This window comes from Rhipicephalus microplus, chromosome 4 (genome assembly GCF_043290135.1).
Source record: "Rhipicephalus microplus isolate Deutch F79 chromosome 4, USDA_Rmic, whole genome shotgun sequence".
In the NCBI taxonomy this organism is placed as follows: Eukaryota; Metazoa; Arthropoda; class Arachnida; order Ixodida; family Ixodidae; genus Rhipicephalus; species Rhipicephalus microplus.
The window spans coordinates 77,578,977-77,651,065 of record NC_134703.1 but is presented as its reverse complement, the minus strand read 5'-3'; the positions used below and the strand labels follow the sequence as shown (position 1 = coordinate 77,651,065).

Here is a 72,089-nt window from a genome sequence, read left to right as displayed (position 1 = left end):
CAAATGATCTCGAATCTGTCTGCGGAATTGAAGAGCGGGCTTCTGATGCATTTCAACTATATTTGGGAGTCGGAAAACATTCCTCAAGCCTGGAAAGTGGCATGGGTCGTGCCAGTGCTGAAGCCAGGTAAAGACAGAACAGAACTGGCATCATACAGACAGTATCACTAACTTCGTGAGTAGCGAAGCTGATGAAGAAGCTAGCTTGTGTTCGGCTGAAATGGTGGATAAAGGATCACACGGCCCTTTCAGCGTGTATGATTGGGTTTCGGCAACGGTTGAGGGCACAGGACGACATCTTGGACTTCGTTTGTCACATAGAACACCAACGAGCATACGGCATTTCTACTCTGGCAATATTCCTGGACGTTTAAAAGCACACGACTACGTGTTCCAAGGTGCGATAATTTGTGGTCTTGCATCTATGAAATAACGGGGAATTTACGCTTTCTTCAGGCGTTTATTAGTGATCGCTCGATGCAGGTGAAGTTAGCGACAGTGCTCAGTATCTCAAGGAATATCACCAGAGGAGTGCCACAGGGCAGTGTCCTGTCTCCAATGTTGTTCAATGTGGCCATGGCTGGTTTACCTAATGCTCTCAAGACTGTGAGCAAGGCCGTACAAATATCAATTTATGCCGACGACATATGCATCTGGCTGTCTGGATATCAGCATAAGCGATTGGAAATGATTGGCCAAAGAGTTCTACTCTCCGCACAAGCCTATCTTGAATCTATTGAACTAACAATATCAGCTGAAAAGTCTCAATTCATACTATTTCCAGGTATGCGAAGACGAGAGACAAGGATGAAAATATTGCTTCCTGATGCATCAATTAAACAAGTTAAGTACATGAGATTCCTTGTAGTCATACAAGGCACCAGGATGAATTGGCGACGGGCAATAGACAAGACAATGTTAGCGCTGTCACTTCATGTAAACATTCTTCGAAGGATGGCAGGAACAAGCTGGGGGAGCCACCCAACATTAATGATAAAATTACACGAGGCAGTAAGTGTCCATTATGTGCTTTTCCCATTGCCTCTAATCTTTCCGAGTGAGTCACAGTATACGAACGGCTGGAAAAAATTCATCGTAAAGGCCTCAGAGTTGCTTCGGGAGTGCCAAAGTTTGCAGCGATCATAAAGGTGCTTCATGAAGCTCGTCTTCCGCCGTTACGTCTTCTCGCCTCTCAACGACTGTTGACATGGCTTTGCCGACTTCGCGAATCGAGCCCAGGACAAGCACTACTCAGTCGCCTTCGGCGACGCACGGAATCGCGAGTTTTCGTGGCCCTCAACACCCTTCGCCATCTTATCATCAATTTCCGTAAACAAAGACAGCTTCGACAAGACCCCCCTTGGTCACATGAGGATGTCGACTGTCAGGTGACGATTCCGCGGATGCACAGCAAGCGTTCCACACTCACAGCAGAAGTACGTTCTTTGGTACTTGAATATATTGAAGAAAAGTACGCCGATCATTTGAAAGTTTTCACCGATGGATCAGTCGAAATAGTGCGCGGAGCAAGCGCTGCAGCGTTTGTGATCCCATCTCTAAAGGCGTCCTGGGCAGCGCGACTAGAGCGCGTTGTTTCATCGACAGGGTGTGAAAGCGTGGCAATTCAGGCCGCCCTGAAGAAACTGAAGTTTTGTAGGGAGCAACAAGTCGTGCTGTTTTCGGACAGCAAGCCCGCTTTGCAGTGGCTAAAACATGGCTTGCTTTTGGATCGATACACCCAAAGATCACTCATTAAAGACCTGCATGGCATGGGTATAAACATTATGTTTCAATAGATTCCATCACATGTGGGTATAGCGGGTAATGAGGCCGCTGACAGACTTTCCCGGAGTGCTCTGGAGCTTACACCAACGAAGAAGGCTCCCAAAGACAATCAGCGTATCTTACGAGAAGCTGTCAATAAGCATTTTCCCTCGTTATGGCTGACGCCGCACCAGCCTTGTGTGACACAAGGGCTATCAAGGGAAGAGGTCTGCTTGCTTCGTCACATCCGAATGGGATCAGCGCGTACACTAGCATGGCTCCACAAGATCAGGCTCTCCGCGACGCCCTTATGCCCAAAGTGCAAGGAAAAGGGTGATATAGAACACTATTTGCTTAAGTGTCGTGAGCTTAAGAAGGAACGGCAAGGTTCATTTGAGGAACTGCAACAGTTAGGCTCGCCATGGGACAGCGTAACTGATGTTGTGTTTCCGCGTGGTTCCTCGATCTTCAGGAAACAGGTGTCGCGACTTTTCTTGAAATTTTTGATTGCTACAGACCTCGCATGGGACTGGTGATAAGTGACAATTATGTTTGGGGTATAGAGCAGCGAGATAGAGTACCGGCACAATGCTGCACGTGGAATAGCACAAAGGCCGCCGTCTTATGCAGGCTTACGTCGCGCTATGCACGATTTTTATTTTAAAAGTCTGCTCGTGCTTATTTAAAGAAAAACAAAGGACATTAGCTACAATTATCAAGAGGAAACCGGGCGGGGCAATTGCCTGCAAATTATGCAAGGCTAGATCCGCCGGCTACCTATACTTAACCTTAACCTTCTATATGTACCACAATAAAATGAGGTCGAGCACTTGGCGAGGTTGATGTGTATTGTCGTCGCAGTCTCTCTTCGACAGGATCATGTCGGTGTAGGTGTCGCTTTTTAGCAGAAGTCCATCGTAAAGTGCACTTGGCGTCAACCCAAACATGAGGAATAATTAATATTGTGTGAATGCAGCGTTTTAGTGACTCAGGGGTAAACTAAAGTTTTGCAATGTTGTTGGGTGTCTACTTTAAAAAATTGGGGCGTTCTTGCTGATTGGTTATGCGACGAGCCTTAATTGTGCGTAAGATAACCTTGTATTGTACCGTTCTAGTCCCATGACACTGCTGTATAGTAAATTCTGACACTTCGGTATTTCAATTAAATGACACGGAGCTGATTGAACTTGAACTGCCTATATGATTAAACTATATCGCGCAATTTAGCATTGGGCGATATATTTATACAGACAGACCCGTGTTCTTATTATAGGTGAACCTTCGGCAGAAGTCTGCCTGGTTGGAATAGGAATGATGCAATTAGAAAACTCCAATCAAAAAGGGTATTCAAAAAACCAACGTATCGAAGCCAGACCAAGCGCTAACTCAAGCGCTGTGATGCAATTTTTGGTTGGAGTTTCCTTATTACCTCACCCTTGTTCTTAGATTTGGGTTCGCCTAAATGATGCCAGATTATAAAAATTAATCCAGACGGCGTGGATCACATATGCCGTATAATTTAAAGGAGAACGTAATTTTTTTACAAATTATCTTGAGTGCTTTTGTGGCGTTGTGCTAGGCAGACGGAAAAAGCGGACCCCCATTCGCTTGAAAAAAAAAAAAACTTCGTTCCATCAATTATTCGAACCTTTCCATCACTTTTATGCAGATAATCAATATAAGAAAGCTGCGGGCTGTACTATTACTTTTTTATACTGTTATAGGAGTAAGAACAAGCACGCTTAAGCGCTTTAAGTCACGTAGCTTTCCTGAATAATCTTATCAACTGTCCTACGTTTATTCCATAAAGAAACAATTGAGACGAAAAGGCGGAATGAGTAATCGCTGTATTTTTAGGTTCATTGCCCCAAAGTATCGAATTTCTCCCTTTTTTTTTTTGGAGGGGAAGGGTGAGGGGGTAGGTAATCATGACCAGCGTGCAAGAAAAAATGAATTCAGTCATGCTCAGCAGTACACAGTAGACGGGACACAAGCTCAACAGCTAAAATAAAAATACAAGAAATGTGACACACTGCAGTGCGAAAGTGCAGACAGTCGCCAAGCGCGAACATCCCATTTAATGGCAGACTGCGTTTCTGTCACGCGTAAAAGTAACGTTCAGTGGGCTTCGTGCATCCGTTAAGCAATGAATGACATATTTATTACGACTGGGCAGCAGTCAACGCATTTTATTCGCCGACAATCAGCTCACAGCGCTCAGAAAACGTGCCGTTGCGTGCATTGGCATGCGCGCCGCCAGCGGCCTATTCACACTAGCACGGTGACGGTGCTGCCCCCTATAGCCCGATCTCTGGCAGTCGTCTATGCAGCCTATTGTGGAGCAATAGGCCGTCCTGTCGACAGCCCATTGCTTCACCGTAAAGTGCAGCTCCTACCGCGCTATTACAGAAAAGCCTTATTGTATTTGTCACAAAATGGAAACCAACCGCCGCTTCTGAGAAACGTCAATTGAAGCACCCGCGGCGAAATGACAGAAAAAAAGGAAACTTGGGCAGGACGCGCAACAGTGGTTCTTTTCAAAGAATACAACGAGTAGTTCGGGAAGAAAGGAGAGCGTCCTTGACGTCGGCGCGCCTCTACGACCTACTCGACCACCCGTTGGAAAAAAAAAGAAAAAAAGCTGAAAGCCGCAGGGACCGATAGTGTTATCTACCTGAGTTACTGGAAAACGTTGCTCCTGCGGGGTACGGATGATACTCTTTTGACTATATCTATACTTGTGTTTGTCTGCATGATTTTTAACTTTCCTTTTCACTCTCGACGAGAGTGGTGTACATACTGTAGAATAGAGAAGTTGTCGTGATGCTCTCGTACTGAAAAGACGTCTTGACTTCTCTGCCGTCCTCCTTTAAAAGAAAGCTTCTGTCTCCCTTTCTCCCTTTTGTTGTAGTGCTATTCCACTACAACCGGCCTCCTCAGCCCCGCGCTCCTTTTATCAGTAAAAAAAAAAGGAAGCCGTAGCAAGATAGCCCATCGGGCTAATTGGAATACACCAACCACGGTCAGCACAAACAGCACAAGAGACGCAAATAAGTAGAAGACATAGACGCTGTCCAGCAACTGAAAGTTTAATGCAACGCGTGAAATGTTCTTGAAATATCCCTTGCTTTCTATGAAACTTTCAGTTGATAGACAGCGCCTGTGCCGTGCCCCTTCTTCAGTCTCTTGCTCTGTTTGTGCTGGCCGTCATGGGGAAATGAGGAACCAACACCAGTACCTACACTGACGTTTCCCATTCTGCTCGAACTTGGGTTGTGCTGCCGCGTACTGTACATTTCCCTCTGTTTCTTGTCGGCAATATTCTTGTAATCGGAGCATATTTATTTCCGAAAGTTCTGGCTTCGACAACAAGAACAATGAAATCGCCTTAGTTCTGCGACACTTGCCAGGTATCGCTCCCACGAAAGAAACATGATCAGCGGCCAAGCATTCATTTGTGCGGATCAAGTTCTCCGGCAGCGCAGGCATGGCTTTCGTGCAGTGGTCCTGATTTTTCTTGTTATTGTTATTCTCCCCTTCTGTCCTTGTTGTTTACGCGTGCACTCATTCCCTTTCCATTCTAATTTCGGCAAGTTAGTTTGCAATCGCAAGCAACGTTTAGAGATAGTTACAGCGACCACAGCATTGATCTGGAGTAGTTTTTATATTATGAAGGCTCTCTAGAGCGATCCAGAATTATCACTAAATTCTATAAAATAGCATCAATTATTACTTTGAAGCTATTCATAGTGTAAGGACACTATCGGTTGCACTACTTTCGATAAACAAGGGATAGTATGGCCGATAGCGGAATCGATACCATCGATAGCTAGCATTACTGTTTATTACTGTTAGCCCTAGAAGGGTCATTACAAGCATGAATAAATATTAAAATACATTTCAGTAAGAAACACACATGTAATATAAACGAGAACATGATGTGAAAGTTTCTGCTTGCTTCGTACGTATGTAAAGAAAAGTAAAGGGATTAAAAAACAAAAACAAAAAAATTTACAGCATATCCCCGGAGGGATTGATGATGAGTGAGGCAAAGCGTCCATGCGTACATCCGTCCGTTTGTGTGTCTGTCTGTCCGTCCGTGCGTCCATCTGTCTGTCTGTCTGTCTGTCTGTCTGTCTGTCTGTCTGTCTGTCGGTCTGTCTGTCTGTCTGTCTGTCTGTCTGTCCATGCGTCCGTCCGTCCATCTGTCTATCCGTCCATCTAGTGAACACAAATACCGCCATCTCACATCTTTTTATCATATGTTCATCATATACAAGTACTGCCATCCAGCGGGCCTTCTAGGACTAAACGAGAGGTGGCTACTACTACAAACACGGGACGTACGACTCACGGCGTAAGGAGCTTCGCCCCTAGAAAAGCAAAAATGCACTCGTCGCTAACACCACATGGTGGTAATGACTATTGGGGTTGCTAATGCCGAATGACCCGAATAAGTAGGAGCACGGAGGTCGTTTAAGAATGCAGACTATGCAGTAATTGAATGAAAAGAAACCAGTCAATTGGGCAGCGTGTTTCATTAATTAATTATTCGAGGAAAATAGCCATACTTAAAAAAAGTCATTTTACATACGCGGAGGTTTAAAGTATACTTTTGGTGATATATAACTTGTAACAGGTATACTATATATATTACATGTATTATTATTAGTTGTAATAGGTATACTATTAACCGTAATAATGTTACCTGTATGAAAAGAGTGAGAAAGAATATAAAAAACGTAGGGAGATTAAGTAGACTAAGTCCAGTTTGCTACCCTACACTGGGGAGAGGGGAATGAGGGAGAAAAAGAGAGAGATAGGAGGAGAAGATACACATTGTACATAAAACACACACCGCACACACAGTGCAGGGTTTGACAGGCGGTCGCTCCGCGGTGTTGCCCTCAAGAATTGTAAAAGGGCTCGCGCGGCTCTTTGGGCTGATATACTCGAACAACACGCACCGAAGTTCTTCTAAAGGGACGATAATACTATTGAAAGTGCTGTAAATAATAATTATGCCGTTGTTGACCGATGATATTGCCAAAACATGCACGATAACCTAATGTCAGCAACACTCGGTCCGTTTATGAGGAACATTTTTGGTGAAAGAAATAAACTATTTCCGCAGTGAGAAGGCCCGGTCAGATCATCTGAAAATCTAATATTCAAAAGCAGTGAGTTACATCTGATAAACAAAAAAACTTGCTTCTTGATATATTCCATGTTCATTTGTAAAGTGCCAACAATTAAAAGTATATATTTTTTACTTTCGAATCATGAAATTCAATACAAATTTCAATCCGCGCTGTTCCTACATATGTATAGCAGCTTTCGTTTTGCCACAGATCATCAGTTCAGCCTCATTGTCATATGTCGGTGAAGTATTCTGGTGAAATAAGACGAGCATGTCATTTCTAAAAACCTATTTGTGTACGTATTATTATAGTACTATTGAACAAATGCAAAACGTAAATTTTGAACGTGTTGGATAATAATGTAGTTTATATTCAAGATATACAGCCTAAACTATCTGGTCTGAAAGGCAGCAAGCAACTACTGCGCTTTTTCTGTTTCCAAATACGTTTTCCCCTATTTTTATTGCGATTATTTATTACTTGAAAGGGCCAAAAATTCATATAATTGATTCTTGGCTTGGCCAATCCTTCTGAGTGGGTATGAGCCATAGTTGAGGCATCATCATCATCACCACCACCACCACCTACCTTGGGAAACACCAGATGTGACATCACAAATGTTACATGAAGTGCCGTTAACCACTCTAAATTGCTGACGGGATGACAAGAAGTTGCGTATCCAGGAGTGTGTTAATGAATCAACGCAGAGAGAAGACAATTTAGAGATTAAACGACAATGAGAGACAGTATCAAAAGCTTTGGCGAAATCGAGAAAGAGGCTATCCGTCTGATAATTGCTGTTCATATTAAAGTGACGGTGAGTGGTAAATTCGAACAACTGAGTGTCGCATGAGTAGCCTTTCCTGAAACCATGTTGATTAGAGAAAAAGAAGTTATTCGATTCAAGGTGATCATAGATATGAGAAGCTATATTATGTTCAAGTAGTTAGCAAGATATGCATGTTAGTGAAATGGGTCGACAGTTACGGGGCGAGTGCCTGTCACCGGACTTTATAACGGGGACTACCTTGCCAATCTTCCAGTCCTTAGGCAGTTCACCAGATGACAAAAACTGGTTAAAGATAAGACTCGGAAAGCTACTGGAAATATCAGTGGTGTTCTTTAGTCTTTCAGAGTTGATGTTATTAATGCCTGATGAAGTAGAGACTTTAAGCATCGTGCTGAGGTTCGCGATACCTTCTGCAGTGATATTGATGGGAGTCATGAAAGGGAAGGGCTGATCAGGGACAAATGACACACTGGAATAATCCTCTTTTGTAAAAACTGTGGCGAAATATGCATTGAAGGCGATCGCGGAAGCTTCATCAGAAAGCGGGGTTTGTTTAGCATAATGTAAAGTAGCATCATGTAAAGTAGTTTGTTTAGCATCATGCCAGAAAATTTTTGGATTATATTTGATAAGCGAGGGCAAGTCCTGCGAATAATATTTCTTCTTTGCTGCGCCTAGAGCTATACAGTATTCTTGCAAGCAAGCCCTGTATTTTTCCCAGTAGAAAGCAGAAACATGGAGTTTTGCGGTAGTATATACGAACGTTTCTTTTTATTTCTTCATGTTTGAAGCTGCTTTGTAAACCAAGGGTTAGTCTTGTTGTTGGATATAAAAATTAGATTAATGTACTGGTCAACTAGCTCTAATATTTTTTCTTGAAAAAAAATCCAGAAGGTGTTTACGGTCCGTGAGGCAAATGACGGCAGAAAATACTCGTGATAAAATATTTCCAAGTTGGTGTCAAATTTGTCATAGTCATCACGGTTATAATGGCGCATAGTTTTAGTCACTGCGCCTGTAAACATTACAGGTAGGTTCATCTGGGAATGAAAGAGCTTGTGGTCACTAAATCCTTCTATGCATGAAATCGCTCCGGTAGTTTCAGGTGCATTAGTGAAAACGAGGTCGAGTATTTCGGTACCGCGGGTGAATTCTTGAACGACTTCTGAAAAGTTGTAGTTGAGAGTTACTTCTAAAAAAATTGATGAGATGCGACATGTGGCAGACATAGTAGACCAACCAATGAGCGGGTAATCGAAATCACCAAAAATGTATATTATATCAGCTGAACACAGTTGTGTAGCTCGCTCTATGTTATCACGAAGAACCTCGGTGAAAGGTGGAATGCGCATCCGGTGGGCGATAACATGATCCTATAAGTATTTTGGCATGATATGCAATGCATACAGCCCAAGTTATCTCTATGGAAGGGTTTGTATCAAGGTGAAATGATGAGACTATTTTTACCACTATTAATACGCCACCTCCTCTTCTATCGACACGGTCACATCGATATATCTTATAGTTGTCATTATATATATATATATATATATATATATATATATATATATATATATATATATATATATATATATATATATATATATATATATATTCCAGAGGCAATGCAAAACCACATTACTTGAAGAAAGCTTTCGGAGAGTAGCAGTGCATGAACAATCAATCAAATAAGTAGAAAATGAAGATGGCTTTCACGTTCCAGTCGCCTTAGGTGTGTGCATAAGGAAACCTGTGAGTTTCTTGCTGCTACAAATTGTTTTCGACAGTTTGTCCAACTTTATTTTAGTCACAACAAAAACAAATAATAAATCTAGTCACGAAGCAGTCACTAAAAAGTACACTTTGTATTCCCGCGAATACGTAACCTGTATGTGAGGGCGTTTTCGCATTCTTACTACAGTGCCTTAATTTAGGAAAACCATCTGGTGTAATAAAACTGAGCCTATATAACAGGTCCCTGATTAAGGAGGTGTTGGCTCACGTTACGAGGGAGCATTACGCAAAGCGAGATAAAGAAATAAGGAACGAAAGAAGAGCAGAAGGTGAGGCATGCCCTCACCCTCCCGCCTTTTCATGCTTGATTTTTTTCCCCCGATATGGATGTTATGATTCTTAGGAAGCCTACATTTCCGTGTCTTCATAGATAAATAAAAAATATAGTAACTTTAGAATTAGCTTGAAGTTTCCCAGTATGGTGTACCTCGATTATCATCATATTGTGATTTGAAACGTATGGTCCTCTAATCATGTTTAACCACGACTATTGGAACAGGCATGCTCCGGAGCATTTTCGACAACATTGAGATAATGCCTTCCAGTAACGGTGAGGGTGGTTTATTTTGCCGAGGCACTCGTCAGCAATCGTAAATAAGCAATAAACAACCAGCCAAATTCAAAACCGAACCAAGGAACTGCTCCGTGCTGGGTATGCGATGACGTCACAAAATATGCCGCACGCCGACACGGCTAGCCAGAGGCAGGTTGTAAACATAGCTCACGTTCATATTTTGTCCCTCGAACATCCAGTAGGCGATGTCATCCGACAAGAAAGCTGTGCTAGCCCATCTGTAGTTACCACCAGTATTCAATGCCAAGTTGAGCAATGATTTAGAAAATCGATGCCGGGTATGTCAGTTACTTCACGTTCCAGTGGGTCAAATCAAAAGGCGATGCTTCAGCGCTTTCATAGTAGTCAAAATCTGTTTTAGCAAAACAGTTAAAACAGATTTTGACTACTATGTAAGCGCTGAAGCATCGTCTTTCGATTTGACCCACTGGAACGTGAAGTAACTGACATACCCTGCATCGACTTTTCAATAACTCAATATTGTGAATATCGAAAAAATCATCAGCTGTTTGAAGTTAGCCAGCGGATTGCGTGTATGCTTCATCCACGAGATATCCTGGATGAGCACGTGCGAATTACGAAGTCTCGTGGGTGAATGTGTTTGAATGAGACAACAAAAACGCGCTAAATAGTGTATGTAGCCCAGTTAGAATAAATGTAATAGAAGAACTAAATAAAAACAGAGAATTTTATTAAAAACCGCAGGGACCGAAACCGAAACTGCGGTATTGCAGCCTTGGCAGCGTTTTATACAACTGGTGTTAGAAATCCAAACTACAAGTGGGCGTTTCTCAGTAACAAAGCCAGGGGGCGCGACCACTTCAACTACGCGAATTTATGTGATAAGCACAAACTGAGGTGTCATACATTTTACTGCATAGGCGACATGTTTTGTATGGTTGCGATGTTACCGTGGAACAAGTCAAATTGTTAGAAATGCCAATATTCGTATGAAGATCTGGGCGTGTCGTCGAACCGCTTAACAGAAACATGGCTCTCTCATAACGCAGCTGACGGTGTTGACATGTTGCCTTTATAACGATGGTTGTGTGGCGTTACGATATTTGTGGCTTGCTTTGCGTGTGTTCCACTTATGGATCGATTATTTATGCCGATTATGCCATCGTCGAGTGGATGGTCATCCCGACGATGTACTCAAGGTGCGTATATGCAAGCGTCGTTCTCGCGCTATCTTGTTCCTACCGACGTTCGCCGTGAATAAAGCACCCACAACGCATACACATGAAACTAATGTACCGATAGAAATTAAACTTCTAAAGTGAACTTAGTTTGTGGCAGCTGATCTAAAGATCTCGGAAACATGCGCACAGGTTGATCGATGAGTGACAGTGTCCACTCTGATAGATGTTGCATCGGTAAAATCGGTACATATGTCACTTGACAATGCACGAAGTGATGGACACTTCTGATCGCATGCTCTCATCCTGCATCTCTGTGAGAGTTGTATGAACTCGAACTCGAAGTTTACTATCAGCACAGGTGTGGCGTTAACAGAACATCGCGCTTCTATGGCACTAACTTCAGCTGCTCCAAAACGTCAGTAAACATTCGTGCATTCTGCCCATAGGTTCCTTCGCACAGTGCTAAAGACGTATTGAACATGTGCTAGAATATTGTGTAGTATAACTTATCCTGTACGTAAAATTTTCATTCAGTCTCTGGGGAGCATTCAATGTGGTCTGCTTCAACATCATCGTGTTCTTGACACTGATGGCACATACCAGAGCGGTGTTCTCGGACCCCGGAACTGTCCCTCTACCTCAGACGAACTTAGATTTTTCGGATGCGTTGAGGGCTAACAAGCCTATGGATGACAAGGTGAGGATTAAAGCAGAACGATTACATTTCTCTTTTGCCTTATCAAGAACCATGGATGTACTACACTTCATCGCGAATTAGCTAAGGCTTTTACAGGTGATTCCAGCGAGTAGCATTACCTAAAATTCAACATGAGTATACCCGCATTACTGGAATATTTTAGATGTAGCTGCATTTACCAAAAATAATGGGTTACACTACCATGTCTTCCTGTTATTTGCCACAGATAACTCGATACTTCTTAATCAACTTAATTTACTTACACTAACATAACAAGTGACTATAGTTGTTGATTCAGCAACAGTAAAATTGCATAAAGCTGTCATGTCTCTTTATGCACAAGACATGAAGCATATGAGGTCGCTCAGAATTAACTATAAAGAAAACCGATATATTTCAAATATTCGTTGCATGTCCATGAATTTAGTGCTGGTTTTTGTGTTCATTCAGTGCACTCACTTTCATTCTTTCTCACTAAATAGGGTGACTGGACGATATGCTCTCGCTGTGAAACATACCGGCCGCCACGTGCGCATCACTGCAGAATATGTCAGCGATGCATCCGCAGGATGGACCACCATTGTCCCTGGTGTGTTAAGAGTTGTAGTCATTACTTGCCTCTTACTGCAGGAATTTACTCAATGCTTCTAAAGTATTTGCCATCCCACAGCCACTAAAAATGGGGCGATCGTAAACAAATTCAGCATAAATGGGCACCCTTCTTACTTGGCTTGTTTGAACGCCTTGACAACATTTCATAAAAGGGACCTGTATGCCAGGCAATTCATTATGTTCAGGCTGAATCGCCATCTTTTAGAGGCCTTGATGATGCCTCTAAACCAGTAGATTGTCACATGTATGACAGTTACAATTGTGTTTCACGGCACGTATTATCACTTGAAAAAAATTTAGGCATACTCAACAGCTCATTTGTTGATTTGCAACCACTGTACAAAATGGCATTGCCTGCACCTTTCAGCACTGTCACTGGGCTGCATTGTTCAGTAGAATAAATATATTGACACTGAAGGAAGCAATACATGCGAGGGTTTGGATACCACAGTTGCTAAAGCAGTGTTGTCCCCATGCTTGGTTGAAAACAAGAACTGTGGTGTCTAAATAACCAGAGGCGCTGGCGATTTATGCGACTACGACCTGCTGATAATTAGAGTTAATCTAGGTACACATGTGTTTGCATTCCCACCTCACTTCAGAGCTAAGCACGTGAGCTTAAGCATTAGAAGCAACACCAATGTACTCTGTGTACTTAAAGGATCCTCCACGAGGTTTAGGCATCGCAGAAGAAAAGCATTGTGCTCAGATCGCTCAGTGAGAGTTGTATCTGCAAAGTATGATACCGTTGTGTGGCTTAAAAATGTTTGAAATAAACTTCAGTTGGGAGACTTGAAGTGCTCTCACTTTCAACGCAGCTGTGCTTCCAGAGAAGTGAAATTAATGCGCATGCATGCTCTGTGCTACAGGCATGGCTTGCAATGTTACTTGCCATAGCTCATGTGAAGCACGCCATGCTGCCACAGTCGGAGATGCGCTACGCATCAAGACAGAAAGAAGAGAAGAAACAGGGCTTGCACGAAATGGGGTGTGCTCTCCTGACATGAGCAGGTGGAAGAATGCAGGCAATGCTTGCCACTTGTGAATGCTATTCGAGCCAAAGGGAAGGTGCCTTATGACAGCGGCTGTCCCTTGCTGTTACACCTTAACAGGACTCTTCAGTTTCTTCGTATTTTATCAATAATAATTTGAGTTGGAGAGTTCTTTCAGAAAAATGCACCCCAATTAATGCTTTACAAATACAGCCTGTAAACACAAATTGTGATGGTGCCTTGTGTGGGACCTTTTAAAGGCAATCACGTCATTTATTCAGGAGTGGGCCGTTTTTTCACCGACTAATTTGGGAGCTGATGTAATGTCACAACATTCTCTCCGCAGTGAGAAAGCTAGTGGGTTATTCACTTATGCCAACCATGTGTATCTTAATAAGTAGAGCTTTGGCAAAGATTTTCTTTGGCTGAATATAGTTAGCGTTCTCTAAAACACATGATATGGTGCTTGAGCTTTATAACAGAGCAACATCTGCAATGAAGAGTTCTTTGTGCTCAAAATGCTTGTGTGTTGTTATACCTGTGTGACATTCCGTGCTTTTGTGTTCACAGGATCAACAACTGTGTTGGAGAACAGAACCAGAAGTATTTTATTCAATTTCTCCTCTATGTTGGTAAGCATCTATTCATATACTATGTCTGTTCTTGACTTTTCCTTCACTGAAAGTACCTGTACTTATGTAACATGTACCATGCCTTATCCTTACGCCTTACAGGTTTGGGGTGCCTGTATATAATTGTGTTGGTGGCTGTGTCATGGAACCTGGAATGTGCAAACTGTGTTCATAGCCCGGCTTACAAGCAAAACCGAGTGTAAGTATCGTATTTGCCTTTTGCAGTAAAGCGATGCTATGCAATCACTTTTCCTTGAAGTTGATTCTATGTTGTCAATGCTGGCTGTTGCCTTGAAGGACTCCCTATACCAAGATCGAAAACTCCAGATGTTAGTGTTGTAAGTTGTCCCACATACATGCGCACTTCCGACCGATATAATGCTGAATGTTAATTTTAAGATATTTTACTTTGGTTTTAAAACAACTGTGTGTTTTTATCTGAATTGGGAACACCTTATGAAATCGCCTTTAATATGACGAAGATGAAGGCACCGAGTGACCTTCTACAAGAAAAGCGTGTATTGATGTCACAGAAGATCTGCAGGGCGCACAGGATACCACGACTGGCACCTGACAAGAGCTATTGTTCATCACCCCTCTCGCTCTGTTGTCGTGCTTTTCTCAAGGCAGTCTCAGCTGCTTATTGCAGGAGTGAAGTAAGCAGCCGTTTTTTGAGGGGAAGCACATTTAATAGGCCTAACTCATGTTGAAGCCTCCACATCGATTCATTCATTATCGCATGCAGGGCCCAGATTTGATAACTGCACTGTCAATGCCATCGGCCATACCATGCTGAATGCGCCGGTTCTCGTCCGATTACCGAAGCTAAGCAGCATTGGGCTCGGTCAGTACTTGGGTGGGAGACCACCTGGGAATACCGAGTGCTGATGGCGCCTTCTTTTTCCGTCGCCGCTGTAATCTAGTGGCTAAGGTACTCGACTGCTGACCCGCGGGTCGCGGGATCGAATCCCGGCTGCGGGGGCTGCAATTCCAATGGAGGCGGAAATGTTGTAGGCTCGGGTGCTCAGATTTGGGTGCGTGTTAAAGAACCCCAGGAAGTCGAAATTTCCGGAGCCCTCCACTACGGCGTCCCTCATAATCATATGGTGGTTTTGGGACGTTAAACCCAACATATCAATCAATCACTGTCAATGTCACCAAAGCTTGTGCACATGCGGTCTAGGTGCTCTTCTGCCATGGGACGCTAGATTCTAACAATTTAGGTGAGCTTTTCTAAGTGATGCTCAAATAATTCAGGATTAGTGATGAAATCACTGATTATATGACATGTCGGCTTACTTGTTATTAAATTTTAGCATTACCAATTTTAGCATACACAAGGCTACCAAATTAGTAAAAAAGTCGCGTAGATAAATTTTGGCTGTCATAGGTCTTTTAAAGTTAGATATTTTTTTTTGTAACAGTTGCAACAGCTGATAGTCTCATTTAAGAGCTATGATGTGGGAAGCAGCAAACATGAAAAAGTGGCCTATTTGCGTGCACAGAAAAGGACGTATATGGCCACGGAACTGTAACTAATATTTTAATGTGCGAAGAGCCGCTACTCGTGGAAATTGCCCGAGATGTATTTATGATTTCCTGTTGCACTGTGAATGATGAGACAAGGACGAGAAAGGGATTACAGAACAAGTGGTGCAGAAACTCATGACTGGTTCTGGTGATGCACAGACTCGCAGCTGGAAAACCAGTTGCGAGTTTTCACACGACATGTCCTGTAGTGCCTGTTTGGTTCCCATCTCATCATTCACAGCGCAACAAAAAACCATGAACTAACTAGCCCAATTCATCCCTCTGCTAAACTGAGAAGTGGACATGCTTCATCAGCCAGTGAGGCATCGAGCAATCACCCCACTAGCAAAAAAGGAATATCAACTCTGAAAATGAAGTTCAATATAGGGGGATGCTTTATAGATAAAAATAACATAGGCAAGCTGATATGCATTGTCAATTTCAACAAGGAAAGATTGTATCTGTATCTGCAGTTTGAAATTATTACGTTCAATGTGCTTTGTTGCATCTCCTTTTCTTGACAGAATCCATTCCGTCTGCCTCCTGGTGGAAAGCATTCTTTTTGGAATATTTGTCATTGCAATCATGTGTGATCAGGTAAGAAGCAACTTTGAGCTTCATAGTATTGTGAACCACGGGGAATGTTTTTCTTGAAGTAGTTGAAGAACACGCCATACACACCGATTTGTCTGTAGATGAAAGTGCATATTTTGCATGTTTTTCACTCCCTTGTCAGAGGTGTGTGTGCTTGTTAAACTTGCAAAAAATTTTTATTCTCACTGATCTGAATGTTCAGGCCAGTATAATTATCCTTGTATCTTGCTACAGCCTTGTGTGAGAGAGAAGTTTATCGATAAACATGGGAAGGTGGTGAAAAGAGTGCATATTTTTGCTAGCTCGCTTCAGGGGAAGGCACATTTTTGCGATGTCACTTAAACCATGAGCTGTTCTCGCAGCTCGGATCAGCGAGCGGTGAGAACTGTTCATAGTAGCGCATCAGGGCTCTGCTGAAGGAGCCGAAGATGAAGTAGGTTTCCTCGCCCACTTTTTCGGCTTGCTCGCATAGGCAGAGCAAGATGAGATTTTTTTTGCGTGTACTAAAGCTCCTGCTGTAACAACTGTGAAAAAAATTGTGACATTGTCGGCAATAATGACAGTCCTTGCTAACCATGAAGTTCTACTGACTTCTAAAACCTCTCAAGGTTTCTTTTAAATAGGTTGTCATATGGAAGGCAAATAAAATCTATTCAGGTTGAACAACTCGTTTTTCAGGTGTGCACATTACTCATTTCTCTTCATTGGTTTGGTTTGTCCTATGGGTTGAACTCCACCTTGACAGCATCTACTTGAATAGGGATGTCACACTTGAAAAATGACTGCCAATGGCTCGAAAACTGACTTAGCTTCAGTTTCAGAAGAAGCATACATGTAGGGGCACAGCGCAAAACAGCTGTCAATGTATTGCATATAAAAGTTTGTGGGGCTTTGATAAACAGGGTGCTGTCCCCCTGCTCTGTCCCCCTGCTCTCATGCTGTCCTCCTGCTCTAGTGCTGTCCCCCTGCTCTAATGCAGCATTGACAAAGATTCACCCAATCACTGAAGGCACCTTGGAAGCCGTCGATGAGAACCTCTTTTAGTGAGGTTGTTTGCCATCTCCAGCGTGCCATGCCAAATTCTCTTCAGGGTTCTTTTGATCATTGGACTAAAAGAAACAAGCAAGAACGGGGGCGAGGGGGGGGGGGACTGGTAGGGATAGATTGAGGCCGTACAGTGGCTGGAGCATTGACATCAATATTAGCTTTCAACTTGGAGACAATCAGTGTGGTGCGACTCCTCCATTGTCTCATTCGTTGGCACCATTTTTTAGAGACTTTCTTTATTGAAAAATTTTTGGTCAAAACATCAAGGACGATTGTTTTCGATATTCTCACTCCTCTGCGATCATCTGAACAGTTAATCGTCAATCTTTTTGCAATGATGCACTTCCAGCACCGTGTCATTCATTTTTTATTTTGACGCACCTCCAGAGTTGTTGTCGTAGTTGACAGACCTGCGACTTTTCCGGAACCTTCTGTGCCATATCAAAGTACGAATTTGTTTCATGGCGTTATCACCATAGGTTTGCTGATGTGTTTTGAGCTTCTCTGCACTATTTTAGTCCAGTTTCAGGCAATATTTAATTGCATGACACTGCTTAAAATCCTCGTCTATTTTTTTCTTGATGAGGGTGCGGTGGACTCCTCTTCACAATGGCGTAACCCACATCAACAACTACTTGCAGGCAAGCGAAACTTGACTCATCTTGAAGCTTGTCTCCCCCACTAACTTCTGCTGCGGAAGCGTCGCCATGCCAGGTGGCGCTGTAAACTGCAAAAAAACTTTCCGGAAACTTTTGGGACAGACTTGTACATGCACAGTGCTGATATTCTGGAGGCAGTTGGAACTGTTCGCTATAGTTAATAACTTGATGCATGTGGGTATGACATATGCAGTGCTGACTGTGCATGCAATTATCGTAATCACTCGAATCTAATGCGCACCTTTTTTCCGGTCAAGGGAGTTCATAAATCGCATGTGCGTTAGAATTGAGTACGAAAAAAAAAAATGAATACGGTCCTTCTATCGCCATCGGTATTTCCAAGATGGCCGCCCCTTACGTGCGTAGGCATGGCGCGCCGGCCATTTCTGCCTATGTGTTTCCCATGTGCGGCACATTGTACGTGTGCTGAGAAGTTCGTCATCTTGTAGTGCATTAGCATCGACGGCATGGAAGGGCCGACTCCAAAAACTCGAGTGCACCACGATGCCGCTTTTAAAAGAAAAGTCCTCGCGCGTGCAGCAACAGACGGAAATCGGGCTGCATCGCGGTCGTTCGGAGTTCCCGAAACGTGCGTGCGGGACTAGCGGAAACGAAAGCAGAAGATTGTCGACAGCAAAGCTTCACGCAAAGGCTTCAGTGGACTACAGCAGGGTCGGTTTCCGCAAAATGAAGAGCTGCTCGGCGAGTATGTGCTTGAGCAGCCAGCGGCACAGCGGCCCGTGACGACAGAACTGCTCCAAGTGTGGGCTATGCGATTAGCCTTAGAAAAAGGTCTAATGCAGAGCCAGTTTAAAGCGAGCAGGTGCTGGCTAACTAACTTTATGAAGAGGAAAGGCTTTTCCCTCTGAAGGCAAACGGGCATATGCGAAACGTTTTGCGGAGGAGTATGATGAAAAGCTTCACAGTTTTCAGAGGTTCGTCCTAAACTTGCGGCACAACAACAGCTACCTGCTTGGACAAATCGGGAATGCCGACCAGACGCCTCTTTACTTCGACATGCCTGGCACCACAACCATCGAGAAGAAGGGAGCGAAGCAAGGTCGCGTGCTGACATCGCTCCACGGTAAAACTACAGTGACGGCAATGCTCTTTTACACGTCAGATGGGCACAAGCTTCCCCCGTACCTCATATTTAAATGGAAGACGCTCCCGAAAGGAGTCGTTTTTTTTTCGAGTGTTGTGATCATGCGGGCCATCGAGAAAAATGGGTGCACGTTGCATCGATGTCTTACTTTTTTTTTTCCGTTGTGGAAATTGGGTGCGCGTTACAATCGAGGGCGCGGTAGAATCGAGTAAATACGGTATTACTTTGGTTAAAGAAAGATTTACTGTGCCTAAATATTAGCAAGAAAGTTTTGCTACTTGTAGCTGTTTGACTTTATACCACTGTGACACCTTCTACCGATTGAAGCAAACTAGGAAGCTGTTACCAGGGGAAGACAAACACTTGTGGCAATAGTTCTGTAGCGTACCCAACCTTCATGTTGAGATTGTGAACTAGTGAAGTGATGTGCAGTACCCTGATGTTGCGAATGTGAAATACTAGGGCAGTAACATCTTAAGTCAACAGAGCAGAGTTGAAAAGGACTTGTTTTGCACAATATTAATGCGTCTTGAACAAGGCAGAATTGGCCCCCGGATAAGGTATTGGTAACCTTTCTTTAGCGATGTTGCTTGATATGGAGCATGAGTAGCTCCTTTGGGACCGTACAAACGACTGATATGTTTTTAACGAATTTTCACAATGTTCGAAATTAAAATATTGTTTAAAATTCACGTCTTTTCCAGTTCCAGGCAATTCTGTCTGATGAAACGGCTGTTGAGCAAATACAGAAGAAAGGACCCTTCCGTGCGAGGAAGCCAAAAATGGCACTCTTGAGTGAAGTTTGTGGCCGTGGTAAGTGCAATAAATGTTCTTTCGTTCTGTTACCTTCCTACACTGTATTCTTCAGAGGTAAAGGCCTTGTAAGGCATCATACTGTGCTCTTAGTCACTGCTGGGGGAGAGGTGATGTTCACTGTGCAGACCAGATGCAATGCTCCATTCATTTGTCCATGATAATGCAGGTGCTTCTGACGCACCAGTGTCAACCAGCTTTTGATATCAATAGTGGGTACACCACGTTGCATAGCACTAGTAAAATGTACATACTCACGTCTACTTTCAGTTTTTCATTCAACCATAAACTTGACACCACCATTTCTTTGTGTCCTAATTGGTTTCATGCTAGGTTCCCCCGTTCTTGGTTCGTTGATGCTTGTATTTCAAACCACTGCATTCGACTGCATCATGTGAGGGATCATCCCACATTTCCCAGGGTAGTAGATAATGCTAAAGTTGTGCTGCAGACCATTTTACTCGTAGATCATAGCTTAACGGGATATATTGTTTGTGAATGTGGAAACATGACAGTCATCATGTTGTCATTGCGGTGCTATTCTAATTGTTGACATATTATTCTTGTGCTTGCGTTGTTACAAGCACATGAACGCTTCGTGCAAATACGTTGGTAACACTCTGGAAAATCAAAAACAATGCTTGGAAACGAGCTGCCTGGAGTATGCTTGACATATATATTTACATAGCACATGGGATTTACATGGTAGATTTGTTAGGCTCGAAACAACTGCTCACATGTGCACAAAAATCAACTGTGGCGCCTTCGCCTCTTTTCTAACTTTATTATATCAACGCCACGTTTTCGTTCACTGTCTAAATGTGTAGTTCTCAGTTTTTTTTTGTGCTTATAAGTTTGCGACTTTGCTTGTGGGAAGATACTTAGTCGATCAACTTCATAAATGCAGGTGTTTGAACATGTGTGTTCGTCTATAAGAACCTCCTGGCCATGATTGAGAGTTTCGTCAGGCAGCCAAACACAACTCCAATAAATTACATGCTTGGCCTCATTGGAACATCCTGTCGGTATTAGTTTGTTTAGATTTTCAAGAGAAACTGTGTTGTCAGTGTGAAGGAGGTTCAGTTGATTATACTGCTTTTACACCTTCTATTAAAAGGATACGTGAATGTTTACTTGTTGCTACATTTCTCATTTACAATACAGTAGAACCCCGCTACAACAAAACTGACGGGGTGCGGAAAAAATTTTGTTAAAGTGAAAATTTCGTTGTAGTGAAATCTAAAAATATAGCTGATCTGAGCTAGCAAAACAAAGGAACGTTTATTCTCAAAATTCAAAAAATGTTCGCTGCTTCCTAGTCTTTCCCAGCAGTGTCGTGGCGTGATTCTCACCCATGCATAGCGAGGCCATGGGGGAAAGCACACTGAAATAACACCTAAAACCGCCTTCGTGAATGAATGAGACAGTTTCATTAACACGTCAACAGTAGCAGCTGTCCGCCGTCAAAAGTATTTGACAACGCCAAAATGGAGACAGGGTATCGTGGAGCGGCGACTTTTGCATTATTTGATGCCATTCTTATCATCCATCACTCGCGGCTAGCCGATTCTGTTGATAATGCGTACGAACAGCTGTTCTGATTAGTTACCACGCTGGCCAAGCACGAACATAATAATAAGCATCGGAATCGAAAAAGGCATCGTTCCACGGTTGCACCTAATAGCTGCGTGAAGAAAACCATGAAATCAGCGACTCAGCTTCAGCTTCGTATCATGTGCGGCTCAAAACAAGCCAGTGGCAAAAGCAGGGCAGTCTCATTGCCATCGCCATCGAGCAATGGTCCATGCTTGCTGGCGCCCATGCTTGCTGAACAGCGGCGCTTTCTGGTGGTACCAGCGCGTTTATAGACTTCGTTGACGCATTTTTCAGACTCTGAAAATGCATCAAAATCTTAAGGATTAGGTTTACTGCATAGGAATAAGTATCTGAACCTGGAATTGCATCGTAAAATTTCGTTGAAGCGAGACGATCGAAGAAAAAGTGTTCGTTGTGGCAACTATATTTATGCACTGACTCCTATGGACTGCTGACGAGGAATAATGAATTTTCCATTGAAGCGGCGTTCACTGTAGCGGAATGCGACTGTACTGCATGAATACAAGACAGGCACAGATGTCTGCATCTGGGCAACTGGATTTGAAGGCCAATATTAAAAGGTTGATAAAACTGGCAATTAACTTTATTGTATGGAAAATTTGTTTCTCTGAATATGGGTTGTTTTTGCGAGGTGTAAATTCTGTGGATTTTGGCCTGGAAGGTATCGCAAGAAAAAGTCAAGTAATGTGACAGTGAGAAAAAAAGAAGTAATTTCAATAAAAAAATAATTTCGTTGAACGTGATGGCCAGTGACCCCAATCATAATTTCATGTGTAAATGAAGAGCTCATCACAATGCCCATTCATCACTTTGAAAGAAAAAAGAAAATGTGGACCAAACACCCAGTATTCTTCAGTGTAAAGAAAACTAACGCACACATCCTGCCACGACAGCATGCCGTAAGAACATTGGGTATTTTTTGAAGTGGCAAGACACTGTTCTCCGCTCAGACTGATGAGCGCACATTCGGAAGACGCTATGTGCCCATTGAGAAAGCTAAAGAGCTGAGAGCTTAGTTGTACTGTAGTTGGTTAAAGTGAGGTCTAGCTGTATTAAACAGCTTAATTTTCATTGAAGTACTTGTTTTTTATAGAAACTTCACACTTTTGTCTAGTTCCTGATCACAGAGATTTGATGTTTCATCTTTTTGTAGGGTCTCCCTTCCTGTGGCTGTTTCCTTGCGATTCTGCACCCAGGAATCTCGACGTCATCTCCTATGATGTGTGATGCATTCTCCTCTCTGTGGAGTATCCGGTGACGTGCTGTTATTTATGTGCATAAACTATGACATGATTTCTAATCATCCACTCTTCCACGTTCCTGACTGTTGTGTTTGTTGGACTGTGTTAACGTATAATTATGAACAGCGATGTATGCGCTTACACTCAGTGTGCTCTAGTGAATGTTGACAGCTCTTCAATTTATAACTACTACCTTTAGTAATTTGATTTTTTGAATGTCTCACTGTTACGTTACTATTTGAAATGTGCAAACACACAGCTTTTTCGCACACATCGCGTATTATTGCTTTGAGGAACAACAAGGCTTTTGCAAACCTGTGAAATTTTGACTGATTGCTGTGTGTATGATGATTAAATAAGGGTCTCTTCGTGCACTCCGTAATTTTTTTCCGGAATAACCGATAAAGGCTGTGGTGCAGTGAGTAATATGGGGCTGATTTGAGAGTTTGTGCGAATGCACAAATGTCTCGTTTTTCTGCCAATATCGTATCACAATTTTGTAACTGGTCTAAATGTAAGAGGTGAACACAGGTGCATCCCCTTAAATGTGCGCACATGTCAATAATGATGAATGTTTCACTTTGGTAAAGTTGGCTGTGGTTAGTGTGAGACGTCATGATCAATTAGTTCATAAGGTATGTGAGGGTTGTCTGTAAAATAAGGTCCCTAAGGAACTGAAGTCGTGAGGAATGCTGTTACGCAAAATCCAGCTACACTGGTGTGCAGCTTGGTTCCCCCTCTGCTATTCCGCACCTTGGTGAACTATCTGTCTCACTTGCTTCTCCTGCAAGGTGCAAATGAAGCTCCGTGATTTATTTGTTTGTTTGTTTATGTGAAAAAGCACTGCTCCACTAGACATTCATTTCCAGCTGTGTAAAGTCTGGAGAGAAAAGGCGTTTGAGTGCACAACATGTGGAAAAATGCTGCAGTAAATTCAAAAATGGACATACAGACTTCCATGACTAACAACACTGTGGACCGTTACCGGTTTCTGACGAAGTGACATCGAAAGCTGAAAAAATAATGCTGAAGGATCAAGGGACGACAGCTTGGCAGCTATATGAGATGATGTGAGCATCATACAGGGCAGGGTTGGGAAACTGAAACTCGCATGGCAGTATTATGTGGCCCCAACATGGCATCAAATCTCCCTGCCCCTTTTTCCTTGCCACTTCCTGCGTGAAGACCATCATGACTGTTTTGAAAAACGGTATTTTCGCTTGTATTCGCTGTTTCATTAGAACTTTGTGACCTGCGTGCTGAAAATACTAACGATTTTTATTCCAGTTTAGAAAACTAGTGCTAATTTGCCAAATATTTATGCTTTGCCAGCATGTTCTCTCTCTCCCCCACCCCTTCCTAATTTTCACGTGCCCGCCTGCTCATTGACTTCATGCAACTTGGCCCTCCACCTCAAAAAGTTGCCGACATCTAGAAGATGCCGGGGTGGTGCAAGGTGGGTCCCGAACAGGTTACCAGAATAGAAACGATTCCCTCAATGCAGACATCCAAGAAGTTCATACAAACACTGTGTGCCAGCAAAGTGATGGCGGGCGTCTTTTGGTAGAGGAAGGGATGATTATAGTGCCAATTGATGCATGCGGGTACAACAATCAATGCGGACCACTACTGAGAGACATTGATGATCCTTTCCTGCACAATTCAACACAAAAAGAGAGGCATGCCCGTAAAGAGAGCGTTTCCATCACAACAATGCTTTGTCACACATCGCCTTTGTAACAAATGCTCTCATCATTGAATTTGGTGGGACACTGCCACAAGCCCGTTCTATAGCCCTGGCTTAGTACCAAGTGATTACCATCTCTTCCCTGAACTTAAGGAACACATGCGTGGGATGCATTTAAGAATCGAAAGGATGCTGAAAGAGAAGGTTTTAATATACCTTCACAGTGCAGCGGAAGAGTCTTACAAATGAGATATGCAAGAAGATAGTATGCCATATTCAAAACCAAAAGTTGATTTAATTGGTGATTTTGCGGGAAAATTGGGAAAGTCTGAGCTTTCCAATTTTTTTAAATGCCAGGAAACATGTCTTCCATTGTGAAAAATTATTTGGAACCTTATTTTACAAACAACCCTCATAGAATTGAAATCATTGAGAACATCATATATAGCACGGTTTTTTGTACTGCATTTTTCATAAACCCACTGATGCATGTTCATTTAGATGTAGCCAAAAAAAAAAAAATGGTCACTCAGTTTCTTCTATACTCTCACGTAGTCCTATGTATATTGATTTGAGATATATTGTGTGGCTGTAACCAGTCAATCTTTAGAGCAGGGATAATATTTGGTCCAAGCAATGCTGTAGCTTGGATGCTTCATCCAAAAATGGTGAAATTATTTCTTTATGTGCTATATTTGTATTAAGCAAAGTTAGTACAGGTAATGAATAGTCGTGCTTTCATAAGAGTAAGCCTCTGTGTACTAGTTAAGACCGGGCAATTACCTTTTGCGTATTTTTAGAGTGTACTTTTCAAATTGTCTGCATAATTTAAGATGTCTTCAATAATGTGTTTTCGTTGATGAACAACTTTTGCGCGTTTCTCGTAGACAGAGAACAAAGTCTAAAAATTGTTGAAAAGGGCTTTTGTATCTTGAATATGCTGTCAATCGGCTTTTCCAATTCTCCCCGAAATGTGAAATGTTAACTAATAAAGGGAGACTAAAGTCAATTAACAATTTACATCAGAGTGAAAGCTTAATGTATGACGTCTAAAACGACAGTATTAACAGCGGTGGCCTACATACTGAGAAAGTGAGGCAAATGCACAAGAATACATGCACCACACTAGGACATTCTCAAAATGATCCCGATGACATCAGACCAACCGCCTACAATTAATCACTACAAATTGATCTAGCTACACTAAATAATGAACATTCAATGCTTGAAGAGGCATAATAAAATGTTGTTTGTTTGTTTGGTTCATGGAAAAAAGAACCGCCAGACATTACTATGGGAAATGGTGTGACTGGTTAAAAAATACAATTTTCGTCTGGTTAAACTGGACAGGTCGTGCCATCTAGTGGGCCCAGTCGAATCAAGCACGCCTGCAATTTAGAAGGCCATGGCTAAAAATTGTTCAATGGCTGTTGTTGCTGCTGTGGTTCCCACTACTGTACCTGTGCTGCTACTATAGTGTCGGCGGTTACGCATAAAGCTGGGCAAAGTTGTGCATGGCAACAGTGACGTCAGGCGTTCCATTTAGGCGGGCAACTTGAAGTGCGCTAGCCAGATGCAGACCACTAAAACACGATTTTATTTTAAAATAAGCTCTTTCTTGGCACAAAAGTAACACTATGAGGTTTTTGAACTGCTATATTAAATGGCCACTAACCAGGTTTGAAAATTTTGAGCTGACATGCGCAATGCGTAGACGAGGCGAGGCGTTCATGATCACGTCTGCCAAAATTTGCAGCGCTACGCGCCGCGGAAATGGGTCAAATTTCAAGATGAATGCTGCGCCCCCTCCCTTCTGCCGGCGCGCGTCCAGAGAATGAGGGCATGACGTGTGCGTATGAATGGCCCTGCCTACACGGCAATACAGTGACGTTGGTCCTCTACGTAGATGACCCTGCTTTGACGTTGCGAACAGTGGCATGTGACATGGCAAAAAATATTCAACACGGCATGCGTAGTTTATGTCATTTGTTGCTTGAAGAGAATAATAAAGCTCTAAATAAGTAATGAATTGCAATAAGGGAATGTGGGCGTCTTTTTTCCATTTTTCTCCCGCCAATTGCAACGAGATGCAGGGCTCATGTGTCGGTGTTTTGCATGCATTCGTGTACCCGCAGTCAGGGAATCGAGCAGACGACCACCATGGAACGCTCCTACGCATTCGCGCACTCATTGTGCTCATCTATTTTATCGCGTCTAAGCCAGCATTTCCAAACCATCCTGGAGAAATGGGCAGAAGACCACAAAATAACGCTGGTCAACAAAGCAACACTGCTCGCGTGCTCGGGGGATGGACTTGTTTGGGCACATCATGCGCACGTGACCACTTGGTCGGATGCTGGAGAGGGTGGGGAAGAGATGTGGCTTGCGAAGGCTATGCGAAAGAGCGGCAAGAATTTGGAGCTCGCCTCCTCACATCCTCGTTTTGCGCCGCTTCAAAAAACCAGTTTTCTCTGCTCGTGATGAACTGATTCAAAAAAATTTTGTGGCAAAATGTTCCTTATCGAACACCTAACAACTTCCACTGTCTAATTGAAATTGGGTATGGGGACTGGTGAGTGGCCCTTTAACAATCAACATCGACTTAACAGTGGCCTTTAGTCTCCCTACAAAAAGGTTGAGAACTCCTCTTTATCATGTGAACTTTTAGTGTATTGTTGTAGACAAAGTATGTGCACTTTGTTGATTGCAGCCAAAGGATATAAAAAATGTGTAGCATAGGATGTGGCAGTCTGTCTAATGTAGTCATTTTTGTTAATGAATTGGTTCCAGTGTTGTGCTACCTTTTCTAATTTTTCACTTCATCTTGCTGTACCTGTAAGCAGTTAGCTCAATTTTATGAAGCACTGTGTACTCTACACGATAAGTCTTGTGGTTCATTTGCAGTGCAATATGTTTCAGTATTGAATGTTGGTTAACATTTTATTGTATAGAGTTTTCAGGATGTAAAGGCTTATATGACACAAGATGACTTACAAGGGCCTTTGGATATTTCTGCTTTCTGTAATTTTGTTCTCTGTTTTGAGAAGTGGCTGATCTCAAGCAAGGATCATTCGACGACCATTTTTAATGCAAAGCATTATGAGGTGGGCCGGGTGACAAAGTTGTGTGCAAAGCTGGAAAACCCGCTTGGTGCCAGTCGAAACTTGCAGAAGGAAACGATTTCAAGGTACCAGTGAAATGTGAAGAGAAAAACCAACTTGGACAATTCACCCACAAGGGGAAACACTCACAATGCAATCTAAGAAACACATGAAAAGTGAAATAAAGCTGGAGGTTCATGTTTGGGGTGTTGATAAGACAATATGTGTAAGGGTAAATGTAGATTTTTTAATGTTACTGGGAAAACAGTGCAGATCAAGTTGACCATTTTATAACACTACGCATATCAGGTAAAGTTTCATCTCGGGGTGTTATGCCGATTTTAAGCATTGTGGGTCCGTTGAAAACCTAGTGAGATAAAAGAAAGTGCGGCAAGAGAGAGGATGCTAGGTTGCATTATCATATCAGATGGGGACCTTATGAGATCCTATTTTATTAGCATGGTTTCCATTCCTGCAGTTGTGATCATCATCTTGCCGGCACATAAGAGTCATGAGAGCTAGGGCATGCATGGTCAATTGACCATTGCAATAAAATTTCACCTTCAAGCTTTGGCATCACTCATAATCATATCATGGTTCTGGGACATAAACGTCCTTATATTAATTAACTAGGGAATCAACTAGATTGCAAATAGTCCATGATGAAAACCAGTTTGTCCTGGCACCTACAGAAAAGTTTAGTAGCCTCATAAAAAGCACCTGAAAACTTGTCTTATACTACTTGAGGGTAGTGATCACCCCACTTTTCTCTGTCTTTATTAGTTATTTATCGTAAGGCTTCCTAAGTTAGCTGCGGCCAGACTAGCAAAATGCACCTAAAAATAATAGATTCACATATAGAGAGAAGGGCAGGGCCTGACTGCACGAGTGGACTTACAAAATTGAGCTGGTGTAGTTGATAGTGCTAAGCTGACACAGAACTAAATAAAAACCAAATAATTGACTAAGTTATTACTTTTAAGTGCATTTCAAATGATTTTAATGTCAATTTATGATCTAAGTGCAAGTACTCATACCTGACATGGGTGTCAAAATAGGCAGATGTGTATGCTCAAGCAGATTATTTTTCTGCACGGGCAATACAGTTCTTGCTCAAATAAATTAGTTCCTAGGAAAGGGCATTTCAATGAATCGATCGCTGTCATAAGACAGCTAACAAAAAATGCATGCTGATTAAGCGGTACAGTGGGTCACTTAATGGTTTTTTATCTGCTGTGTGAAGTTGGGCAAGGTCAAAGAGGACAGAAATATGAAGTTAAGTGTTGCAGTACTGTATACTGCGATGTAACAGGACTGGACTAAGGCATCCAGACAAGGTATTGAGATTGGAACTCCAGTGTAATGCTTGATGGCGTAAAGGTATGGTAAAATTGCATCTGTGAAGGTAGCATTTGCATCGTCTGTATGGGCTTATAGACAGCCCGACACTCTTGGACATAAACTCTAAATATCTGCATTTATTTGAATATCTGCACTCGCAGCTAATGTATGCAAATACCCCTTGGTGCAGACTTGTCTTCACTGCAGTGTAGCATAGCAGCACCTGTGTGCATGACAGTTGGTGCATTTTCCTCAAAATATCGGAGGATCGGTTTCGGTGCCCCGAGGGCTCACTTGAATACGCAAAATGGAACTATAATTGACAATGACAGTTTAAATAAGGTGAGCCAAGCTCATCAACATTTTTATGGCATGCGGTTTTGTCTGTAGATTGTGTGCACTTTGCTAAGTTCACGGAGCTGTTACATTTCAATATGCAAAAGCTGTTTTTGGTTCAACACTACTGAGCATACATTCTATGTGCATACATCTGGCTGTGCAGTGTGGAATAAAAATTTTTGAAGCTTGCATAGAGAAGTGAGTGTAGCCAGCTCATGAGCCTCATTTCATATAGTCTCGCATTCTGAAATATGATATCTCTCTTCTTTTTCTTTATTATTGACATTTAGATAAGTGTAGCCATTGTTCCCATTTGTAGCAACGACTACTCGCATCTCACCCTCGTTTATAAAATCAGGGAAAATTGGTCAAATCATATGCATTTTTATATTGGGTATGATATAATCAAACTTGAATATAACCATGGCATGTAATTAAAATTCACCTACAGCCCCAGATTGTAACAAAAAGACGTTCATTGCAAGCTAACATGAACGAAAAACATGTTAGGTCTATGCCATTATGTACAATAATAACTGCTTTTCATTTTCACTGTGTGTGTTGGTTGTTGTCGGATTCAGTTGAACGAAGCACAAGAAAACTGCAGACAGACTCACGGTGATCTTCTCATGCTCCACAATTTCTTCGGAAAAATTTTCGCAGGTGGCAAGAGGTCCACATGTTTTAAACGAACACAAAAATGAAGCAGTTGTATGGGGTCCTATGCAGTCAATATGTGTGTGGTTTGTACTGCTACATCAATTCCTCTGCCGATAATATTTCAGATAGAAGAATGTTTTCAATAATATTGAAAGGCACCAGCTGGCCTTTAGAAATTACTTGATGAGGTTAAAAAGTTTGCAAATCTGAAATGGAAGTATAAGGCACAAGACCACGCTGACTGGCAGATCATAGGGGAGGCCTTTGCCCCGCACTGGGTGCAGTCAGGCTGCTGCTGATGATCATGCTTTTGGAAAAACTCATTTTGAGTCACACAAACAAAAAGTATGGTTTAAAAAAAGCATGAATGTGGGAAATCTGCACAAAATAACACTCATCTCAAATTCGAAGAAAAAACAAGGTGATCTTTTTTTTTGATATTTTGCCCTATTCTGTGCCCTTAACCCAATGTGAGAACGAAACGAATAACCATCGTCCACAGCGTTGGCCCTACAATAAAACTGGAGAAGAGTCGAACCGAAACATTCTGCGTGACAGTCAGGTGTTGTACTACAGTCACGCCGGTTCTTGAAGCTGCTTTGGAAAAGGGCCCTATGTAAGTATAACAACGGTGCAATGTCAACTGTGATTGCAGTGCTTCTTATCTAATTTTATAAATAAGCAATAAACATTACATATGTCCTATGCTAACTAACTGGATTCCTAGAGAAGGCAAGCGGGTTAAGGGGAGACAGAAGTTAGGTGGGCCAATGAGATTAAGAAGTTTGTGGGTATAAATTTGTAGTAGCAAGCACAGGACCGAGTTGACTGGTGGAACATGGAAGAGGCCTTTGTCCTGCAGTGGACATAGGCTGATGATGATGATGATGTCCTATGCGACAGGCGTCATTTCAGCTTAGTGCGAGCTGTGGCTCCATGGCTCCACATATGTTGCAGTCTTATAAGCATTAAAGTTGTGTTTGTATACGATTTAGCAAGCTATATTCAAACATTTCCGGGACCCAGAAAAATACGCTAATGCACTACTTTCACATCATCTCCTCATAGTGTGTACTTCATTATGATGATACTGACGTGTGTGCTTTAATGTGAATGCACACATTACAACACGTCATAAGATACTCTCTAAAGGCTAGTCAACATTGTTTGTAGACCTATGATGTGTGCACAACTATACTTACAAAAGCTCATAGTTCAACTTGCAACGCTTGACTCAAAGCAAAAAAGAAAATGGAGCATAGGTAATTACTTGCCAACTGATTTGCATGTACCGATGTACAAGGTGTGGTATGTGCCGAATTTTGGGCTACCGTGGCGTTGAGTGCTTTAATTGGAAATACATAAGCCTGACGTGTTAGGTGCATTGAAAACACTTTGCACGCGATTTCAGGATGAAACTTCTGACCTTTATCGCCAGAAATATGCATATTTTCGGTACGTTTAGCGTTTTATTTCAGGATGTGTCAGTTATAGCATATCCAATAGTGCATGAAAATAGTTAACTGATTGGAGGTTTCAATTTAAGTAAAGCAGAAATAATAGCTGAGATAGTTCTTGAAAAAACAATATAACATAAAAGTCTAAAAAGCATTAAAAAAAGTTAAGGCAGCTTCGCACTAAAGGTGCGAAGTCTGAAGGAATTGTGCAACTGTGAAGCCTTTGTCTCTCTTTTGTTTTCTCTTTATTTCCTCCTCCCTTAAGTTCATTTTCACTTTTCCATTTTTTTCTGTTTTTTTTTGTGTGTCGGGGCCGGTCATGTAATCTGCTGCCATATGTCATCCTGTGTCGTCGTCTGGCGTCACTTGCGTCACTCAGACAAAATCATATATAGCATAGCCATGTGTAGTAAGTAAAGCTAGTGAATGATAAGTTTGAGGGTGAAGTGGGCAAAGAACAGCCGTGTGTGACATGACACCACGCAGGCAAACCATGTGTATAGTAGTCATGTATGGGTATAGCAGACAAAACCATGTGTACGGCCACGTATGGGTACAGCAGGAGGCAAAACCATGTGTATAGTAGTCATGTATGGGTATATCAGGCAGAACCATGTGCATAGTAGCCATGTATATATGGGTATAGCAGGCAGAACCATGTGCATAGTAGCCATGTATGGGTATAGCAAGGGGTGGGAAAGGGAAGTGAGGATGAGGCGTGTGTGGTTGAAGTGGAGAGAAATGATCAGGGGAGATGATGAAGCACGGCACAGCATGTATATTACGGCATATAAAAAGCGCTGCGTGAATTAGAAAATAGTTTTAGCTGGCGACAGTGGAACGTGCTTAGCTAAAGGGATACGGCCGTGGTGCAATCGTTCAGTGGACAGAGGGTATCAAAGTTGGGGTAATATCGCAGGCGATGTTTTTTATATGCGAAGCAGCTTTTTGATTCACGTGTGTAATGCAGTGCGTGCGTGCGTCCGTACGAACGCGCCCCAGCGCGTTCTCTTCGCCGCAGGTGTTGGAGCGGTGCCAAGTTGGTCACGCCGCAGCTGCGCGTTGATGTCACGCTTCTCTCGCAGGTGCGCGCTGACGTCACTCCCTTCACCGCAGCACGCTCGCCGCAGCGCCTGCAGCTGCCGCCTTCTCTGCCCGCTCACAACCTACTTCCCTCTCGCTTCACCCTCTCGACCGCCGGCAACGCTCGACCGCATTTCGAGTGGAAACACTCTTTCAGCTCGTTTATCTGCGATAACACATGAAACCCAACCCGCTTCCCGTGTCTTCGCGTTTCAAACAAACGTTTACTCGAGTTAACGCTACATCGAGGTTCGCTTCAAACCGTTCGTCCAGCGCCCACGTCGGCGCCCGTTTCAACCGGGCCAACGCCGTGCGCACCGCTGTTGCTTCGCATACCATCAGGGTTCTCTTCGGGGAGAGGGTCCATGGTCCACAATATTTTTGCATAAACCAAGCCCTTCATTTAATCACGGAAAGGCGACTTGAGGAGGCCCCAAGATAGGTCCAATTCTGGAGATAGCGTAATACAGTAGTGTGCTAAAATTTTGGAGGTATTCAAGAACTGATGAAGCTATGTTTATAATTAAAGATATTAACTATTAGCTTGAACACCAACACTGGCACATTGCACTTGAAAGAAAACGTGTTTTTTTTTGTTCGCATACAGCAAAGGTGGTAGTGCTTGCAACATTCATTTTACGTGCTTTGTCTTGCAATTTTCCCAGATATATCGATTGACATCTACGTTGTCTGTGCGATAGTAGCTGCGTATTGCGCAGCGTTTAAAAAGAGACAGCGGACACCATAGTCCACTCAGCCAGGCGCCTCTTTCTATTACCCCGCTCCCGTCTCTCTAGGGGTTTGCAGGCGCTTTACAGTCACACAGGGGACATTCATCCTAGTTTAGGTGCTTCGTTTCGCGATGACCGTCAGCGCCGGAGTCGGTGCTCTTCGGATTTCAAAACTTTCGCCTGTCCCCGGTACGGGCACCGTGGGCACGACCTTCTTTACTGTATATGGCGTTGCTTGCTTGCCGTGATTGTGAGTAATGACTCGCCTAGTAACAACACTTCTTTCGTCTAAAAACTTCTCTCTAACAAAGCCTGGGGCACTTGCGTGCCTATAGTTAGAGGCCATATTGAGCTGAGTCGTGTTTTGCTCCTGACGTTGCTGTGTGGAGAAATTTACCTTTTTTTTTCGGAGTTCAAGGAGCTTCTGTGCGCACCGGGATAGGTAGCGTTACTGTATAATACCGATAAAAGAACGCTTTTACACTGAGCATGGGCCTCGTCCCGTGCGCACACCTTTGCTGACTGGGTGTGCAAGTTAGCGTGGGAAAATATGAAGGACGCTAGAGCTTCGCCTTAATACTGAGAGCAGATTGCTGTAGCGTAATCGGGCCCCGTTAGCATAGACTTCCCAATCGCTAGCCTCGGTGGGCGCGTCAACTGTGTCGTAAGGAATGGAAGGCATGTGCGAATTGCATTGGCCGTTCCAATCTAAAATTCCGGCTGCAAGTACTGTTGTGACTTGACTTCTGCGCCCTAACTCCTCATTTTTCAAATTAGCGAACGACCCAGTGGCTAAAAACGTTGGTGTCAGTCACCATGCTCACCTACGCAGCTGTTCGCTTTGTTGGTGATCGTTCTGCTGCCGATGATTAGTTACGCCTGAGTATCTTGTAGTGGGTGCCCCTTGAAAACCCACTCATCGATCACTCCAGATTACGATGCCTGGTGCGATCTGCACTTCAGCCACACAACATATTACAAGCGTCTAGGAACTTCCTAGGACTGTGTTACATTTGTATAGGTTTTCTTTTTCAAAGACGGTTGCAAGAATTGTAGTGGTTCGATGGTAGAACACCTGCTTGCAACGCAGAACGCCTGGGCTAGATTTTTACCCAAAGCGTCCATATTTATTATTTTATTTACTTTTCCGTATCTCGGATTTTCGCCTCACGGACAACGCTGATTTTTCGCTTACTACCAACGACACTGACGCCAATTACGGAATTTCCACAAAACGAGCTATTTACGATCCCATTAATATACGCCTAGGTGTACCGTTCAATGAGATCGTGCTGTGAGGGAGGGTATACGCACATCCGAGTTGGTATTACTGGAGCATGTTCGTATTAAGAGCAAACCTCATAAGCGCGAAAATGCACGCGAGAGCGACGAGCGATGCTATGAGCGACGAAACAGGGCGTTCGTGCAACGTGTCGCGTGCTCGTTTTCGCGCGATCGCTCGGTTCTCCAGATTTGGAAACCGTCGCTCATCGCGCGGAAGTGCTGGGCTCAAGTAGCCAATAGCGAAAAACCGGAAAAGACAAGGACAACATAGGTGCACGTGACCCTGCCCGAGTCACGTACGCGCAACAAGAAATAACGCAATGTTTACGCATGTGCATATAAAGAAAGTGCTGCAAGGCATTCATAAACACTTTCCGTTCCATTACACAATATATCTTATTTTTAAATTACATACCGCTCACTACGTGGTTTTCTTGGTGCGAGTAGATGGCCTTATGCCAGCAACAGTGAAGTTCGCTTGCCGAAGCCGTCGCGTGAATGAGGTTTGCCTGCGCTAGCGACTGATCGCGCGAAGACGATCTACGTCGCATCGCTCGTCGCTGTCGCGTGCGTTTTCGCGCTTATGAGGTTTGGCCCCTAATGGTCAGTAGAAAACTCTGCGACATATCTGTGTCGGCTGAATAGGCGCGTCGCAATCTACACTCAGCTGGGCAGCTAAGAACTCGGGCGAGCGTGTGTGCACCTGAGCGTTTCCGCTCAGTGTCCAATATCTAACAAGACGCCAGGTTGCCCAAAGGCTGTCCTATGAGAAGCAGCATACACACAGCTTCCCACACAGCAGAATATATTTCAGGACGGATAACGCGAATGTGACAACCTTCCTCATCGCCACTCACTTTCGTAAGTATGGTCTAGACTTGCACGCACTTTACGACACAAACAACACAAACACCCCAGAGTCGTGGGAGTCCCTACTGCGCGTCTCCGAGCCAAAAGACCTACTCTGGCTCATCCAGCTCACAGTGGACGCTGTGGTAGAATCTAATGGTTCCTGCCGACTTCTTCCAAGTCAGCACGACCAGTTTTCGTACCGGTCCTCTCTTTTTTGGGAGACCACCACACATGCACTCAGCATACACAAGAATACAGACTATGTCAAATGAACAGTAGTCGTCTGAAATATGTCGGGTAGCATTGTGCGGGTATAGGATCGCGTCTTTCACCTGGCGCGCAATGTAAAAGACGGCACAGCGTGCCTAATTTACAGCTAAAACCTGTTTTGCATTCCAAAATACTGTTTTCTTGCCTCTTAATTCTAGCTTTACATCTTGAGCTACGCGTTCGTCGACTATGGTATAGTCCCGCATACGTATCCCTTCATAATGAATCTGTTCAACGTTTGTATCCGACACTGATATGTATATTTTATGATCAGCCAATCCTGTACTCTGTCCACGTAGTCCGAACAGTGTTCTTTCATGGAACACAAGGTCAATTAGAAAGGGGTTTGTTTGCTTCGATACTGTCACCATAACAACGTTTCTTCAGGGTCATGCCAATGCACGACTGTGTGGCTGAAATAACACGCGTTTTCAAAGAGAAATATGCAGTTATGCAAACAGTGCTATGTTATAGCAATGCCATTCATTAAAAACTTGCACAGCACTGCATAATAATGTAAAGAGGGTGCCGGTGCCGAATGACTCGCATTTACGTATACACGAGAAGAAAATGTTCGTGAACTATAGAAGCCATAAAACAGATAAAAAGCAGGCTAGTCGAATACACATGCGTTGAAAAATAATTAATGGAAGGAAAAGCTCAAGGACGCCATAGTTCGTGGTACGGAAGGGACTGGCTATATAACAGCCGGAAACCGTACGCGCCGTCCTCTTTCGCTACACCGGCACCTTGTCGTTAGCCTTGTCGTTAGCCTTGTAGTTAGCCTTGTCTGTCGACTTATCGTCGGGAGGTCTTTCGGGCAACTTGATGAGGCCGGCCTCCTGCATGGCAACCTGGCCTTCTTCGAGCGTCATGTAGTACGCCTCGTAGATGGCCGTGATGCTGTGTATCTGGTCCTGCAATATGACCGACGTGATGAGCATGAACAGCAGAATCATATTGAGCACCATGCCGACGCCGACGAACACGACGAGGTTGTCCATGACGTACGTGAGCGCAGCGTCGGCGCAACTGCGCGTGTAGACGTGCCGCCAGGCCTCCTGGTCGTCCATAAGCAGCACGCCGTGGCCGCAGAAGCGCCCAGGCGGCATCGACATTTCGGAAGTCTCGTTGTCGCCCAGCACACGGCGCCGGCAGCAGGAGAAAGGAACCGAGCAGCGCTCGCGGCTCGGGTTGCCGGACGCGCAGTGGAAGTACTCGTTGAGGTTCCAGTCTCGGAACGCGTCCTCGGAGAAGCCGCAGCAGCGCATTGACGCCTGGAGCGCGTCTATCATGTGCTGGAAGTACTCGGTTTCCCGGTAGCTCTGGATGAACTCGACGAACGCGGTCTGCCTGAGGTGGTTCCGCGCCGACTGCGGCATCACCGTGCCCGCCACAGCCGCGACGCTGTTGAGCAGGATCGTGAGGGCCAGCAGGCTCTGGTAGGCCTCGAGCACGGTGATGTTTTCCCGAAGCGCGCCCACCAGGCCGAAGGCGGCGACCACGGACAAGGACACGCTGAGCACGAGTATGAAGACGTCGAGGTGCATAAATAATGTGTAGAGGAAGGACTTGCGCATCACGTTGTTGAGCAGGTTCCCCCTCTCTGAGGATGGTCGCACCGCGTACGAGTAGGTGGCGCACCAGAGAGCGACCAGCGACAGCAGCATAATGACTAGATTGACGACCACGACGATGCCGCGAGTCCTGATCTCGGTGTGGATACGGGTGGTCGTCGAGAGGCTCTCCTTGCGTTCCGCTTGGGGTTGCTTCGCTGACAGCGCCGAAGGTTCTGTGTGTCGCGTTAACGTCTGCGTATACTGCGAGCTTGGTGATGCTGTAGCCACTGGGACGTCTTGTTTTGTTTTGTCGTCTTGGACGTCCTTGCCCTTCGCCATTTTTCTTCTTCTTCATCTTCTTCAACCGAAGGTGACATGATTGCTCGTTACGTTTCTGTGTTTTTGGTCTGACTCTAGATGTAGACACTTTGAATTAAGGGCACACACCCGCTTTCAGCGGATTGCCCTCAAATATAGGGTTTTTATAAGGTCCTTCTAAGATTGGTCATTTGCTCCGACTAAAGTGATGTAACTCGATAATCTATAATTTAAGATTGCGGCTTGTTTTGAAGCCGTACAAAATATAAGTAGTTTCTGTATAACTATCACTCCATTACGTAAATTCAAGCGAAACAGGCGTTCGTTTGTGCGTGAAATGTACACGAAATGGATCCTTATGCGAAATGATAATCATGACATGGAACAGTCATGTACGGCCTAATTTAAATCCGCTTTGTAATGTTGTGCTGATTTTAAAGTGACATATCAACCATCCTCATTCGCACTTCGCATGTCATTGATTCCCACTGCACGTGGGATCTGCCAATTTTTTTATATATAGATCTAACCCCTGGCGTCGTCGTCTCCGTAACGCATTCATGGTGGCATGACAAATAACAGTGTACGTCCATTCGACCCGTGCTGCCCGAGCTCAAGGCATCATGGACTAAGGGGTGGTGGTGGTTAGGAGAAGAACAAGGTGCCTGGCTTATTTGTGCAGCCTGGTAGGAATCACGGTGCAGCGCCGGGACTAAGGGCGCCTCCTCTTTGTTACCTTTTAAATAAAGATGTCTATACTTTCTCTCTCTCTATCTTCATGTCTCTCTTTCACGTGGGACAAAGTGGTCGCGCAAGCTGGGCTACAAGTGGCAATGCTAGTGAATGTCAGACGAGAAGGCTTGTCATTATAAAGCGGCAGTTGTGCTTTGACTTAAAAGATAAAGGTAAAAAAGTACGGCAGAAATCCCCTTGTGTAACATTGTTCGTGCAAAACCAAGGAAGAAGTTCAGGGAAGGATGAAAGTATGTGCATCGACTCTAAAGCTTGCGTAGAGCTTCGAGGAAGCTGCTGTATACAGATGACGTTTTGTAACACTTCTGTCCCGTGGTTCACTCACATAATTCCGAAGCGCAGTATAGCTTTAAGGGACTATAAAGCGAAAGTACAGATCAGTGTAGCTTGAATTTTTGTAATAACTTTAGTTTTAGAATGTCGCCCTCTTTATTTCGCCTAACACGGATCCGTTATAAGGAGAGAAAACGGTGGTCAAGAATTTACGTTTGTACTTCGCCCCCTGAACTAAAGCAGCTTAGTTTTATATAGAGTAGAGACACCTTAGTTTCATATTGACCACTCCGCTTGATTCATGCCCGCCAACGACCTGACACGTACGGCGACGATGCAGGAGACTATGAGAGGCACTCGTTCTCCGTGCACCCATGCGGCGGCGAGCACGAGCCGCCGCGGTCCTCCACGCCCACTGCTCCGCTTCGACCGATTCCCTCTCCCCTCCCTCCCCTCCCCCTCCCCTCCCCCTACAAGTCGACACGTACGGAGACAATCCAGAAGACTGAGAGAGGCACCAAGGTTTGTTGAAATAGGTCGCGAAAGTTCGGGAGAAAGACGGTCCAGAAGCTATTACCAGCGACATCTGCATTGGGAGTTCTGGGAGCTGCGATTGAAGCGCGATTATGTGTGGAAAGAATTAACAGTAGCAGTGAAAAACGATGTTTTATTCAAAGTCGAATCCATCACTATGTTTCACAAATGGCATTTCTTTCCTCCAGCGATATTATGTAGGTGTAATGACAGATGTTTTTGTTATTACTAAAAAAATTTTTCTAGCGCCCTCTGCCCACGCTAGTATTACTCAGTACAGCCCTTGCTCTTAATAGAAAGGCATTCTCATGAAAAATGGTTTTAAAACGAGCGTTAAAAAAGTTGATACCCACGGTTGTTAGAACAGCGTCAGTAGTCACCACACACAAGATAACCATTTGAACTGCTTCTTTGTCTAGTTTTACCACGACGCTGATTTTTGTACGGCGCGGCGTTTCGAAAGCTGGAGATCCTTGAATTGACGTTATACAAGTGCAGTTCGCAGCGCCGCCATCGGTGACGCACTAGGCCAATAGGTGATTTTACTTGCTGCTTGAGGTCTGCTCATTCTTTTTTTTTTTGGAGCGAAGCACCTCTTAGTCTAATCTTGGCGCGGGCTAGGCGTAACCGCCTCTGTCTCCCGTACAATAAATAAGTGGCGCTGTCTCACAGAAGTGCATACAAACTGTAGTTGAGTGAGGATATTCTAGATGGCGCTGTACCACTACTCTCCGATTGGCTGCTGCGCGGGCTGTACCCGCAGGTGCGCGGGGAACGAGTGCCTCTCTCAGTTTTCTGGATCGTCGTGGTGCGTGTCGGATCGTTGGTAGGGCATGGACGAAGCGGAGCAGCGGCGGCTCGTGGTCGTCGCCAGACAGACAGACAGACAGACAGACAGACAGACAGACAGACAGACAGACAGACAGACAGACAGACAGACAGACAGACAGACGGACGGACGGACGGACGGACGTACAGACAGACAGACAGACAGACAGACGGACGTACAGACAGACAGACAGACAGACAGACAGACAGACAGACAGACAGACAGACAGACAGACGGACGGACGGACGGACGGACGGACGTACAGACAGACAGACAGACAGACAGACAGACAGACGGACGTACAGACAGACAGACAGACAGACAGACAGACAGACGGACGGTAGCACGTAGCGACGGACGGATGGACGGACGAACGTACGGACGGAGGTAAGAGGAAAAAGGAAAGAAAGAGGGAGGAACAATGAGGAATGACTTTGGTAAAGTACATTGAGTCATCACTGCACACACTGTCTCATGCAGGTCGAGCGTGCCGAGCACAACGAATCCTTGAAAAACGTTCGCATGAGCCAGTCGTTTCACTAAACGGCAGTTTGTCACTCTCCGGAAGAGAAAACGAAACAACACGGAATAAACATGCTTTAACGCCGTGGATCCTTTCTCAGAATGAACCGACGGACGACGCACACTTGCTAATTATACAGCGTGTGCCGTTACCGAAACGTAATAACCAAAACAACAAATTTAGCGCGATATTAGCTGAGATAAAGCTCATTGCGTTAACGTGGCTTCTGCGTGAAGTGTACGATCGAGTCACCTTCACTGGTTAAACGGCTGCTAGTAAAAGCGTTATAAAGACGTGTCGTCTTGCTTCGGCGTACAGCCATTTGAGAGAACACGCGTACAAATGCTATTGCATGTCTTACTTGCTTAGACAGGAGAATGCAAACACGTAGCCGGAGCACATCCTGGAAACGTTATCATCCTAAAAATGTAACAAGGGGCAAAGTTTACGGCTTATCTTTCTTCTTTCAGCATTCCGAGTTCCTCTCCGTGTGCTGCAAGGGACGCAGAAATACGCCGGTATTGCGATCATCACTTAATACATGCCTCACGTCGATACGCCTCGCGTATACGTATGCGTAAACACTCGTGGACTGCGCCGCGCTCGAGCCTCTAACATGGTGGTGTGCACAGGGCGGCCGACAGATGGCAGCCATTTCGCATAAGGTCTATTGTGAAGCACGTATACAGGACGCGTGTGTTTGTTAAACATGAAAGCTTTTTTCGTTGCATTTCAAAGCAGAGGAAGTTATTTTCACTGTATTCACAAATAGAAAACTTGTACACAGTGTCTCACAAAGAGATTTACTATCTGTGCTTTTCCCGCCTCCGTTGTACTGTGCATTGTACTCCGATCCGCCAGGTCATGATGTGTCGAAACGAGTGCGCAAAATGGATGTCTCTCCAAATTGAAGAACATTTTTCTATAAACTACATATTGAAACGCTGCCCACAAAAATATTGATTGAATTATATGTGGGGTTTAACGTCTCAAAACCACCATATGATTATGACAAATGCCGTAATGGAGGACTTCCGAAAATTTTGACCACTTAGTGTTCTTTAACGTGCGCTCAAATCGGAGCACACTGGCTTACAGCGTTTTCGCCTCCATCAAAAATGCAGCCGCCGCAGCCGGGATTCGACCCCACGACCTGCGGGTAACCAATCGAGCACCTTAGCCACTAGACAACCGCGGCGGGGCCCCGTAAAAACATGGGTAAAAAGAAACGGTATTTTTGTTCCCTGCTTTGTCAGTTTCAAAGATGCTATATTTTTCTATGATGATTCTTACACTATACGCTATATTTTGCCCACATCACTTGATGGAGTGCCTTTCTATAAGTTTTTCCTCACGAGTATGCACAGCCTATGGAAGATTCATATGCAATGGTGGGTTCTGCGTGCAACGCAGAAGCCACCATTTTTTCGAGCCCACTTTTAAATGGCTCTTCATCGAGAAGACATGTATAATGAAACGGACTTTAAACTGGACTGGAACCCCGTCTTGGTGAAGTGCTGGGCCTCACCACTTTTTGCGTATAACGCGATTTGAAGAACGCTCGCTGCTCTTCTGAACTTCGTTCCTCGTAGAGTCTTCCCTCAGTAACGCTAGAGTGCTTACTATCGCTGTGTGATTGTACTTATCTTCCATTCTATTATTGCCCTTTTCTGTTCATTCTAACGCGCATTGCCAAACATACCATGAAAGAAAAAAAATAAAGGAGTGGCTGGGTGGCAGAACACCCGCTCACATAATTTTTGCCTTTTTTCAATAGTTAAAAAACCGTGAGCTAACAAATGAACAGTATTTCATCAGAACTACCCGGATTTTGGCCAATCCCCCAGCGTACCCGGGCGTGTGCCACAGTTTCCAGGCACTTCCTTCTTTCCTTCTTTCCTACCCGCTTGCCACGCAAACGGCCAGGGTTTGATCCCCACTCAAACCCGGAATTCTTTATAATTTTATTAGCATCTTTCTCGATTTTTCGGTCATGCAAAGGTGCTCGATTTCTCGGTGACGCAAAGATGATTATTTGCTCACAAGCAACGACGCCGACGCCGGAATTTCTGCAAAATGAGCTCTTTAACGCTATCGTGTTAACAATTATAAAAATAATGATGCACACAGTGGTCATCAGGTCAATTTAATTTGCTTACACCTGTGACAAAACAGCTACGAAAAAGACATTTCCCATTAAATATCCTGCAATGAACTTTTTGGACAACGAATCGTCCTCAGAAAATTTTACAGTAAACGTAATTCCCCGAAAGCCGTTCTGATGACGTCCGGAGGACATCGTAAGAACCACGATGATGTATTATAGAGGAGGTCCTGCAAACATCGCGTGCTATCCGGAATTTGTTATTTTCTAACCTCCACACTCTTCACGCTGAGATAGCTAAATACAGCCGTATGTGCGTCTACGCCGCTACACCAGGCTACAAAGCAGAGCTATGGGACCAAATGAAACTACATCTGTGCTTAACACGATTTGATACATTTAGCACAAAACACTTTGATGTCTACTAGAGCAACGATTTTTATTATTGCCTACCCAATAACGGTGGCAGAAAAAGCAGAAGCAGTGGCACGAAGTTGGCCGCAGGTGTTAGCAGGATCAGCGATGCCACCGACTTGCTGCTACTGTGCGATATCATGGGCGAGACAATGCACATGCCGAATCCGTCACACTGTCCACGCCGGCCATGACAAAAGAAGTCCGAGCGCTGGACGAACAGGCGGCCGTCGAGTGACTTGAGGCCGTGTTCGATGGCGGGCAGGCAGGCGCCGCGAGAGCCGTTTCGGCAGCAGATGTGACACTCTTCGTGGCCGAAGTGCCCATCGTCCTCGCACACGCAGTCCAGCAGACCCCTGTCCTGGCAGGGGGTGGACTGGCACTTGCCGTTGCGGCAAGTTTTTTTGGTGCCACGGCACGGATATCCGTCAGCGCGTGCCGTCAACGCTCGGCACACGCCCTTGTCGTCGCACACACCCGACGCCATGCACTCGTCGAAAGGTCGACACGACGCGTTAGATGCGGCGCGCAGCAGCGTCGCGCCGCACTGATCGCTGCAGCAGGCCGACGATCGCGGTGAACAAGTTGAACCGCCGGCGCGTCGTACGGTGCATGGTAGGTCTCGCTGAGGCGGCAGCAGGGTCTCGTGAAGCGGCAGAGCCGACGGCGCCGGCGAACAGCAAGGGTCTAAGGTGTCGCAGGTGGCCTCTGAGCCACAGTCGCACTCCTCACCGGGCTCGATGATGCCATTGCCGCAGCGCGCGCCATCTTCGGCCAGGCAGGTGCCCTTGGCGCGCAGCACCTTACGCATGTCGCGCACCGAGCACGGTGAGAAGGCACGGTGGTTGGGAAGAGAGCCGTCCACAGAGTACTTGACCATGATGTAGAAGCCCGACTTGCCGATAGGGTGGCACGCCGGGTCGGCGGCTGGGTCATGCGGCGAGCCGAAGCTGTGGCCGATCTCGTGTGTCACCGTTCCGAACGAGACTCCATGCGGAACCCGCTTTCGGTTCGACGTGCTCGTCGTGATGGAGGCGATGTTGAAGCTATGTATAGTGTCCTGGTCGATGAAGCGCATAGGCAACTCACAAATTCCGCCCACGGGGCCCTCGGGGTCTGGGTTGGCCACGAACGAGATGCCCAGCGTGTTGCTTTCGAACGGACGGTGGGAGAAGCCAACGACCAGGCAGTGTCGCTGCACGTAGAACGAGAAGCTTGCCAGGTAATCCTTGGCCGAGAGGTCTTCTTGGCCCAAGGGGTAGCCCTTGCTGCTGGGCTCTGCAAAGATGGTTACCTTCTCGGGAATGAGCCCCACGAGGAACGGTAGCTGAAAGTCGGTGTTACGGAAGACCAGATCGGCGTAATGCAAGTGCAGGATCATCTCCTGCACCACGAGATTGACGTTACGGTTGCGCGATCGAAAGAACGAGTGGTCGGCCAGCAGCTCGACGCCGCAGACACGGAGCCCCGAGGACGGCCCGCTAGTCGAGGATGAGTGCATTCTCTGAGCGCTCATGCGCGTCAGGAGGTCTGCGTCGGCGAGCCGCTGCAGCTGCTTGGAGGGACCAACGGCGGCGCGTGTGGTGTTCTGAAAACAGGCGCGCACACCACCTTTCATGGTGACGCAGTCGGGTGCCATTACCTCCATACCGGAGTAGACGACGGCGTCGTAGTTCTGCTTCTCCAGGAAGAAGTTGTCGGCCGGCTCGACGAAATAGACGTTATTCTCAGTGCGTATGACGCCGTCGAAGACACCGTCGCGGAAGTAGCCCATGACCTCAGACCGCGGGTTGTCCTCGAGGCGGCCGATGTAGAGGCTGTAGTCGGCCTCGTACGCAACTTTCGACACGCCGCTCGTGTTGTGCACGAATACTGGGATGCGGTTCACATGGCGCGGGTCTTCGGCCAGCGACAGGTTGAAGTGCTGGCCGTAGGCCATGAACGAGACCCTATAGCCACCCTGCGAATCGGCGGCCACGTCCATGGCGTCTACGCTGCGGGTGGGAGGCACGCTGAACGACTGCATGCGAACGCGTTCGAAGCGACTCACGAAATCGCTCAGCTCGCCGCCGCCGCGGTGCACGCACAGCGCTACTAGCAGCAGCCATGGTGGTAGTAGCAGCTGCTGCGACCGCCGCCCCCGGCCCATGTCGCCGCCCCGCCTGGCTACCTGCCTGCCCTTCTTTTTCTCCGGCGTGAAGATGGCTGCGTTGACGACGACGACGATGATGATATTCGACGATGATAGTGACCCACTATGAGGTTTTTGTAAAGTAGTAGTATATGAGTGACTTACTGTCTGATCGTACCGGCTTAAAGCCGGTACGCACCGATGATCTCATCAGAGAAGGATTGGCCACCCTGGTGCAGTATCTGGCCACCCCCTCCCGTAGGCATTCGTCAATTAACTCACGGCCCTCAGTCCCCACCAGCTGAGGAGCAACTGACCACGGCGGCGGTCAGATCTGCAAAGCAGCAGAGTGTGCTAGGAATCTCTGGATACGGACAGGCCACCATTGGAACTTGAACTTAGCAACGTTTAACGTTAGAACGTTATCTAGTGAGGGAAGTCTAGCTGTATTATTCGAGGAGCTAGAAGGCATTAAATGGGATATAATAGGGTTGAGTGAGGTTAGGAGGACAGATGAGGCCTATACTGTGCTACAGAATGGGCACGTCATTTGCTATCGGGGCTTGGCAGACAGAAGAGAACTGGGAGTAGGGTTCCTAATTCACAGAAAAATAGCTGGCAACATAGATGATTACTATAGCATTAATGAAAGGGTGGCAGGCATTGTAATTAAACTGAATAAAAGATACAAAATGAAGGTAGTACAGGCTTACGCGCCTACATCCAGCCATGATGACGCTTCAGTTGAAAGCTTCTATGAAGACGTGGAATCGGCAATGAGTAAGGTGAAAACACAATATACTATAGTAATGGGCGACTTTAATGCAAAGGTAGGGAAGAAGCAGGCTGGAGACCAGGCAGTAGGAGATTATGGCATCGGCACTAGAAACGCCAGAGGAGAGCTACTAGTAGAATTCGCAGAACGCAATAATCTGTGTATTTTGAATACCTTCTACCGAAAACGAAAAAAACCGCAAGTGGACATGGAGGAGCCCTAATGGCGTAAATAAGAACGAAATAGACTTTATAATGACTGCACACCCAGGAGTCGTGCAGGATGTGGAAGTGGTTGGCAAGGTAAGATGCAGTGACCATAGAATGGTACGGGCTCGAATCCGCCTAGACTTGAAGAAGGAACGACAGAAACTAATACGCAAGAAGCAAATCAATGAGCTAGCACTGAGAGGGAAAGTACAGGAATTCAGAGTGTCACTGCAGAACAGGTACTCTGCTCTTAGCGAGGAAACCAACCTTAGCGTAGATACAATGAATGATAATCTGACGAGTATCATCACGGAGTGTGCAGTGGAAGTTGGAGGCAGGGTAGCTAGACAGGACACCGGCAAGCTTTCCCAGGAAACGAAGAACCTAATTAAGAAGCGTCAAATCATGAAAGTGTCAAGTACAACAGACAAAATAGAACTGGCAGAGCTTTCGAAGCTGATTAATAGACGTAAAGTATGCGATGTAAGAAGGTATAACATGGAGAGAATTGAGCACGCTCTGAAAAACGGAGGAAGCGTCAAAGCAGTGAAGAGGAAACTTGGGATAGGCAAAAGGCGGATGTATGTACTAAGGGACAAAGAAGGCAAATTAACTACCAATATGGATAGAATAGTTAAAATAGCGGAGGAGTTTTACAGAGATCTGTACAGTAGCCGAGACAACCACGACCTTAATACTATAAGAACTAGCAGTAACCCAGACGACACCCCACCGGTAATGATAGAAGAAGTCAGAAAAGCTTTGGAGAGCATGCACAGAGGCAAAGCTGCTGGTGAGGATCAAGTAACATCAGATCTGCTGAAAGATGGAGGACAGATTGGGTTAGAAAAACTAGCCACTCTATTTACGAGGTGTCTCCTGACGGGAAAAGTACCAGAGTCTTGGAAGAACGCTAACATCATCTTAATACATAAGAAAGGAGATGACAAGGACTTGAAGAATTACAGGCCGATCAGCTTGCTCTCTGTAGTATACAAGCTATTTACAAAGGTAATTGCTAGCAGAGTAAAGAAAACATTAGAATTCAATCAACCAAAGGAACAAGCAGGATTTAGAACAGGCTACTCAACAATTGACCACATTCATACTATCAATCAGGTAATAAAGAAATGCTCAGAGTATAACCAACCACTATACATAGCCTTCATAGATTACGAGAAGGCGTTTGATTCAGTAGAAATATCAGCCGTCATGCAGACACTGCGGAATCAGGGCGTAGATGAAATATATATAAACATTCTGGAAGAAATCTACAGGGGATCAACTGCTACCATAGTGCTTCATAAAAAAAGCAACAGAATACCAATAAAGAAGGGTGTAAGGCAGGGGAACACAATATCCCCAATGCTATTCACTGCGTGCTTACAGGACGTTTTCAGAAGCCTAGAATGGGAACAGTTAGGGATAAGAGTTAATGGAGAGTACCTCAGTAACCTGCGCTTCGCCGATGACATTGCATGGCTGAGTAACTCAGGGGACGAATTGCAACTAATGATTACGGAGTTAGACAAGGAGAGCAGAAAGGTGGGTCTTAAAATTAATCTGCAGAAAACGAAAGTAATGTACAACAACCTCGGAAAGGAGCAGCGCTTTGCGATAGGTAATAGTGCACTTGAAGTTGTAAAAGACTATGTCTACTTAGGGCAGGTAATAACCACAGAGCCTAACCACGAGATTGAAGTAACTAGAAGAATAAGAATGGGGTGGAGCACATTCGGCAGGCACTCTCAAATTATGACAAGTAGATTGCCACTGTCCCTCAAGAGGAAGGTATATAACAGCTGTATCTTGCCGGTACTTAGCTACGGAGCAGAAACCTGGAGACTCACAAAGAGGGTTCAACTTAAATTGAGGACGACGCAGCGAGCAATGGAAAGAAAAATGGTAGGTGTAACCTTAAGAGACAAGAAGAGAGCAGAGTGGATTAGGGGACAAACGGGAGTTAAGGATATCATCGCTGCAATAAAGAAGAGGAAATGGACATGGGCCGGGCATGTAGCACGTAGACAGGATAACCGCTGGTCATTAAGGGTCACCAACTGGATTCCCAGAGAAGGGAAGCGGGGTAGGGGGAGACAGAAGGTTAGGTGGGCAGATGAGATTAAGAAGTTTGCGGGTATTAATTGGCAACAGCAAGCACAGGACCGGGTTAACTGGCGGGACATGGGAGAGGCCTTTGTCCTGCAGTGGACGTAGACAGGCTGATGATGATGATGATGATATGAGTGACTAGAAAGCCATATACGAGACACTGCACGCATACCGTCTGGATGTGGTCACCGCCTTCCATAACACATTGCGTTGGACCGAAGGAAACGAACTAAAAATCTATAAGAAGGATGCAATTTTGAGCAAGACGGTGTATCATTCATTGTGAATAACAGAGGGACTATCGAGGAGTGATGATGAAAGTCTGTGAGTCGATAAACTAGAACTATTCAAGATCTCCTGCCATTCGCGGACCAATGAGATACCGTGCTGAAGGTAACCTTGAGCTGAATTGGTTACCCTGCTCTTTGTAGGTATGAAGGTAAGTGGCTACTAAATGCGCTCAAATAGAAGTTTATAGTAGCCAGAAAGTAGCGACGGCGCCAGCCTGCAATTTTCATCGAAAGACGGGGCTCTAAAGAAGTCGATTTGGTGCATTGTAGTCATCAACGGCAAGCCTTTTATCATTTTCTTTACCCCCGCCCCCTTTTTTTTGGCAGCATCACAATACTAAAGGTGTGCGATTGGGAAACTTGAGAGCTGAATCGAATACGAATCGAATGGTAATCCCACCGATTTGAATACAAATATTAATTGAATACTGCGCGAGTAGTTTTCAAATATTAAGTTGACCACTTTCTAAACAATTTTAGAACACGACACGCAACATTTCATTTCATACAAATATTCACAAACTCGTACCAAGGAATAGTACAGTTAGTCTTGATTGACTGAAAATGTCACAATTACTTTTCTGTACTTGATAGTTATGTATTCTTTCATTTATGTCCTGTACTCCAGTGTATTACTAGTTATTGCTTGAATGTATTGTTTGTATCCCTCTCCTGCATGGGCCCGGGTAGGGCCTGCAGTATCTGTAAATAAAAATAAATAAATAAAATTACGAAAACAAGGGTAATCTCGCATACAGTCTTCCTAATATTTTGTAACTGTAGGTTCCAGTACAGAATTCACTAACGTTGCCAATGTGAGACATCGTCGCCCAGTCTTCAATAAAATTTGGACACAAAAACTAATCAATATTCAACCAAATATTGCGGCTACATGTAAATATGTAATTAAGCAGATCAACTTGTCACCACAAAATGGGCTGCGCAGCGAAAGCATGTAACGGCGTTTAAATCTACATATTCAATAAAAATGCACGCAAACGCAATACTCGCATCATTTGTTAGTCATGAAGCTGCAAGCCATTGTTACAAGGTGAATACATGAGCTGAATGTTGCGATTAATCTTCAGCATAGCGAAAAGTGAGCAACAGTGGAGTTTTCAGAAAAAAACACGCTCATCCGGCAGTCAGTATATTGTCGGCAGTGCCGTGAAAGCTTGGGCTGCGAGCGGATCACTTTAGGCATTAAAACAAGAATGACCTTCAGCTGTTACAAAGTGTCACTTTTTTGGAGTTCTCGCGTTGGTGCTAATTATTCGAAAGCTATTAAAGAAACACCCGATATTTCAAATCTTTTTGAATACGTATTATTTGATTCGAGTAACGAATCGAATACAACCCAAGTCGATTCGTTATTTGAATTTTCGAATATTGGCATGCCCCTAGATAGTAGCGTTCTATATGATATGCCAAGACGCAGCAACAGAGGAAGAAAACCTCGGGACCGTGCCACGTATCGTGCGTTGTGGTTGTGAATACAAACCGCAAGGAAGCACGAGAGTTGGAATGAATGAGCCAGGGCATCTGGACATTTCTCACGTGTCCGAAAAAATGACAAAGTGCTACGACTGGTTGGAATAGCCTGAGCAGAGCACAGCTTGACGGATTGCACTTACAGCATTTTAATTCATGAAGCGGAACTTAGTTATGCTTTCTCTGAGCTTCACAGGTTTTCACCGAGGTTTTAAAACGTTAGAGGGCCCCTTTCAATATTTGGTCACCCAGTTTGACAAAAACATATAAATAACTGACCGACATCCAGACACTAGTAATAATAAGAATCGATAGGAAATAAGGAACGCGGCACTTCGAGAGCCCCAAACAAACCGAGTCGTTAATTTCTATGTGTTCCCATGTTTCATTTCCCAGGCGTGACGCTTCAATGCACAAAACAACATTCCTGCATCTCATCCCAGCATAGTGCTAATCTGCGTTCACAATGGTCCCTTTCATATGTTTTAATAGGTTATCTAGAGGCAATAAGACGAATTTAAACAAATTACGGGCCCCACCACGGTAATCTAGTGGCTAAAGTACTCGGCTGCTGACCCGCAGGTCGCGGTATTGAATCCCGGCTGTGGCGGCTGCATTTCCGATGCACGCGGAAATGTTGTAGGCCCGTGTGCTCAGATTTGGGTGCATGTTAAAGAACCCGAGGTGGGCGAAATTTCCGGAGCCCTCCACTACGCGGTGAAGACCCGACATGAAGCCTACACATAGTAGTTTACAAGCACCGGCGTAGCTTAGTACGGGGCTGGCACGCAGATTGTCCGGGTGTTACTCGTATTCTGTCCTCGGTATTGTTTACTTATTATCGCGATAGCATTGAAGAGCTCGTTCTGCAGAAATTCCATCATTAGCGTCGGCGTCATTGGTTGTGAGTGAAAAACCATGTGCATAATCGAAAAATTGAGAAAAATTTGAATTAGGCAGTTTGTGGAAAATCCGGGTCTAAATGAGGATCGAACGTGGGTTGTCTTCGTGGCACGCAAGTGTTCTACCACACAGCCACGCGTCTCCTTGGATATAAAATTAAAATACCTTCTGCTGCTAGGAAATGCAGTGAAGGTAACTTTCATGCTTTGTAAAAACACGCATTCTGTATACATACTTTACGTAGGCTAGAGCTAAAATAGTTATTCTCAATTAATTATATCCAGAAATAATGCATGGTACAAGCGTACATTGCCATCAGGCATTATAACATAGGATTATTATAATGACTAGATGGTTTAAAGCCGGCTATACACGACAAAATACACCCACGTTGCTGTGCTTATTCCCTTGAGGCCACGTAGTGGGTGCATGGCAAGTTCAAAAAGGTTTCACGCACATAATGGCTTGTGGTTTAAAGCATGCCACCGATTTCACGTAATGCATTAACTTGCGAAAGCTTCACTGATGTAAGGGACTACCAAGTAGTTAAAGAACGCACTAGAAACCGGATATCGCTACTCTTAAAAGCGAAGCTTAATGGTCCCTCAATTTTTTTCTGTCTTATTTTGTGCGTTCATTGTTGCGAACACCGGCGGCGGCGGCGGAGAACTACTGCGTCAGCCCTGGTTGTGATCTCATAACAGCTTTGGCTGTGAAGGGAAACGTTTCCCTCTCTTGCAAGCGTTTTTAAGTGCCACCCTTCAGCTGTAGAGCTTGTTGCGCAAGTGATACGCTAGCAGTTTTAATATAATAGTTAGAATTCGGCTGCTCTCACGTAGAAAAAGTTTGCAAGATCTTATTATGAACCTGGTGTATCTCCTCGTATAAATGTGGTTGTTGACACATTTTAGGGGCGAAGCTCCTTAAAGCGGCACCCGTTCGTCCCTCGTCGTAGTCTTAGTGCGTAATTAGTCTTACGTTTTGACCTGCCAGGTGGTGCCGGTGGGAAATTTCTCCTGTGCGTTGTTGAACAATGAAAAATTCGCGGCGTGCGCGTTAACTAAAAGCCGATTTCTCCTGTCTCTCATTCCCAATTAGCAGCCATTGGCATGTACATTGATCACTATCTGACAAGAAAGGGTTGCTAAGTTATACTCGCTGGGTGTAAGTAACCTCCTTGGTTTTAAAAAGGTTTAGCGAGCGTTGGGCTGCAGTGCCATGAATACAGTGAACTAGTATATACAATGGACTCGAGGTGGTTAAAGGTGGGAAGTAGACAAGAAGCGCAAGCCGCAAGAGAGTGTGCGTGTGCCACCTCTCGTTTAGTCCTTGGAATGTCCGCTGGATGGCGGTGCTTCTATAGGCGGAATATATGATGAAAAGATGCGAGATGGTGGTACTTGGAGTGTTGACTAGATGGACGAACGGACACACAGACAGATGCATGGACGGACGCACGGATGGCTGCATGGATGGATGAACGCATGGACGGACGCAGGGGCGGATGCATGGATGAACGCAGGGATGGACGCACGGATGCACGTGCGGACGCACGAACAGACGCACGCACGGACGGGCGGATGGATGCACAGACGGTCACACAGGCGGAAGCATGGACAGACGGAAGCAAGAGCGAATGGACGGACGGATGCTTCGCCCCACTCTCCATCATTCCCTCCGTGGATATGCTGCCATTTTTATTCGTGCACGACATATACACACCTTCAATTCCTCCCCCTTTGTACAAAGCCCACATTAATTTGAAGTGCACTTTCGTCTGTAAAGCTTGCTTTTTTGCACAACTTGATATAGTGAGGTGAAGCACGGTGCAACTGACATGAACGATCGGTTTTTACGTTGAAAAGGAAGCATTGAAAACATGCTATGAATGCTTCGTTATGAAACGCCTAATTGATCGCTTGTACTTACCACTTCACCGCCGACAAGCGCTGGACGCATTGGTTAAAATATAGCATGCTAAATGGCTAACCACGTGATCAGCGAAAGAGATAAAAGATTATCAAGTTAAAAAACCGCAGAGTCTTTCCGTGGGTCTTGGGCATGGCTATAGTGTCCTTAGTCTAAGATCTCATGAGCCGTGGCTATTCTGCTCGCTTAAGAGACAATATTTAACTGGTTCCGCAAGTTAGTGCTACACAACGAAGCTTCCCACTGTGATGTGGTGCAGTGTGGGAGTGGAAGGTCAGCGATAAGAAATTGTTATTTGTCTTATTGGCATTGAAACGGGCAAGGACGGAAAGCAAAGTGTTCCGGTGCCATTACGGTTCTCGTAATTGTGAAATGTAGCATTACCAGCTCAATAATGCGGTGGGCCAAGTGACTGCGATGTGTCGCTTCTAGTGGCAACAATTTAACTAGAAAGTTGAAGGACATTTGAGCTTCGCCTTCAAAAGCAGAACGAAGGAGCATAATCGGGCTCCGCGTGAATCGGTTTCTCATTTAATAGCCTGGCTTCAGTTGTCGGTGCATGCCTCAACCATGCTGCAAGGAAACGGACAACTGTGCGCGTAACATTGTCCGTTTCGAAACATCTTTGAATGCCTAATGCAAGTACAGTCTTTAAATGCCCACAGAGCCATAATTGTTTCTTTTGCGAATTGGTGAAGGGCACACTATGCGCTCGCAAGGCAACACGCGAACCTACGAAGCCGTTCTCTTTGTTGATGCTTTTTCTGCTGATGATGAGTAAATATCTTTGAAACTGCCAATGTTACACTCATACGGGGCCCAATTACGCTATCGGGTTCTACTCTTGAATGAGGTGTTCAAGTGTCCTCCAAGTTCGCTCCCGGGAACTTGGACAGAAAATATGAAAACTGAACAGAAAATATGAAAAGATCTCCCACTTATATAGCGCCACGTTGTTAGCCCTAGGTACATTGTCCACAGCTTCAGCTATACGGCGCTCGATGGTCTAAGTGGTCTACCCAGTGTTTGGAAACGGCCACAGCTCAAAAGAACTTCATGGTGAGTAAAGGACTTCATGATGAGTAAATATCTTTGAAACAGCCAATGTTACACTCACGCGGGGCCCAATTACGCTATCGGGTTCTACTCTTGAATGAGGTGCTCAAGTGTCCTCCAAGTTCGCTCTTGTGGTCTACAACGGGAGCCCTCTGCAGCATATTAGCAACGCATCTCGCACGATCAAGTTCGTTGCATTTAAAGTAGTTTGAATAAACATTTAAAGTAGTTGTTAGCCCTAGGTACATTGTCCACAGCTTCAGCTATACGGCGCTCGATGGTCTAAGTGGTCTACCCACGAAGGCGGGCAAAAACATCGCACAATGCACCTGGAGAGGGCACAGTCTGAACGTTGTCCAAATGTGGGCACGAACACACAACGCAAACGTTTTGCCCCCATCACACAAATTTCGCGCACGTCTGATGATCTTAGATGATCGGAGTTTCAATAGCTCTCTCAGCAAGTATGGGGTTATGTTCGAAAATACCGGTTTCCCAAAACCACCATATGGTTATGAGAAACATCGTAGTGTAGGGCTCCGAAAATTTTGACCACCTGGGGTTCTTTAACGTGCACCCAAATCTCAGCACACGGGCCTACAGCGTTTCTGCCTCCATCGGAAGTGCAGCCACCGCAGCCATGATTCGATCCCACGACCTGGGGTTCAGCAGCCGAGTACCATAGCCCCTAGACCACCGCGGTGTGGCTCCCAATTTACAGTAGTACAACAAATTAGAGTGAATCACACAAAAGGAAAAATATATGTAGAAATTATTTGACATCCGCTAATTCATTCAAAGTATACGAGAGCGTAGCTATTTCAATAAAAGCACTCTTGAACTGTCCCACAGTGCAAACAATGCTAACCTCCCTATTTACGAACGCTCCTCGACTCGAATCTCGTCCTTCACTTGAACTAGCTGAGCACAGCGCCACCGCTTGTCTAAAAATGACGCTGCGTTTCTCGAGAATCGCTGCAGATTATCCCAGATATTGGGTGACTTGCTCTGCCTAGAGACTGCGCTGGAGTCAATTTTCTCAAGTCAAGGTGAAGCATTTAGTGAAGGGACGTTCTAAAATATGGGGGTAAGACTCACAGCAGTATTTGCCGAGCTTGTCAAACTGTTTGACAGGTGACCCAGAAATTCCAGATATTTGTAAAGGAGGAGCTCAAGGGGGTGGCGAAAAGAAAAAAGTGGCATACGATTTTCTTTATTGTCACTTAAGGCTGCAAAAACCTCATAATCACTCTGAAAGACGGCCAGCACTCATACTAGTACTCGTTATTGAATGGCATCTGCATGGCAGAGTAATATAGGGGAAAATATTTTGTGTCCTGTGACAGCGAGTATTAGTAGCCACTTCCAAATCATAAAGCACTTTTCCGCAGAGCGAAAGCGTACTCTGGAAAAAGCGACATAAAAAGCGTTATGGACGTCATAGAAAGGGGGGAAGAACTTTCTTTTAAACCATTCTACTCTTTTCTTTTGCTGGGAAGTTAGAATATAGTCAAATGAAATTTATAATTACGGTTGGTACATCTGTATTAGATTGGATGATGATGACTTCGCCTCGATGGTTTAGTCACGAAGGTACTCAGCTGCATTTTTCATGCAGGCGAAAATGCTGTAGGCCCATTTGTTTAGATTTGGGTGCACAAGAACCCCAGGCGGCCAAAATTTCTGGAGCTCTCCCCTAAGGCGTCTCATAATCAAATGGTGGCTTTAGGACATTAAACTGCACCCATCAATCAATTGGATGGTGATTCACAAACTTACGTTGTATAATGGATTTTATGTTTCTTGATAAAATTAACAATACTATATAATTACTATATTAACAATACTCTTGATATAATTAACAATGTCACTTCTTGTTTCGACAAAGCAATTGATGGCGAGCTCACACCGACCGACCGACCGACCGACCGACCGACCGACCGACCGACCGACCGACCGACCGACCGACCGACCGACCGACCGACCGACCGACCGACCGACCGACCATCAATTGGCATCAATTGCTTTGTCAAAAAAGTCGGTCGGTTGGTCGGTGGATATAGCAGTATTGGGAATATATTGAAAGTGCCTCCTCTGAGGCACTGTATAACGCTGCTTTTAGGGGGGCGAAGCTCCTTATGGCGTGGCTTGTGCGTCCCTCGTAGTACGTAACCACCAGTGGCACATACCCAAAATAGGTATAACATTTGACCTTCAAGGTGGTGCCGGTGAGAGATTTTTTTTGTGCGTTGTTTAACAATAAAAAATAGTGCTCAATGTACATGCCAATGGCTGTTAATGGGGAATGAGAGACAGGAGCATTCGGCTTTTAGTCAATGCGCACGCTGCGATCTCCATTAGCAGCCATTGGCATTTACATTGAGCCCTATCGGACAAGAAAGGGTTGCTACATTATACTCGCTTGGTGTAACCTCCTTAGTTTTAGAAAGGTTTAGCGAGCGTTGAGCCGCAGGGCCATGAATACAATGAACTAGTATATACCATGAATGATTTCGAGGTGGTTAAAGGGGAGAAGCAGATACGAAGCGCAAGCCGTAAGAAATTAAAAGCTGAATCCTCCTGTCTCTCATTTCACATTAGCAGCCACTGGCATGTACACTGAGCACTATCTGACAAGAAAAGGTTGCTACGTTATACTCGCTGGGCGTAACCTCCTTGGTTTTAGAAAGGTTTAGCGAGCATTGGGCCGCACTGCCATGAATACAGTGAACTATAATATACCATGAACTCAAGGTGGTTAAAGGTTGGAAGTGGACCCAAAGCGCAGGCCGTAAGAAAGTGTGCGTGTGCCACCTCTCGTTTAGTCCTTGGAATGTCCGCTGGATGGCGGTGCTTCTATATGGGGAATATATGATAAAAAATGCGAGATGGTGGGACTTGGAGTGTTGACTATATGGACGAACGGACACACAGACAGATGCATGGATGGACGCATGAAAGGACGCAGGGGCGGATGCATGAACGAACGCAGGGACGGGCGCACGAACAGACGCATGGACGGTCACACAGACGGACGCATGGACGGACGAATGCTTCGCCCCACTCTCCATCATTCACTCCATGGATATGCTGCCATTTTTTTTCACAGTTCTAAGGTGGCTGCACGTGCTATTGTTGTTTACATGAGCAGCATCGGCATTCATATCTAGTAGAACTCGCTGTTGGGATGGTTGGTGCATGTTTGCATTAAATATTAGTCAATTTTGCGCCAAAATGACGACCACACAAACAAAGAAACACATAAACGGGATGGGCACTCATTTGCAATTGTTTATTTCTTGAGGAAACAGGCTGATATAAACCCACTTTTCGTCAACGCATGTGCAACCTACTCGGGCCGTCCCTTACCTAATCACGCTATAGGACGCATGATCGCTAGATACCGTGCTTCCAGCTCATACATGAGTGAAGTTTTGCTAACGCAATTGATACCCCGTTTGTTTTGTGAAATCCCTTCGAAATTTCTCTTGGTGTGAATCCACATGAAGTGACATGCGCTCTGGAACAGGCACCGTCGTTATTCTTTGCCGTAAGGGTGTGTTCCCTCGCTCGATCATTGACGCAGCGCCTCGTCACCTGGCTAACATGTCTCTTTCTGCACGATAGGGGTATTTTGTAAACCACTTCAGTGGCAGACTTCGTGAATGGCCACACATGCTTCTTTTTCAGCCTTTCAGCTGCTCAGCATGATTTCCAGTGATGCACCGGCGCAACTTTGCTAGTTTGTTAGGGGCACGAACTCCATCAGTACTTATGCCGACTCGCCACCTTTTTAAGGTTGTGTGTATGAATATATGCTATAATATGAATATATGGTATAAACAGCTGCTAGTGAGCACCCGTCCTGTCCATGTGTTTTCTTTGTGTGGTCGTTTCGTCGCAAAATTGACTATTCAATTCAGGCATTCATGTGTATTTACAGCACATTTTTAATATCTGTAGCACAATAATACATGCTATTTTCGTATTCATATTTGCATGTTCAAGAGAACAGCAGAGGCGATGTCGTACCCAATGAAGTGATAACTTGCTTCAAGAGAACAGCAGCCGCTTGTGCTTTTAGTTGGAAGTGCCGCTTGTGCTTGTCGTTGAGTGTTTCTTTTACTCTGTGTGTGTATTATTTGCGGCCAAATCATGTCAGTAAGCTGCGCCAATTGTGTCAATTGGATACGATTTCATAATTTGCACTAACCCATTATGAAATGCCCATCCAGCCTCAATTATTTCTCAGTATTGTTAATTTTATCAAGAAAAATAAAATCCATTATACAACGTAAGTTTGTGAATCACCATCCAATTGATTGATGGGTGCAGTTTAATGTCCTAAAGCCACCATTTGATTATGAGACGCCTTAGGGGAGAGCTCCAGAAATTTCTGCCGCCTGGGGTTCTTGTGCACCAAAATCTAAACAAATGGGCCTACAGCATTTTCGCCTGCATAAAAAATGCAGCTGAGTACCTTCGTGACTAAACCATCGAGGCGAAGTCATCATCATCCAATCTAATACAGATGTACCAACCGTAATTATAACTTTCATTTGACTATATTCTAACTTCACAGCAAAAGAAAAAAGTAGAATGGTTTAAAAGAAAGTTCTTCCCCCCTTTCTATGACGTCCATAACGCTTTTTATGTCGCTTTTTCCAGAGTACGCTTTCGCTCTGCGGAAACGTGCTTTATGATTTGGAAGTGGCTACTAATACTCGCTGTCACAGGACACAAAATATTTTCGCCTATATTACTCTGCCATGCAGATGCCATTCAATCGAGTACTAGTATGAGTGCTGGCCGTCTTTCAGAGTGATTATGAGGTTTTTGCAGCCTTAAGCGACAATAAAGAAAATCGTATGCCACTTTTTTCTTTTTGCCACCCCCTTGAGCTCCTCCTTTACAAATATCTGGAATTTCTGGGTCACCTGTCAAACAGTTTGACAAGCTCGGCAAATACTGCTGTGAGTCTTACCCCCGTATTTTAGAACGTCCCTTCACTAAATGCTTCACCTTGACTTGAGAAAATTGACTCCAGCGCAGTCTCTAGGCAGAGCAAGTCTACCAATATCAGGGATAATCTGCAGCGATTCACGAGAAACGCAGCGTCATTTTTAGACAAGCGGTGGCGCTGTGCTCAGCTAGTTCAAGTGAAGGACGAGATTCGAGTCGACGAGCGTTCGTAAATAGGGAGGTTAGCATTGTTTGCACTGTGGGACAGTTCAAGAATGCTTTTATTGAAATAGCTATGCTCTCGTATACTTTGAATGAATTAGCGGATGTCAAATAATTTCTACATATATTTTTCCTTTTGTGTGATTCACTCTAATTTGTTGTACTACTGTAAATTGGGAGCCACACCGCGGTGGTCTAGGGGCTATGGTACTCGGCTGCTGAACCCCAGGTCGCGGGATCGAATCATGGCTGCGGTGGCTGCACTTCCGATGGAGGCAGAAACGCTGTAGGCCCGTGTGCTGAGATTTGGGTGCACGTTAAAGAACCCCAGGTGGTCGAAATTTTCGGAGCCCTACACTACGACGTTTCTCATAACCATAAGGTGGTTTTGGGAAACCGGTCTTTTCGAACATAACCCCATACTTGCTGAGAGAGCTATTGAAACTCCGATCATTTAAGATCATAACGTGCGCGAAATCTGTGTGATGGGGGCAAAACGTTTGCGTTGTGTGTTCGTGCCCACATTTGGACAACGTTCAGACTGTGCCCTCTCCAGGTGCATTGTGTGATGTTTTTGCCCGCCTTCGTGGGTAGACCACTTAGACCATCGAGCGCCGTATAGCTGAAACTGTGGACAATGTACCTAGGGCTAACAACTACTTTAAATGTTTATTCAAACTACTTTAAATGCAACGAACTTGATCGTGCGAGATGCGTTGCTAATATGCTGCAGAGGGCTCCCGTTGTAGACCACGGGAGCGAACTTGGAGGACACTTGAGCACTTCATTCAAGAGTAGAACCCGATAGCGTAATTGGGCCCCGTGTGAGTGTAACATTGGCTGTTTCAAAGATATTTACTCATCATGAAGTCCTTTACTCACCATGAAGTCCTTTTGAGCTGTGGCCGTTTCCAAACACTGGGTAGACCACTTAGACCATCGAGCGCCGTACAGCTGAAGCTGTGGACAATGTACCTAGGGCTAACAACGTGGTGCTATATAAGTGGGAGATCTTTTCATATTATATGTTCAGTTTTCATATTTTCTGTCCAAGTTCCCGGGAGCGAACTTGGAGGACACTTGAGCACCTCATTCAAGAGTAGAAACCGATAGCGTAATTGGGCCCCGTATGAGTGTAACATTGGCAGTTTCAAAGATATTTACTCATCATCAGCAGAAAAAGCATCAACAAAGAGAACGGCTTCGTAGGTTCGCGTGTTGCCTTGCGAGCGCATAGTGTGCCCTTCACCAATTCGCAAAAGAAACAATTATGGCTCTGTGGGCATTTAAAGACTGTACTTGCATTAGGCATTCAAAGATGTTTCGAAACGGACAATGTTACGCGCACAGTTGTCCATTTAATTGCAGCATGGTTGAGACATGCACCGACAACTGAAGCCAGGCTATTTATTGAGAAACCGATTCACGCGGAGCACGATTACGCTACTTCGTTCTGCTTTTGAAGGCGAAGCTCAAATGTCTTCCAAGTTTCTGGTCAAATTGTTGCCACTATAAGCGATACATTGCAGTCACATGGCCCAGCACATTTTTAATCTGGTAATACTACATTTCACAATTACGAGGAGTTTAATGGCACCGGAACATTTCGCCTTCCATCCTTGCCCATTTCAATGCCAATAAGACAAATAACAATTTCTTATCGCCGACCTTCCAATCCCACACCGCACCACATGGCAGTGGGAAGCTTCGTTGTCTAGCACTAACTTGCGGAACCAGTTAAATATTGTCTCTTAAGCGAGCAGAATAGCCACGGCTCGTGAGATCCTGGACTAAGGACACTATAGCCATGCCCAGGACCCACGGACTCTGTGGTTTTTTTTAACTTGATAATCTTTTATCTCTTTCGCTGATCACGTGGTTAGCCATTTAGCATGCTATATTTTAACCAATGCGTCCAGCCCTTGTCTGCCGTGAAGTGGTAAGTACAAGCGATCAATTAGGCGTTTTATAAGTAAGCATTCAAAGCATGTTTGCAATGCTTCCTTTTCAACGTTTCAGCGCTTTCCAAATTATAGGCCAATTTCCCTAATTTCAACAAGCTGTAAACTACTGGAACATATCATTCATAAACATATTGTTGAGTATTTGGACGCAAACAACCTTCTGTCCCGGTGTCAGCATGGCTTCCGAGCTGGATTTTCTACAACAACGCAGCTCCTAGAATTCACCCATGACATTGCCACATCACCTAACAAAAGGGGTCAGACAGACGCAATTTTCATAGACTACTCGAAAGCTTTCGACAACGTATGCCATAAAAAACTTCTTCTAAAACTTAGTTCCTTTCTTAAAGATTCTAAATTACTCGGTTGGGTTGCGGATTACTTGCGTTCTCGATCTCAGTTCGTTACTTTCAACCAGGTGCAGTCATCCCCTGTTGAAATCACATCCGGTGTGCCGCAAGGCTCTGTGCTAGGGCCTCTCTTGTTTATTATATTTATTAATGATGCTGTTAATGTCATCTCTGGAACCCCTGTAAACATACGTCTGTATGCCGATGATTGTGTACTGTATAACTGCATTACTACCTTTCAAGACCAGTCAGTCCTCAACAGCGTATTCTCGTTATTCTGTGATTGGAGCTCAACGTGGCAAATGCCCATAAATTACAAGAAAACTGTAGCTATGACTTTTTCAAATAAAAAAACAGCCTCTCAGTTTCAGTTATAACTACAATGGGTCCACCCTAGCACATGTGAGTGAATTTAAATACCTAGGCATCACCTTTACACATTACCTTAAATGGGGCAAACATGTTGATCAGATAACTTGTCAAGCTCTAAGGAAACTTGGTTACTTAAAGCGAAGATTGAAAAAACTCGACAAAAGATTGTAAGTTAACTGCCTACAAGACACTAGTGAGACCAATGCTCGAGTACGCCTCTGTGGTTTGGTCGCCTCATCTTGAGCAAGATAAAAACAGGTTGGAATCTGTGCAGAATAAGGCTATACGGTTCGTTTTTAACCGTTATGATCGGGACTTCTCCCCGTCTTCACATGCTCATTTGTTGTCACTTCATTCACTGGAACACCGCCGTACACGTGAGAGTATTATCTTGTTACACAAGATTGTACACAAAATGACCCGCGTTCACGTGCCCTTATCTTTCGCTGATATACCAGTGCGTACAACATGTGGTACAGACGCTTTGAACCTTGTACCCTTCAGGTCTCGTTTGGATTGTTTCAAATTCTCTTTTCTTCCGCGTGTGGTGAAAATTTGGAACAAGCTTGATGGTGCATTGCGTAGACTGAACACTGTAGAGTCTGGGAAAAATTTTATGTGTTAGTCACATAAATTTGTGCGCACTATTGTTTGTTTCTGTGCTTTCGTTGATTTTTCTGTACCCGCTCCTGCAATGTCCTAGGCATGGGACAGCAGTACTTGTAAATAAATAAATAAATAAATAAATAAATAAATAAATAAATAAATAAATAAATAAATAAATAAATAAATAAACCGATCGTTCATAGTTGCAACGTGCTTCACCTCACTATAATAAACTGCGCAAAGAAGCAAGCTTTACAAACGAAAGCGCACTTCAAATTGTTGTGGGCTTTGTACAAGAGGGAGGAATTGAAGGTGTGTATATGTTGTGTACGAATAAAAATGGCAGCATATCCGCGGGGGGGAATGATGGAGAGTGGGGCGAAGCATCCGTCCATTCATTCGTTCTTGCTTCCGTCCGTCCATGCGTCCGTCTGTGTGACCGGCCGTGCGTTCATCGCCCGTCCGTGCGTGCGTATGTTCGAGCGTCCGCACGTCCATCCGTGCGTCCGTCCCCACCTTCATCCATGCATTAGCCTCTGCGTCCGTCCATGCGTCTATCCGTCCGTTCAGCCATCCGTGTGTCCGTCCATGCACCTGTCTGTGTGTCCGATCGTCCATCTAGTCAACACTCCAAGAACCACCATCTCGCATATTTTCATCATATATTCCGCATATAGAAGCACCGCCATCCAGCGGACATTCCAAGGACTAAACGAGAGGTGGCACACGCACACTTTCTTACGGCTCGCACTTCGTGTCTACTTCCCACCTTTAACCACCTTGAGTCCATTGTATATACTAGTTCACTGTACTCATGGCACTGCGGCCCAACGCTCGCTAAACCTTTCTAAAACCAAGGAGGTTACGCCTAGCGAGTATAACCTAGCAACCCTTCCTTGTCAGATAGTGATCAATGCACATGCCAATGGCTGCAAATCGGGAATGAGAGACAGGAGAAATCGGCTTTTAGTTTATGCGCACGCCGCGAATTTTTCGTTGTTCAACAACGCACAGGAGAACTCTCCCACCGGCACCACCTTGCAAGTCAAAGTGTAAGACTGATTACGCACTACGACTACGACGAGGGACGAACGGGTGCCGCTTTAAGGAGTTTCGCCCCTAAAATGTGTCGACAACCACATTCATACGGAGATACACCAGGTTCATAATAAGATCTTGCAAACTTTTTCTACGCGAGAGCAGCTGAATTCTCATTATTATATTAAAACTGTCAGCGTAGCACTTGCGCAACAAGCTCTAAAGTTGAAGGGTGGCACTTAAAAACGCTTACAAGAGAGGGAAACGTTTCCTTTCACAGCCAAAGCTGTTATGAGATCACAACCAGGGCTGACGCAGTAGTTTTACGCCGCCGCTGCCGGTGTTTGCAACAATGAACGCACAAAATAAGGCAAAAAAATTGAGGGACCACTAAGCTTCGATTTTAAGAGTAGAAATATCCGGTTTCTAGTGCGTTCTTTAACTACTTTGAAGTGGCTTGAATCAGTGAAGCTTTCGCAAGTAAATGCATTACGTGAAATCGGTGGCATGCTTTAAACCACGAGCCATTATGCGCGTGAAACCTTTTCGAACTTGCCATTCACCCACTACGTGGCCTCAAAGGAATAAGCACAGCAACGTGGGTGTCTTTTGTCGTGTGTAGCCGGCTTTAAACCATCTAGTCATTATAATAATCCTATGATGTAATGCCTGATGGCAGTGTACGCTTGTACCATGTATTATTTCTGGATATTATTATTTGAGAATACCTATTTTAGCTCTAACCTACGTAAATTATGTATACAGAACGCGTGTTTTTACAAAGCATGAACGTTACCTTCACTGCATTTCCTAGCAGCAGAAGGTATTTTAATTGTATATCCAAGGAGACGCATGGCTGTGTGGTAGAACACTTGCGTGCCACGAAGACGACCCACGTTCGATCCTCATTTAGACCCGGATTTTCCATAAACTGCTTTATTTAAATTTTTCTCGATTTTCCGATCATGTAATTGGTTTTTCACTCACAACCAATGACACCGACGCCAATGATGGAATTTCTGCAGAACGAGCTCTTCAATGCTATCGCGATAATAAGTAAACAATACCGAGGACAGAATACGAGTAACACCCGGGCAATCTGCGTGCCAGCCCCATACTAAGCTACGCCGGTGCTTGTAAACTACTATGTGTAGGCTTCATGTCGGGTGAGGAATCATATTGACATGCGTGAGAAAGCGTAGACGTGACCAACACTTACGCTTTCCGAATTGAAGTGGCCGACACCACAGCTTGTGGCCACTGTGGCAAAGAAAAAAAACCATCCAACATATCCTTTGCGACTGCCTATAGTACAGTAGACAACGGCTATGCCTTTACAAGGAGCTCTGCGAATTAGATAATCAACCTCTGTCGAAGAAAAGAGTTCTACAATATCGACAAGATGCAACTTCACAGAAGAAGGACCTCAAAGCGCTACTGCACGTTTTACGATCAACCGGTCTTTCTGAATGATTGTAGCTAGGACGCCCTTCCTGTGTGTGTTTTCGTTTTCTCATGTGTGCCCGTGCGTTCTTTTTCCCTCTCTATCTACCCCCTTTTTCTTGCCACTATTTCCCCACAACCAGTGCTGGGTATCAAACCGGATACCAATATCTTGTTAACCTCCCGGCCTCCCTTTTTCTCCCTCTCTCTCTCTAGAACACCTTAGTAGCAACGAAAAGCCACGCAATGCCAATTGCGTAACAAGTGGGTCATTGAATGCTCCAACCAATTACAACTCTCTATCGTCGTCAGTCACATCATCAACAGAGTTCACGTGATGTCTTACAAGTGTGCAGCCGGTACCACGCTTTTTTGAAGAATGATAAATAATGGCACAGAGGACGCTTCCTCACTGCACAAAGAATATGATGATTTATGACTTAGTGGGTACCATGCAGGTGTACTTGTTGTAGCTGCCCCAATAGTGTTGAAAAAGGCTCTAGAGGGGCCACTATTTCAGCTTTCGCTGTGAATGTGCTGGGCGTCCTGCGCAGGTCTAGCTAGTTTCTTTAACAAACTTAACAATCAGCACTTTACAAGCGCTGATTCAAATTGAAGTATAGATGCTGATGACAGATACTGTAGAATGACATATTTTCGCTAAGCGTCCCTTGGCAGAGAAATCTAAAAAAAAGAAAGAAAAGAAAGAAAGGGCAATAAAAGAACCGTCATCCACTTATTGTGTTCATTTGGTATTCCAACTTGCTGCGCGAAACGTTAGAGACACTAGACAGTACACCGTTTTCCGGAGAGAAGATCTTTGGTTCATGGCTCTACGCGTCGCAGGCCAGCAAAGCGACGCGGGCATTGCTAAGTTTTCTAAAGACGACCGGACTACGCGACCGCTTATGAGCGTGCAATGGACAAGGTCACATCTACACACACGCTTCCCTTCATTTCTCTCTCTCTTCTCCTTTAATCCCCTCATTACTTCCCCCAGTGCAGGGTAGTACACCGGACGTGCGTCTGGTTGACCTCCCTGCCTTTCATTTCTTCCCTTCCTCCTCCTCCTCCTCCTCCTCCTTTTCCCAACGTTGTGCAGTGAACCGTGCTATCAGGCTTAAAGCAATTGCACGGAACCATCAACCTTCATTAGAGAAGCCTTCCATGATTTTCGATCAAATTGATTTGCGACTAGCAACGAACAGCCTTTATAAAAAACATTAATCTCTTAGAACAGAAACACACCGTGGTAGTCTCTTAGAACAGAAATCTCTTAGAACAGAAACACTAATCTCTTAGCACAGAAACACACCGTGGTAGTGTGTTTCAGCCACACAGTGCCTGAAACACACCACCACGGTGAGCACCAAAGGCCGTCGCGTAAAGCCAATTATCTGAGCTTATCGTTCTTCCCATCACGTTCACCGAGCCACGTCCCTTCCTTGTTTTCGGAAGTCAGACCAGCCTCAAGACTCCGAGTTTTGTGTCTCTGTGCGCACATTTGTTGATGAGTGTATGCAATGCTGCGAAAATTGGTGGTCCTTAAGATTTGAAGCTCTGAGCGCACGCATTATCCCAGTTGTGAAGTCTATTTCGAAGCATTGTATTCGAACTGAAACTGGGATTTCAAAGGCACTCTTTACGTTCACATAGAAAAGGTTTGTATAAAACACCATTTTCGTGGCTGGATGAGAACGTCACAGTGAATGCAGGATGTGGACAGAATATTAGACAAAACAGGCCGAATAAAGATGGAGCATACGCTAGAGGAATAAATTTGAAATGAAAATGAATTTCGATCACGACGCCGTGTAGCTTGAAGTGAGATGTCCCTTAACTCATAATACTAGCGCTGGCTAACGCAGTCTAGCTGTTAGTTAGCGCTGCTAACTCTTAGCTTATTAACGACACGCGTACAGTGGGTCTCTGGCTATGAGACGGTTACAGTTGCGCCATCATTTGCTCGTGGCGAAGGAATCACCGGGGCATAGGCAGACAAAGACGTTCCGCGTGATAGGAGCTGCTCCATGCTGTTTGTCATACAGTCGCTGGTTATCTTGATGAACTGATACGGTACAAATGAATACTAAACTATAGGGTGTGACCCGTGCACTGCATGCGCTTGTGACCATTGGTTAACGTTGGCTGCTGTTACCTGATACTCACTCATGCTAGCCGTTGTTCTTTACTGCATCACATGAGTAACTAATTATTCATGTAGTTTTTATAAGCCCTCCAGTACTATATTACTGGAGGGATTAAAAGCCAAATATACAGCTTTTAAAAATAAATATATATGTAGATTTATTTTATGTCTTTCGACCACGCATTTGCGCACTTTGGGAGCTTGAGTATACAGATGTGTATGCTGGAAAGTTATAAGATAACGACCACATTCCAGAAATAAACTCAATTTGCTTTATTATTCTTAAAATTTCCTCTTCCTGATTCTTGCGAATGTTTGTGAAGAGTTCGCACGGGAATTTTTTTTTTACTTAAGCTTTGAACTTACCTACTCCTTGTGCTTCTTGTTTGTTATTTTTTGGCAGCGTATATATATCCTGTGTCCTTAATAGCTACTCAGAAGAGCACCTTTATGCTTTTGAGCACCTAATTTACATGTATTGTCGGGAACAGCACGCGCTGAAACACTGAAGCTATGCTTTGGAGGACCCAGCGGCTAAAAGTAGATTGTGGGCGCAAAAGTACCATACCGAGAATGCCTTATGCCTTTGCACTTGATAGGAAATATATTGCTGACCATTGTAGGCGTATACACTTATCTGTTCATATGTTGTTTAAACATTTCTATTCTCACCAACCCCGTTTCGCTCCTGTAATGTTGCACTGTGAGTGCCAGGTGTGTGGCGCCGTGTCTCCTTTAAGTCCTATACTGGATTTTTGATGGTGTCCCACAATATGGAGTGTAATGTGAGAATAGAATGATGATTATGACAACGATGCTATTATTTATGTTTTGAACCAGGCTGCACCGTATTATTGAGTTTAATTAAAGCACCAAGCTTCACTTACTTTAAACATATCGTTTTGCAGCATTGCGATTGCAAAAAGCTGGTGTGAAGTTATATCCAGTTTTGAAAATATTGTGTTGTTTTTGTCACGCACATGACCACAATGAAACACCGGCACTTTTGTCGTTTTTAAACAGATTGCGTTCATCGGCTTCAGTAGGCGGCCGAGATAGGCGTTATAAAATAATACAGCGCAAAACTTGGGCTCCTTTGGTGGGGCCATATTTTACAATTTGATAGCTCGACCAAGCTGAGTAGTTTTAGAAAGAGAGAGAAGGATCTTAGAACGTCATTTTTCCGGCGCAGAATTCATTGGAGTGGAATAAGTTAAAACAGGAGGAGCTAGACAGGCAGACTCAATGAAGTTCTAGAGGTTTTGATTAACTTACTCCGCCTGAGGTAGCGTGAGTGCTGAGAAGCGCGAACCATCGGGGCATTTATCTTCTTGAAGCTCGAACATCGCCTCATATAAATCACTTTTGCAGCTTTGTTTCGTTTAGGTCCGCAGTTTGTTTTTCTATTATTTTTTCCCTTCAATAAACTTGTGCCATTTTTCCACCATGTTTTTTTTTTCAAGTTCCATACAGCAGGCCGTGCGTAGCTTTACTTCATCTATGTGCACACTTCGGCATTACTGTCCTACTCTATCTCACTATTCTAACAATCGATATTTTTTCGTATCTCTACAACAATTACAGCGAACGGCAATGGCATTTATTTTCGCAGAAATACAGTGTAGTGGTATACGAAGGGGTGAGCGAAAAAAACTTGTTCTTTAGACAGCTTGACGAGGCCGCATGCTCCCTCATTGGCGATAACAGCAACGAAATATTAACAGAATACCAACCTCCTTATACTGTACATAATACAGGGAACATGCAAGAGAACAATGAAACACTGTCAAATTTTACAACACTGAGATCCTTTGGTAGCCAAAGAACAACAACGAAAGTTATAAACATTATTCACACGTAACCTTTGTTATTAAAGAGCATAAAAAAGAAAGAAAAAACGCACGCACACCAGCACACATGATATTTATATATGAAAGTTATCAGAAAGAGGTTATCAAAGAGCAGCTGCTTTTAGATAAAAATAATAGAGAGCACGTTATCTTGCCATGCAGCATTATACTCAAGGTTACGTTAAAGCAAGCACGTTAAAGCAAGCTTGAGGAGGAGGTTCAAGTTGGAACGATGTTGCATATGCTTCTTTTTTAGCATATACCACATCTTTCCAACGTGGATCTGCTCCACAGGCTTCAAGAGTAACTAAGGAGGAGGTAGGACGGGACAATTATCGCAAAGAATGTACTTTGGTGTTTTGTTCAGGTTACGGGAAGGAGTTGATAAGGGGTGTCCCTGAGGAGTGGAAATTCACAATGTATCACTGAAAGTGCTTAATTTAGCCACCTAGAACTTAGATATATCTATAATATATTTTTATTTGTTGTTTTCTCTTTGGAAACATGTTTGGTTCTTACACTTCAGTTTATGGCAGGGTCGTTCTTAATATGTCCACTTAGTATATTTACTCTGTTACTTTTAATTTATTTTTTGGTTTTTCTATTTAAAAAAAAAACTTGGCTTGATTTTATGTACATGCATGGCTTGTTTGACCTCTCGTTTATGTGTGCACTTTTTCGTTTTGCACGAAATACACATGCCATGCGTATGTGCAAATGCGCGCACGTGGTCGTATGACCCATTATCAGTATGGACCCTTCATCTCATCTCTCTCCTTTTTTCTCTTTTTCTTTTTTTCTTTTTTTCTTTTCCTTTTTCTCCTTTGCTTGGCGGTGACATAAAAGTGCACCAAAGCCTATTGAACTCTGTTTGATGGAGATCGGTCTCCTATTGAAACGTCACAAATGAACAGTTTTTTAGAAGAGCATTTTTTATTTATTTTTATAGTTTCACGGAAACCGAAGCCAGACTCTTCATAATCTTCATAATTATAATACAACACTTGTAGTCATGTTATATAAAGGCATACATTAAACAACGAGTATTTACTCGTCTTGGTGCGCTGAGTGAGTCACTGATTAATTAGGCGCCGAGAAAGGATGCCGTGGCATGCACAGATTCTCGACGAGGATTTTGCGGTGGCGTGCTTGCGTGTGCGTGACCAGACGCTCAGGGAGTTGTAATGCAAGCCTCGCCTGCGTGCACCAACTGTAATTAAGGTCCATGCCTACCAGGGGATGTCTCGAAGAACATGAGCGCATAGACTTTTTATGGCTGTGTCTTCCTATGTCCTCTTGGCACCCACATTACGTAACGGAGCATTATGTGCAGCGTGAGATCTCCAATTAGTGCGGGTAAACAACAACAAAAAAGCAATAGATGTAAACGTAACGCACTTCTGCTCTTGAGTTCACTTCCCATTTTCTACTTCCGGGCACTTAGTTGACGTCCGGTGTCTACTTACGGTCTCTTGATGAACTTCGTGCTTCCACTTACGAACTGTTTAGTTGTTATGTTGGATTTCTAATGAAATATATCAGTCAATCACGTATGCAGTGCCGTCGCTTCAATCTGAGTAACAACATGCTTATTTCCATATTTCCTGCACTCGTCATTATATAAACGTGCAACAGTGTCTAAATGTACAAAGAAAAATGGCACATATCTTCAAGTAGAAGAATTCGATTGTTTGATAGTCAGGAACAGAAGAACAACAACAAAAACGACGATGACGACTGCGATGGCGTTATATTTAGTGGTTATATCCAATACTAGAAAGACGTTTTTCTTTTTTCACACCTTAGCTCAATAGCTTTTCCGAAACTTGCTATGGTGAGTCTGTGCTGTTTACTAAATAATCAAAGCGTGATTCGTTTCAATCGATAAATAATTATGTCTTAGAGTGGGTAGCGTTGAAGTATATGACGTCACAGAGTTCCTGCCAGAAATGCTCTAGTTGGATACAAGCCTGCAACAATGGATGCGCAATTCAGGCTCACATCACGATCCGTACGGCCGGTGAACACAGTGGAGTGCATGAGCGCTGCTGCGCTTGGGTCGTCTAGACGCGACCTTCTCGCAATCCTTAAGTTGCATCCAACTATAAGGGATGTCACCACCTTTGTTCTCCTTTTTAGTGTTTTCTGACTTAGCAAGCGTGCTCTCAGCTGAAGAGTGGTAATTGCTATCGTGAAATAGTAAGTTACTTATACAAGTAAAAGCATTTCTGGCTTCAGTGCTCCTGTCGTTATGATACGTCGTGCTGGCACGACGTTTGCTATTGGTTACGATTCCCCGCAAACGTGTGCGTGCAGCGATATAGAGCTCTCATTGAGGTCTACGAGTTGCGCGCAGTTAATCATTAAGAAGTGCAATTCGCAGCTGCCCCAGCCAACGCCGCACCTCCGTTCGTCGATGTCGTAGGAGAAACAGGTATCACAATGAATGCAGAAACGAAAATGAAGCAATGACGCCTATCTTACACCGGCGTGCCTTCGGTCCCGTAGTTCTAGGGGTGCAGTCTGGAAACGAATGCAGCATCGGGGGCCACCCGGCAATTATAAACAAAAGCTTACATTGCATTGCAAAACCATAACCCCTAATTATTAATGGGACAGGTTAGAGGGATTAAAAGTGTGGAGCAGAGTAAATTTCGCATCCCCCTCAAATGATCAAAGGCGAAGAAGATGTGGAGGGTGGGGCGTACGCTTACCACTTTAACCCTCTATTCACACCGATGGGAGCACTTACAGTGTGAACAAATGCGGAAAGCCAACATCGTTGGGAGAACGCTGTGGTTATCGAGAGCACCGAACGAAGCTGTGGTATCATTTCGCGCTTCATCGCTCTTGCAACACGAATGATCACTGATATTAGGGAGAACCTCTAGGAACTACGTGCGAGAGCATACAGTGCATAGCGTTTTGCACGGGTGGGAGAGACTCCTACTGAACAAATATGGCCGCTGAGTTGGGACGCGTGCTGCAAAGAACACACATTGAGGCCCCGGACAGCAAAAATTTTTCCTACGCCGCACCAGCACCACGCCATTAATTAGCCGTGCAAGGCTTGCCACGAATTAACCAAGAGAAAGAGAGAAAAGGAGCCGAAAGAAAAACAACGAATACTTGCACGTGGAAACTGGCGAAAGAGGGAAGTTGCTCTAGTGAGAGTTTTCACAGGATGTAATGTCTGGGCGTCCGCGCAGCCGCCGTTCCGCATGTGCGCGCCTCAGCGTGAAAATCAGTGGTCAGCAATTACTCGCCCTTACGCGTAGTATCGCTATTGCTTGGTTTTTACTCGCGTTTTCTCGTGCGTTTGCGTGAAAATCCCTGCATTTTTTAGAGGAAGGGGGGGATCGGAATCGTTATAAGTGAACG

General features: G+C 44.5%; 3 protein-coding genes and 1 non-coding gene across 4 annotated transcripts; 2 read left to right on the top strand and 2 right to left on the bottom strand.

The window, feature by feature from the left end:
* Nucleotides 1-10,925: 10,925 nt before the first annotated feature.
* Dnz1 (DNZDHHC/NEW1 zinc finger protein 11) lies at nt 10,926-22,806 on the top strand. Its single transcript, XM_037423182.2, has 8 exons — nt 10,926-11,223; nt 11,740-11,902; nt 12,385-12,491; nt 14,077-14,138; nt 14,241-14,337; nt 16,193-16,265; nt 19,778-19,886; nt 22,657-22,806. Exons 1-8 carry the CDS (start codon nt 11,105-11,107, stop codon nt 22,728-22,730), a joined length of 804 nt encoding a protein of 267 aa, XP_037279079.1. The 5' UTR covers nt 10,926-11,104; the 3' UTR covers nt 22,731-22,806.
* Nucleotides 14,913-15,031, top strand: LOC119173040 (5S ribosomal RNA). The gene has a single exon (XR_005109995.2). It is a non-coding gene; the product is annotated as a 5S ribosomal RNA (ribosomal RNA).
* Nucleotides 22,807-36,286: 13,480 nt separating the features above from the next.
* On the bottom strand, nt 36,287-37,447 carry LOC119172753 (tetraspanin-33). Its single transcript, XM_037423899.2, has one exon. The coding sequence runs from the start codon at nt 37,445-37,447 to the stop codon at nt 36,287-36,289; it is 1,161 nt and encodes a 386-aa protein (XP_037279796.2).
* A 5,437-nt stretch (nt 37,448-42,884) lies between these two features.
* LOC119172754 (disintegrin and metalloproteinase domain-containing protein 10) lies at nt 42,885-45,005 on the bottom strand. Its single transcript, XM_037423900.2, has one exon. The coding sequence runs from the start codon at nt 45,003-45,005 to the stop codon at nt 42,885-42,887; it is 2,121 nt and encodes a 706-aa protein (XP_037279797.2).
* Nucleotides 45,006-72,089: the final 27,084 nt, after the last annotated feature.

Bases quoted from the DNA above. Each gene is read 5' to 3' on its own strand.
- LOC119172754 (XM_037423900.2), bottom strand. From the start codon at position 45,005: ATGGGCCGGGGGCGGCGGTCGCAGCAGCTGCTACTACCACCATGGCTG.
- LOC119172753 (XM_037423899.2), bottom strand. From the start codon at position 37,447: ATGGCGAAGGGCAAGGACGTCCAAGACGACAAAACAAAACAAGACGTC.
- Dnz1 (XM_037423182.2), top strand. From the start codon at position 11,105: ATGGTTGTGTGGCGTTACGATATTTGTGGCTTGCTTTGCGTGTGTTCC. The intron at 14,338-16,192 runs GTAAGTATCGTA...TTTTCTTGACAG, and splicing joins GCTTACAAGCAAAACCGAGT to AATCCATTCCGTCTGCCTCC. The intron at 19,887-22,656 runs GTAAGTGCAATA...ATCTTTTTGTAG, and splicing joins GAGTGAAGTTTGTGGCCGTG to GGTCTCCCTTCCTGTGGCTG.